General features: G+C 36.7%; 2 protein-coding genes across 2 annotated transcripts; both read right to left on the reverse strand.

Annotated features, from left to right (window-relative positions):
- Nucleotides 1-2,507: 2,507 nt before the first annotated feature.
- On the reverse strand, nt 2,508-3,895 carry LOC149240449 (non-specific lipid transfer protein GPI-anchored 31-like). Its single transcript, XM_089367305.1, has 2 exons — nt 3,408-3,895; nt 2,508-3,248 (listed from the first exon to the last, which is right to left on the reverse strand). Exons 1-2 carry the CDS (start codon nt 3,766-3,768, stop codon nt 2,965-2,967), a joined length of 645 nt encoding a protein of 214 aa, XP_089223431.1. The 5' UTR covers nt 3,769-3,895; the 3' UTR covers nt 2,508-2,964.
- Nucleotides 3,896-20,548: 16,653 nt separating this feature from the next.
- Nucleotides 20,549-21,902, reverse strand: LOC149240450 (non-specific lipid transfer protein GPI-anchored 2-like). Its single transcript, XM_089367306.1, has 2 exons — nt 21,406-21,902; nt 20,549-21,240 (listed from the first exon to the last, which is right to left on the reverse strand). The coding sequence occupies exons 1-2, from the start codon at nt 21,767-21,769 to the stop codon at nt 20,978-20,980; spliced, it is 627 nt and encodes a 208-aa protein (XP_089223432.1). The 5' UTR covers nt 21,770-21,902; the 3' UTR covers nt 20,549-20,977.
- Nucleotides 21,903-72,089: the final 50,187 nt, after the last annotated feature.

Raw genomic sequence — 72,089 nt, forward strand, 5'->3', positions numbered from 1 at the left:
AATCATCTAATCTTAAAAAAAAAACAAAAAAACAAAAACAAAAACAAAAAACAAAAAACACTCTCAACTAATAAAATCCTCTTTGAAAAAAATAAAAAAAATTATAAACCTTCTTAAATCTTCTCGAAACTCTTTTAAAACACTCTTTAATAAAAAAATTCACAAAAGCTTTATAAATCACCAAACAAAAACTTTTATGATATTTTATTTAATAATTTTTTTCAAAACACTTATTTCACCCACGTGAACCTTTTAATAAAACAAAACTCTCGTGGACCGAAATACCTTTTAAAAATTGGTTGTTACGATTTCCAAAAAGCACGCACGTGACTTGACTTCGGTCAACGTGATCTCTCCTTTTTGGCTTTCGTACTGATTACGAAATTTTCAACTTTTTGCTTCCTTACGAGATTTACTCACCCAGACATAGGAGTTGTCTATAATGCGACTTTTTGAGATTCCGGTGACTGAATCTGGCGGAAGAAATTGAGATGAAATCATGATTTGTTGCAGTTAAAATGGTTTTTTAACTGCATATTCGGATTCAGCACCCTGAAAAACCCCTGGGACAGTTTCATTGTGCAGAAATTAGCTATCAAACTTGGATTCCAATAAATTACTGCCGGATTTTCACCGGAAAAAATCGCCGGAAAGGCTTTCAAAAAGTCGCGTTAAAGACTACTCCCCAGACATATATCAACTGCGCAATTTTTCTGCGTACTTAACTGCAGGTTTTACGAGATTTGCTCACCCAAACACCTATCTACTGCGCAATTTTTATGCGTACTTAAATGCAGATTTTACGAGATTTGCTCACCCAGACACATATCAACTGCGCAATTTTTCCAAGTACTTAACTGCAGATTTTACGAGATTTGCTCAGCCAGGCATATATCAACAGCGATTTGTCTGCGTATTTAACTGTAGATTTTATACCCAATTACAATTAATTTAAAATAACTTGATATACAATCACACACTAAATTCAACTTTACTTAAATTTGATTTTGCTTAACTTAATTCTTTAAATTTAAACAACTTTTTATGTAATTAACTCATTTTAATACATATAGATATCTCTTTGTTTACAAGTACTCACGCTCGAACTGATTATAAATAAAAAGTTGCTAGGGGATAAGAGAAAGCAAAGGACATTAGCCAAAAACTATCACATCATATAGTAGTAGAAGCATCTGATCGCAACAATACATCAACACAAGCACACCGCAGAGGCACATGAGAACAACTCAGCGAGACATCGCATTCGCAAAGGAGCACATCACATCCAAAACCATTCTGGTTATACACCTTAATTGAATTACACGAAAGGATGAACTAACGAAACAAAGGGACTGTTCTTGATAAGAGAGAGCCACATAAATTAAATTTATAATATTATAAATTAAATTTATTAAATTGAAAATAAAAGAGGGAAAACGGTTTAGATTAAGATTCGAAATAAATTTCAAACTTAGATATGGAACCACATAGAATATTTGGTGGAGCTTAAATCTGCAATTTACAAACATATTTTAAAAAATCGTAATAATAAATTATTTATATACATGTAAGAAATCAAAAAGTATAACTCTGAGATATTTAGCAGTATATTTGATAATTTAAAAATGTGCTAAAAGCAAAATTTTAAATATATTTTGGATGCTTAATTAAATGTTATTTGAATAAGATCAAATAAATTAAAAGATAAAACAAACACTGATTATTATTAGACATCTTTAAGATAGAAACTAACCCAATATCTAGTAATAAAGCTTTCTTAAATAACATATCTACAAAAGCATTATGTGTGAAAAACTTGCACATCCTCATAATGTTTTTTTGTGAATTTTCTTTTGCAACAATTCTTAATGAAAGACTCTCATACAGTTTAAATACTTTTACATGCTTTCAAATGGCAATCATTATGACACACTACTTAGCAATGAATTTAGCTGTAAAATTTATACAATGGAGAACACCTGATTTACATTTACTGATCAAAATATGAGAGAAAAAAAATGATTATACCAGCACCACAAACATCGGGTCTCCATCAAAAAACTCCCATACTATACCACTAGAGAGTTCCACATCTCTGATTAGCCTAGCCTGATCTTCTTCTATGTCAATTGTAAACCGCAAAGTATTCAAAGATAAAGTGATATCACCCTAGCCAAATTCTGCGTAATAGAAATATGAGAAGAAATTTAAATATATATAATAAACAACTATAATTTATGAAGAATAATAGGAAATGTAACGGACGCAATGCATGGCAACAAGCTGCTTATGATTAAAAGAAAAAGTGGTAAATTTGGCAACAAACCAATTTTTAAGATTAGATCCTACTCTTTATATGAGTAAGACTAATCAGTAGTGTCTTGATGTAAAATTTATGGTCGAAGGATCAAGTTTTAAGAACATATTACGTTATGTCGAGAGACTTACTGAAAAGAAAAAAAAATGTGGTCAACTGCTCTTTTATAAAATAAGTGACGAGTAAAATATAAAGAAATTCCTTGGCATTTTTATTGAAGGCATCTCCCAAATCCACAAGAAACAGAATAAATTAATCAAATGATCCAAAGTCGGACTACATATCCTTATTACTTCCCACACAGAGAAACAAAACATTACAATACTAGGGTAACAACAATATATCCAACCAGAGCCCTCGCAGGCACTACTCAGACACCTTTCACCTCCTTTTATGTATTTGCTCACGGAAGCAATAAACGTTAACGATCCCATTATTCCCAACACTTGAATCAGCATGCTCGCGCCTAGAGTCGGACAACAGATCCTACTGGAAATAAATGAATGAACGATACACTGGTAATAGCATATCCTTATTACATCCCGTTCAAAGTCGCTATAAAAGAATTGAGAAACAATACCAGTGCAACAACAATATAATGAACCAGAGCCCTCGCACGCTCTACTCAGACGTTTTTCACCTCTCCTCTATATGCTGCTCGCCGATATAATAAACATTAATGATCCCATTATTCCCACCAATTGAATCAGCATGCTCGCGCCCGTCATGGATGCTGTGTTGGCAGAAGCAGAAGGCCCTTTCTTGGTAGACGGAGGATGTGCTCCACCAGCAGTCGGAGTGGTAGTTGGAGGAAGAGCTGCTGAAGTGGCGGGCGACTTAGCTTTGGGTGTGGGATTACTAACCACCGGAGTTGGAGACGAAGGAGCCGGAGTTGGAGACGAAGGAGCCGCCGCAGCAGGAGGATTTGAAGCTAAAATCACCAACAAGAAAACAAATTAAATGTACAATTAATTCTGCTCCCTCTCGATGAAGTGAAACAAACCACAACAACTAGCAATTAAATATTACAATACATTAATCTGTTTGGTAATATTTTAAGTGAACATTCTGACGATGACAAGGTAACTACCAGCAGATGAGTTGCATTGGCTGACAGGCGGAGCAGTAATGTTGCAGGCGCCTGGCAGAGCAAGAGCCTGAGTTTGGTTGATAGGAATCCCCAGGGGATTGTTAGTTGTACTAACGATCTGGCAGAGACATGTGGCGTTGGTCTTGACGACGGAGGCAAGGGCAGTGCAGCAGCCCTGAGTTGGAATAGCGTTGTTGGGTCCTCCCTGCAAGAAGGCGAGGCACGGCACCAAAGTCACCAAAGCAGCACTACATGAAGACGGAGAATTGGGAGGTAGTGACTGAGCTCCCACCGTGCCCACACTCCCCCCTGCTGCTATGAGGATAAGTGCAGCTAGTGTCAATGCCAGGAGGTTGGCCATTATATCAACAATAGTCAATTTAATCGTCAGCAATCCAGTAAAGCCAAAAAGCTATCAATCAATTAGAGATCTCTACAGAAATTAGGAAGGTCGGGCAGAAATACAGTAAGAAGAATAAGAAACGTGAATTGGCTGACTGAATGTGTGAGAGCAGAAAGGGGAAAAGTTTCTTTATAAAGGTGAGGGTTTAGCCGAGGAGAGGGAATAACTACTTGGCGATAGACAGATACACCTCTTATTGTTGGTGATCTGTTCACCCAACTTCCTACCAAATTCTCTAACTGCTACGCGGCATTTTCGCTTTTTGAAAAGTGTTTTGCCAATAAAATAATTTTCTCATTGTGGTCTGTCAGTGAAGTTGTTTGTTAGCCAACTGTTTCCTTCCGATGAGCATCTCCTTTTTGTCAGCGAGTGCGCTTTCATGTTCCATTGTGTCTAGACTCTAGAGGTCCAACCTTCAGGTCCATGTTCCAACACAAAACGCAGGCGAACGACCATAACATAACAGTACAAAGTACAGGAATAGAGGTGTCCATCTGCAATATGAAGTGTCCTCTTTCAACCTCAGTGGGTAGTGATTTTTTGTCTTTGTCAATGCTTTCACAACACTAGATAATGAACCAACCCTGCAAATACACGTCTTCTTCATTAAGTTACATATTGATGCCAATTTATTAAAAAAAGGACATTCACAACTGTAATTGGAATGAAATGGAAAACAACCACGGCAAGAAAGGGACATAGATCCGAATTTACAACCAACTGAAAAGATTTTGACTAATAATCATAACCAAATTGACTTCTTTAACTAAAAGTTTACATTCAGTCATTTGATCAAAGTACATTCGCAACACTTCAAGGAATTTAACCAAATTGACTTTTTTAACTAAAAGTTTACATTCAATCAATTGATTAAAGTACATTCACAACACTTCAAGGAATTTACTATCAATGGAGAAGGGTCACATTGACTTTTATCATCAAGATAGGTGTGTGGCAAATCCTATTGATTATTGTCCTCATACTTCGGAGGAAAACTCTTTTGGGAAATTTATCTCATAGCTCTACTCCGCAGGTATGTTCTCTATTACATTCTTAAGGATCATGAGTTGTCAGGAACACCGAGATGAAAATTTATTAGATGGTGATAATAGGTGGAAAAGCAGTGTGGTAACTAAAAATGGCTACCATGTGGAAGAATTTTAAAATCTAAATTTTGAAGATGTCACTGATGAAAGGGGATCAACTAGTATGGAAATCAAAAAGGGCTCTTCAAGGTAACAAGGAGAGATGTAAAATCCGTGAAATTGTGTGGTACTTAGTAGAACGTAGATTGTCAAAAAGGAGTTTGACAATCCAAGGGTCGAGTCGAGAGTGGAAGATGCAGTTTTTACAATTATAATAAAATGATTGAGGAAAGTCGTTACTATGAGTAAGTTTTTTTATTTATTATTTTTTAATTTAAGATCAACAAAAGCATGTTAATATAAGTAAGGGTTTAGAGTGGGTAAGCTGGTTAATATAAGTAAGGGTTTAGAGTGGGTAACCCGGTAATTTTTACAATTATAATAGAATGACTAAGAAACGTCGTTATTATGAATATGCATTAATTTTTTTATTTAAGATCATCAAAAGCATGTTAATTTTTGTTAATATAAAGGAAGGGCTTAGAGTGTATAAGTTGGTAGTTGCTATGGGAAGATGTTTTAAGGTTTTTTTAAGAAGGATTTTAAAAAACATTTAAAAAAAAGTTTAAGGATTTTTGGTTTGTTTGAGGGTGTTATTAAAATTTTTGAAATTGTGCATATGAATTTCTACATGATTAGAATCTCATTCAAGAAAAGGATATGAGTTCATGAGTTCATTGAATTTATAAAAGAGTTTTCATATTGTGATAAAAAGAGACTTAACACATGTTTAATAAGGAAAATTAGTTTGATTTTGATTATAATGGTTTATAACTAAAATATTTATGTAAAACTATGATTACATTACTAGAATTAATCTTTGTCAACAATTCTTTTTCATATCTTAATGGATAATTTTAATGAAACCTATGATGATATGATGCATTTCTAGAATAGCATCACATGCACATTAAATTTGTAGATCTAACACTAAGACTCAAAAAAGAATCCAATCATTAAAGAAAATACTCACCTTGAAAGAAAGAAGGCAATTGATTACATAAGGAAGATTAATATCCACCACCTAGTTGTGAGCTCTTCCTCATGTAGAGTTTAACCTCAAATTGAGGACAATACTAGTGTGTCAAATTAAAATCCTAAATTAAAGCGTGTGACTTTGCAGAGGGTCAAGTGCAATGCATGAAAGGTTCTAACACGATGAAGGGAAAAGGAGTGAGCCCCTTATAATTCTGTAATAATACGTAGCTTGAAAGGAACACGCGAGCATAAAAGAAATCACAAGTTAGCCTGTAAGATAGTTCACAAGTTAACCATGATGGAAATATACAACAATGCACATTCAAAAAGATTCATACTAATGCAAACAAAAGAGTTCGTAAGTGTCAGTGTAAATGAAATAAAATATATTGCAAACATAACAAGAATAGTCCTACTATATTCACAACATATGCATGAAAATGTGTTGGCTCATAGCTTTTATTAAACTGAAAGTCCCAAGCATACATATACAGTTGACGAAACACTAGTCCCAATAGTGGAACATGAAGCCAACACTTGCTCCTCTAAAGAAAGATATCCCTCTATGTTATAGAGAAGCCAAGGCTCAAAACTCCCAAGATTCTCCTCTTAAGCCAAAAGCATGGTGCAAAATCCCTTTACATGACTAATGAGGGTATATTTATAATAAATGGGGTGACTTTTCATTTCCCTTTGTGACTCTTTGACTTACCTCATGACTGTTTGACTCCCTTCAACCATAACCTTTGGACTTCATTAGAAACGAATCCTCACATTCCACAATTGACACTTGGAATTTCACATACCATTAATTACAAAAAATATTACAATATCGCTCATACCCATGTAAGACAAAATTGGGTAGAGTCAACTAGAGATCCTAATAAGACAAAACAAGTTAAGCTTGAGTTTGAAGAAACTCTAGCTCAGCCACCTCGACTTGTATCTCCTTGGTCACATAGTAGTTCCAAGCCTTGTATTGTGTTATGACTTCCCCAAACTATGCAATGGGATCAAGCTGGAAGCGGACTCTCGCCTTCATTTCATCTGGGTAGATTGATTTGGAACTAGTTTGAATTTCCTTCTTCAACAGGAGCAACATGGTGTTGATATGGACAAGGCCACCAATGTATTTATGCATATTGTTCTTGTTCACCTCCAGATCTTTCTTGGTGGCGATTTGCCTGAGCCGGTCCAAGTATTCTTCGACCTCCTTCCTAACTTGATTCCTATGCTTGGCTTCGGTGGGTGACACAACTAAAAGGATCTTATGTGATTTCACCATGAAATTTGCGTTGTTGTATAATCGTGCATATGAGGCCTGAATATTGGTGATGAATGAGGCGAGTTGTTTGTTACTCTGAATGATCATTCACACTTGTGCTTTCTCCAACTCTACCTGTTGCCTTTTTTTCTTTGATAATTCAAACAGTGCCCCTTTGTATTGCATTAACCACTCGTGCATGACAACGATGGATATATGGAAAATCTTGAGGGATTTAGCATATCTTTGCACTTATGTTTCATGTCGTGCAAGACTGCTTTGTGCACGGTGATGAGCTCCTTATAAAGGCTTCAGATGGTTTCTCCCAATGTCGATACTTCACCAAGTATGGATCCCTTAAGGTCTTCTATATATACATGTGTGGGAGATTATTTATGGACCTCTGCTTGGAGCTTCTCCATTTGTTGCCTTGAAGCATGCCAGTTCTTTTCCATTTTCCTATTCGCAGCCGTGAGTTACTCCGTGTTTTACATGGTAGCACCTGCGAAGGCCAAGTTGGATGCAACTACGACCTCCAAATTTCTCTTAGTATCTATTATAATCACCCTTTCTCTAATGAATGTAGGAGATGTAAGATCGTTTGGAAAATGTTTCTTTCTTGCTTGTACAATATTCTTATGAAGCTCATCGTAAGTTAGATTGTATGTATCCATGACCAGACCGTCGTCAAGAGGAACAATTTTCTCTTCTTCACTTGGAGCTTAATGTGCTGTCAGAGAAGGGGGAGACTGAATGATGACCTACTGACTGCTCAGCGTAAGATCAATATCTTGGTTTAGCGGCTCCGATTTGACCTCCATGTCTTGAATCAAAATTAGTTCCCCAATTCCCTGAGTAAGTTCTTTTTCCTACATTTGTTTTCTCTCCTCTTTTAGTAGTCGGTTCTTCTCTTGTTCCTCAACTTTTTTCCTTGATGCTTCTTCTTCTTCAATTCGCTTCCTTTTCTTATTCTTCTTATTTCTTCCTTTCTTCTTCCAATCTTCTTTGCTCTTGTTCTTCCCTCTACTTCATCTCTTCGTCCCGCTTCCTCTATTTCCTTCTCTTTTTTGCTACTATGGCCACTTTCAAGATGATTGGATCTGATTTCATCTTACGGCTCTGCTCTTCCAATAGACTTTGTGAAAATTTCCTCTTGCCCTTTTCACACACTGGTATTTTCCTTTCTGCTGGTGTTGCCTTTAGAGTGACTTCTTTTTTAAGAGTAACATGTGATGTTCTTGAGAATCTGACTAGTTCGTTGGACTTGGAGGCATTGTAAGAATTCTTTGTTTCTTCCTCCTCGGGCCTGTAAAATGTCTCGCTTGGCTACTATAAATGAATCCTCACATAGTGTTATTTACATACATTCCTAGGATTATACAAATTGAAGTCTAAACAACTAAATGTGAATTTATCTATCTCCTTGCCTTCGATGTCTACAACCTTCAAATTCTTGATCTCGTGCAATCTAATTTGCAGAGGAAGAACAGGACAAGGTACCTTCTTCTTCTGGTGCAACACTCTTAATAACCTTGTGGAGAGATGATAAGCCACTTCTTGCATGACCAACTTGTCAGTGGAATACCTCGGCAAAAGATGTGGGGACTTCTAACCCCCAAACATTATGAGGAAGGTTCCATCCGATGAGGAAAACCAAACTGCTCATTCTGACACTTCTTCCATTACACCATGGGACATTCAAGGTGTCTATTCTTGAAATATTAACCTGTACAATGGAATGAGGAAGTGAGAAGTCATCATTTGCATCGCTCCTTTGTAACTGCACTCCGAAATAAGCTTGCAATAAATGTGCACAACAAGTTCTTTTGCTGACCAGGTCCAGTTCATGTTGGAAAAGCAGTTCTAATCACATATTGCATCTAACAGGTAGGAAGGCATGTAGAACCTAGCTTACTTACCTTTGGTAGGGTTTCTAACATTGTTTGCATGGGTCCTCAATTATTAAGCCAGAAAATCCAACCAGGTGAATGGTTTTCCTACATTCACAACCAGGTTAAGCAAGAATGCCCAACCTTTTGGAAAGATTTCAGTACTGCTCTAGCCATAGATCTGACAACATAAGATTATCAAGTACTGATAATCCTTCCTAAGGGATTTTGTCTTTTAAGTGTTGTTGGGTGTTTGGCGAGATTTAGAAGCCTCTTTCACCCAACTTTTGATGCCTTTGTGCTCAAGTAGCTGGTGACCACATAGAAGTGGAATCCATGTAAGATTATGGAAGCATAAAATGATACATAACATGAAAGTTGTGCCATAAAAGATGCAAGCCTCTATCCACTAGCACTGTTGAGAGTCATGGTCTTGTTATTTGTATGGACCGGTATCCAGCTGACAATGTCTACACATGGAAAAACCAAGTACTTGCATGCAATCTTGTGTAATTATGGACTTTGGACATTGACATACACATGTTGATCTTCTAGATCTACTTTGAAGCTTTTTGCTAAGAACACCTTATTCACCTTCTGCCATGTAATGTTTGATTCTTTCTCTCTGAACAACTGCGTATATGAGTAAAATGGAGAATTCACTGGAGTACTCTCAATTGCCCCGCTGATGCTTCTCTTTGTAGTGTCTTTTGAGAGAAATTCCTTAGGATCCATAGAGATAGTAACTGATCAAGGGAAGTGCTCAAAAGATGCAGAACTTGTAGGAGAAAAATGCACCCATGGAAAACATAAATTAGCTCAACCAAAATGACTCACAAAGAAATATCGAGGCAGAAACCACAATACTGAGAGGGAACTGTGTTATTCATAGAATAAGGGAAGAGATTGGCCTCACGAATTGCGCATTACGCAGTCTCAATAGTTAGGGGTGAGGATTAAGGCTAGAGACTGTGCAATGTGTAGTCTCAACCTCGAAAAACTGAGGGAGAGACTGCACATTGTGCAGTCTCAATGGCCAAGGATGAGGCTTGAGCCCTGGAACTACGGAATGCACAGTTGGGAAAGCCAGGGACTGTACAATGCATAGTCTTAATGGCCAAGCTTGAGGCTTTAGCCTTGGAATTGTGCAATGCACAGTTGAACGTGGTAACTGTTGGCCAAGTAAAGGGGCAGATTTTTACTACAAGAGGATGGGAAAGTGGTAGATCTGAGTGATGGTACAAGTAAGAGTCCAAATATGACTAAGGAAAGATGTATCAGTGAAGATCAAGTGTAGAAGATCAACGTGCAAAAGGAAAATCAAACATGCATAAGGAGTCGCTGAAACAATGACCACTAATGTGTAAAAACAAGAAGTTGATGAGACACTTGCAAAATGTGAACGACAGACCAAACCAACACTTGTAAAATATAATATAATATAAAATTCCAACAACTATGAATATAAATCAACAAAATAACGCTCACAGAAGTGAAATGAAAAAAAAGAGACAAAAAAGCGATAAAAAGTGACAAAAGCAAAACTCACCTAAAAAAGCGTCGCAAAATAAACTGAAAGTTTCTTTATCTCCTTGGGAAGGCTAGAGCTCCAATATCGAGTGTGAAAATGAGCTCTAGGAGAATCTATTATATAAATCTAGGATAGTTAGGGTTTCTCACGCACATGCCTAAAATATAGGAAAAATGCCACATGTCTGAAAGTCATAATTAGCAGCTTAATGGACTGAACTAGACATCAATTAGGAAAATACTATTTTTAATGGATGTCAAATCTTCTTTTTCGAGAAACTTCTTTTTCACACTGGCCAAGGAGATTTCGCAATTCCCAGGCTCATGGGGTTGGGCAATTCCTTTCCTTAATGAATTGCATCATTTTTAGGGGGAAGGATGGCTCTGTGCAATTTCTAAGCTCAAGGTTGGGCTTCTCTCCAGGATTGCATAGTTTCTAAGCTCAAGGCTAGCCTACCTCTTTGGATTGCACAACTCAGGTCCTTAAGGCTGGCCTTCCTTCGAAGATTACACAATTTCTTAAGGGAAGACTGACAAAGCTACGAGGTCAAGGTAAGAGATAGCTTGTGTATGAAAATTATCAAATCAGGATCAAAACAACAAATCACAAACAGTGCATGAAAGATAAGTCTTTAAGATAACATGAATGCTTGATGACATTGAATGATGAGCTCCTGTAGACAAAAGGAAGGCTTCAAAATGTAATAATGGGAAAAATAATGGAGGGTGGTTGTAGCACCTACAACACTTGGTGACACATTGGTAGAAATCCATCTCTCTGTATGGGTCTTAACTCATGTAAACTAGGTCTAACTCTTTAGGAAGTATTGTTCATTTCATTGATCGACTTAGCTTATTTATTTTTTATTTTTTTTAAGTGTGGTTCACGGGCACCGGAGTGGCCGCTACGTCCACATAGAGAAGCGGGGCAGCTCCACCTGAAGGGATCTGCCGGTCGGCCATATCAGGCCTAACCCCGAGGGCGTCGAGGAGATTTGACCCCGTGACCTCCCAAACCGGGAGAGTACTTAGCAATGGGAACTCGACCATTTGAGCTATCCCTCGGGGCTTCGACGTAGCTTATTTACTTAGCTTGAGTTTCATATATAGACATGCCTGTAACAGCCCTGGTTAAAAACTCCATGTAAAATATATATGAGACCACGGTTGATGGGACACATATTCCAAGCGGAATGGTGGGAAAAAAATCCTAGTGGGTGTTTGTTTCAATTATTATGGCTAAAAAAAATTAGCAAACATAATGGCAAAGGCTTTGGAAAGGAAAGAGGCATTATTTGTGAAAATTATCTCCCTACTAATTTTCCCCAGGTTGTAGCATTGGTATCCTCGCTAGAAGATATTCTGGGTGGTAGGAGTGGCTCCCCAAAGGATAGAGGGTGGTATATTGAGCTCCCCTTAGATGCCAAATCCTTCTTCTTCTTTTAGATTTAAGAATGTTTGACATATGAGCAGAGACAATCAAGAGTTAAGAAGGAATAAGCAAGAGGTGAATCGAGATGAATAGTGACAATATGTTATGATGAGATACTTATGATTGGATACGATTTGATTATAGGATACATGAGACATGATGCAGTTGGAATTCTCCCTAGTTGAGAGGGAGTGTTAAAATATGAAAGTGCAGTCAAATTCCACTTTGGACAACTCATTTGATGAAGATGATGATTGTTAAAATGAGATGTTTGTATTGATACATAAAACACCCACTGGTTAGCTCTACGAAAGAGAGTCTGAACCAGGAGAGTCTGGCTTTGCAGAACGCTCTACATTCTCAATGTACATCACACATTATATAGCATACATAGTTTTAGGGTTGTTAGAACCATACCCTTAGAAATAAAAACTAATTCCTATACTAAGGTCTCGTGAACCAACTCACACTATTCTAGGATTCTCCATTATCTTCAACACTCCCCCTTAATGGAGAAGGGGTTCACAAATATGCCTAACATCTCCCTAAACATTTCAAACTTAATTTTTCCAAGAGGCTTAGTGAAAATGTCTGCAACATTATCACATGTTTTACAATATACAAGATGGATTTCTTTTGATTGTACTTTCTCCCTGACAAAGTGGAATTGTGTATCAATGTGTTTAGTGTTCTTGTGAAACACCGGATTATTAGAAAGTTTGATTGAACTCTGGTTGTCGCATCTAATTGTTGTTGCATCTTTATGTTCTTCCCCGACATCCAGGAGAAGTCTCCACAACCAAACTTCCTCACATGTTGCTGCACACATAACTTGATATTGTGTTTCCGTTGAGGACAAGGAAACTGTGTTCTGATTCTTGCTGCTCCATGTAATTAGCCTAGATCCAATGTTGAATGTATAGCCTGTTATGGATCTACGGTCGTCTACATTTCTAGCCTAGTCGAAATCTGTAAATCCTGTCAATCTAACATCACAAGAATCAGTATAAATAATACCATAGTCTATAGTTCCTTGTATATACCTTCAAACACATTTTTCTACATTCTAATGACTCTCAAGTGGTTTGGACATGTATTGACTTAGCAAACTGGCTACATAAGCCAAATCTAGTCTAGTAGTGGTCAGGTATATTAAGCTCCCAACCAGTTGTCTATAAAGTGTGGCATCTACCTCTTTAGAGCCATCCTCTCTCTGAAGTTTAATGTTCTGTTGTAGTGGTACTACTGCAACCTGACACTGATCCATACTGAATCTTTCCAGTAGACCTTTGACATACTTACACTGGGACATAAAAAAATTTCTTGAATCTCTCCAGATCTCAAGACCCAAACAATATCTTAATTCACCAAGGTCTTTCATTTCGAACACCTATGACATTTGTTGCTTTATTTCTTTTATTAGAGCAATAACATCACCTACAATAATTAAATCATCTACATACAAAGAAATCAACACTATGCGCCCCTTTTCATATTTCGTGGTATACAGATTGGGGTCGTTTTTACTTCTGATGTAGCCAAGTTGCAAAAAAATGAATCAATCTTTTCATACCAAGACCTGGGTGCTTTCTTTAGTCCATATAGATATTTCTTTAATCTACAGACTAAATGTTATTTCCCTTTCTGGACAAATCCCTCAGGTTGCTCTAAATAAACTTCCTCTTTCATTCCCCATTTAAAAATGCTGATTTTACATCTAGTTGGTGAATCATCCAATTTTTCTTAGTAGATAAAGAAATCAACATTCTGATAGTATTTAGTTTAGTTGGGGAAAAGGTTTCTTAATAGTCAATTCCTTCTTTTTATGAATACCCCTTTGCTACCAATCTAGCTTTTAGTTTATCAGTGGTTCCATCTGCATTAATCTTGGGTTTATACAACCATTTACAACCTATGGTTTGTTTTGCTTTAGTAATTTCAACCAGCTCCCAAGTGTTGTTCCTGATTATAGATTCATATTCCTGTTCCATAACTATTTTCCATTCACTACATTCATTTGCTTCCTTATAACTAGAAGGCTCAACAACATTCATCATACTATTTATAAAAGCATTTTCCTTGTATCTAGCAAGAAATTGAGTTTGCCTACCTGATATTCTGAGTGTTGGTGTCACTTCTAACACATTCTGAGTTTCCTTTGCTAGACTCGGCTTGATGGATGCATATGAATTCTCTTCTTATACCTTTGTCTGTTGATCTTGGTTGTTTCCTGTTTCTTCACTTTCTTCCATCAAGAATGGAATATCCCATTCCTCATTGCACTTATTATATTCTTCATGAACTTGCTCATGGAATATGACATCTCTACTAACAAAACTCTTGTGGGTAGAGGGATTGAATAATCTATAAGCTTTATATTGTGAACAATACCCTACAAAGGTACATCTGATGGCTTTTGAATCTAGCTTTCTTCTGTCTTCCTTTGGAATGTGGGCAAATGCTTTAGACCCAAACACTCTTAAATGTTTTATTGCAGGCTTAAATTCATACAATGCTTCATAAGGAGTTTTAAACTCAAGACTTTTTGTTGGACTCCTATTTTTCAGATAAACTGCAGTATTCAATGCTTTAGCCCAAAAACCATTCGAAAGATCCTTACCTTTCAACATGTTCCTAGCACATTCCACCATTGTTCTGTTCTTTCTTTCCATTACTCCATTCTGCTGAGGAGTATGGGGTATTGTGAATTGCTGTAATATCCCATGGTCTTTATAATACTTGATAAGTTCATCCTTCCTGTATTCTCCCCCTTGATCGGAGCGGAGAATTTTTATGTGCTTCCCTGTTTGCTTTTCAATCATGTTTCTAAACTGCTTAAAGTATTCAAATGTGTGACCTTTCTTACTCAAAAAATATACCCAAGAAAACTTTGTGCAACCATCAACAAACAGTAAAAAATACAGGACACCTCCTAATGACTTTGTTTGCATGGGTCCACAAAGATCTGTGTGCACTAATTCAAGTATGTCTCTCTGTTTCCTTTCTACTTGAACAGGGAATTCTTCTCTATGCATCTTTCCTAATGTACAAGAATCACAATCATTATGCACTTGTTTTAATATAGGAAGATCTCTTACCATTTCCTTTTTCTAAAGTAACAACAAATCATTGTAGTTGATATGACCAAATCTCTGATGCCACAGCTCTTTTATAGTCAAACTCGCTACTCTCAAAGCTCGAACTCGTGCTGGTATTACATCCAATTTGTACAGACCTCTTGTTTGAATTCCTGAAGCAATAGTCTTCATGCCATCCAACAGATCTTTAATATAACAGTTAGATTTAAAAAATTAAATTTTGAGATCATGATCTGTAATCATGGATATAGAAATCAAATTCTTTATCACACTGGGCACATACATGAAATTATGAATATGTCTTACAGTAATAACAGATATTTTCCGACACCCTTTGATCTGATGACTTCTGTCATCACCAAGGTAGATTTGTGCTCTGCCATTGATTTCTTTAAAATCTTTGAACCATCGTCTGTTCACCGTCATATGTGTGTATGCTCCCGAATCTACATACCAGATGTTTGTATCAACATTTTCATCAAAGTCTGCCATGAACAATATGAAGTTATGCACATGATTATCATTTGCGAGATGACCTGCATGTCTTTTTTGCCTCTGTTGTTGTTCATGATATTTCTTCTTCCTGCACTCATTAGCCATATGACCAATCTTTCTGCAATAAAACATTTAATTTTAGAGTTGTTTCTATTCGGGTGCATACCCTGAGTTTGATTTGGTCTTTTATGAGGGTTTCCTCCTCTTTGTTGTTGCAAGTTTCCTTTTCCTTTGAAGAAGTTCTTATTTTCCATCAACACAAGATCTATACTCTGGGGCTTTAGAGTCAATCTTCTTTCTTCTTATTGTATTAATATTTCTATCAGTTCTTCAAACGTTGGGATTTTCTCTCTCGCATTTATCCCATTGATAAACATTTTGTAGTCATCGAGCACACCATTCATGGTAATTGTTACTAAATTTGTATCTGCAATTATATCACCAATGTCTGCCAATTTTTTCTTCAGATCTTTGATCCTCACTATGAAGGAAGCAACTTTTTCATTCTCCTCCATCTTCATGGACAAAATCTTGCTCTTTAGGAGCAGAAGACAATTTGTATTCCTAATCTCATACAAATCCTTCAATATTCCCTAAATTTCGCTTGCTAATTTACATTCTCTGATATGTGGTATGATGCATTCTTTTACTAAAATCTTCAATAGCATTCAAACAACGGCACACCACCGACGATAATTTCCCACAGCGGCAATTCACCCATATGACTTCGCTGTCAAAAAAAATATCAGGGATTCGCAGAGTGAATACCCACCTATTTTCTCCATGTTACCACTGCATTTCTCTCAGCCCACAACACAGAACAGAACACGCATCCATAGTTCTTCTCCACGCTGGCTGGATGTAACAAGCCTATTCCCAAGATTCCATAGCAGGGAGCATGCCCAAATAAATAATCACGCTAGCAAGCAACACAGATCTCAAATTACAACAATAGCTTCACTAAGACGTGACTCAGTGATCTTGCAAATCGCATGATGCCCGTCTCACGTCGATCAGCGGCTGTACGCCTCCATGCGGCCTCAAGCGATCTCGACCTCCTCCAAAAATTAGCCTCCACATAGCAATCCAGATTTTGTTTCTGTTATTCGTCTCATGCAGCCCTCCTCATGGCCTGAACGCCTCCTGCTTGCGGCCTGAACACCTCCACGAAGGAGAAGCATAGCACACAAAAAAACATGCAGTTTTTGTTCACCTCACACTCGGCGCAACTTTCCAATGCGGACTCGCGTCGTTCCACCAAATAGTCGCGCTGCTATTGCCAAGAAAAAACGCATAAGGGTAGTACTGAGATCGACATGATTTTTACGCAAAAAATGCACATTGTTTTCGACTTAGGCACGCTGACCTCTCTCCACTCAGCGAACAGGTTTCTCAGCCCTGTTGCTCTGATACCATGTTAAAATGAGATGCTTGTATTGATAAATAAAACACCCACTGGTCAGCTCTACGAAAGAGAGTATGAACGAGGAGAGTTTGGCTCTGTGAAATGCTCTACATTCTCAATGTACATCACACATTATAAAACATACATAGTTTTAGGGTTGTTAGAAACATACCCTTAGAAATAGAAACTAATTCCTATCTTGAGGTCTCGTGAACCAACTCACACTATTCTAGGATTTTCCATTATCTTCAACAATGATTTCATTGAATTTCTCTTTTCGAGAGGACCAAAATTGACTTAAAGATCACTCAAATAGGATAAGGGAAAGTGTACTTATGAAGAAAATCCGACATGTGGATATTTGATAAGGTTGGCCCTAAAGCAAATTAGTCACCCTTGGAAGGCTATAAGTACAAGTGTCCTCTACCTCATTTAGACATCTTGGTGAGACACTCTTATATCTTTGTTTCTGGCTCGCATAGGTCTAAGGTTCGTTCGTGGAGGAATGGGTTCACTTGAAGACAAAATTGTAGGGCCCAAATCTCATATCTTTGTTTTAGGGTTTTGGTCCTCAATTGCAAGAATAACATAGTAAGAACCCGACCATATTCACTCGCTAAATGGCTCATCCATACGACCAAAGTGTCTCATTCACATGCTCAACTCGTCCTCCGTGAGACTGCGATCTAGGGTTCCTGAGTCTCGGTTGCATTTTGCAGTCATTGGCTTATAAGATTTAGGGAGAAACTAGAACCTTCTGAGTTGCATGCATACTCCTCTTCTGTGCGACTAGGACCTAAATGATGAAATTTCAGTTATTTGAAGATTGTGCTCAGTGACCACAATGTTCAACAGTTGACCGCAAACACGGACAGTTCATTACGGGCTTCAGAATCATAATTTTGAGTATAAGCATTGTTGGGTTCATTTCATGGATATTGTGTAGTTTTTTTTGTTGAATAGTTGTATGGATCAATATATGGATCATTGTATTATCTTTGGTTGAATCATTCGATGACTATCTAATAAGAAAAAGAATTTGAATTTTTTTCTCCATAGTGGGTTTTTCCCTGGTCTCTAACCAATCCTAGCGTCTCTATGTGTGAATGCTTTTGTTTTATTGTTCCTTTATGTTTTGTTGCTTCGATGATCATGATATTGTTCTTTCTATATAGTTGCATATGTTGTTGAATAATGATGTAAATCTGAATAATGTTATGATGTTATGGGATAAACTTAATGTGTTAATGAAGAAATGAAATTATAAAAAAAATATATATATCCCTAAAAAAAATTAAAAAAGATTAAATATTGAAAATAATTATGATTATGAAACCATTATGTTCAAATTGTTCCAATATTTTCATGCCAATTAAAAAGAAAAAACAACTTCACAATCATCCGTGTTTCCACATTAAAACATGCTATGCACATTATTGATAGGTAGATTGTCACGAATTGAAATCTAATATATTTGATTGCACTATATATGTAGAATTGAAAATAATGTTACTAAAATAGCCTAAACTGGATAAGGGGATAATCAATAAGAAAGGATACGACTCGCTATTCCGAAAGAAAAAAGGAAAAGAGATAGGAGGCATATTGTAAGACAAGTTTTTCGTATACTTTATCAAGTGATATCATAAGTGATATCATGACATATGGTACATTATAACAACCTTTTTTTTGATCTGGCAACCATGCAACCCTCTCGAGCCTCCGCTGATCAAAACTTGACGTGAATCCAATCCAAAATGTCTTGTAATTTTTATGGGGATATTCTTGCACAATATCATTTTCGACCTCAACTTTTTAGAATTTCCATCAGGAATGAGCACAAGGTGAACTAGTTGGTTGAATGGCTTCAAATTATGGACTATTTACTCTGAAATTTCAAAGTATCTCCTTCCTCTTCCATCTCATACATATACATATATATTTGTGTTGTAAGCACTGATGGTGCAACTGACTATAAGAGAAAGCAAAGGACATTAGTACAGAACTATCACAACATCGCAGTAGAAGCATCTGATAACAGCAATACATCAGCACAAGCACACTACAGAGGCACATGAGCACATCTCAGCAACACCGCATCTGCAAAGGAACACATCACAACATCACAGACGCATCGCATCCAAAACCATTATGGTTATACGGCTTAATTGAATTGATTGAATGACACGAAGGGATGGACTTACGAAACAAAGGATTGTTCTTGATAAGAGAGAGAGACATAAATTAAATTTATAATATTTAAATAAATTTATTAAATTGAAAATAAGAGAGGGAAAATGGCCTAGATTAACATTCAAAATAAATTTTAAACTTAGAACCACATCAAAGAATATTTGGTGGAGGTTAAATGGCAACATACAAACATACCTAACATTCTTTCGTGTGTATATATATATATAAAATCAAAAAGTATAACTCTTGGCTACATAGTAGTACATTTGATAACCTAAAATTTTGCTAAGAAAAAAATCCCATACATATTTTGGAGCTTGAACATATTTTAACAATTAATTAAATTTTATTTGAATAAGATTATACATATTAAAGGATAAAACAAATAGCTCATTATTGTTAGACACCTTTAAGATGGAAAATAACCCAACATCTAGTAGTAAATCTTTCTTGGATAACATATCTACAAAGGCATTATGTGTGAAGAACTTGCACATCATCATAGTGCTCTCTTGTTGGTGAATTTTCTTTTGCCACAATTAAATGAAAGACCTTTAAGTCAAGGGTTCCATTAAACCACTCCACAAGCACTTTTGAATCCCCATACAATTTGAATATTTGTACATACTTCCAAAGGGCAATAGTTATGACACACCACATAGCAAGGAGTTTAGGTGTAAAATTTTTGCCATAGCGACACCTAATTTGCATTTACTCATCAAAATCTGAAAGAAGAAAATGATTATATTAACACTACAAACATCCCTTTGATTGGCTCCATCAAAAAATCCTGTCCAATACCACTAGCAGTTCGACATCTCTGATTAACCTAATTTTCTTCTGGTTTCTCTTACTCAATATAAATCATCTGGTATTGTATCCAATAACTTCAGAAAAAACCACAAAGTCTTCCCACATAAAGTGATATCACCCTAGCCAAATTCTCCACAATAGAAATATGAAAAGAAATTCAAATATATATAATAAACGATTATAATTTATGAAGAATCATAGGAAGTGTAACGGACGTAAGTATGTACGGCAACAAGGTGCTTATGATTAAAAGGAGCGGTAAATTTGGCAACAAGGCCATCTTTAAGATTAGATCCTACTCTTTATATGAGTAAGACTGATCAGTAGAGTCTTAAGCCTGCGATTAACATTGATGTAAAATCGATGGTCGAAGGATCAAGTTTTAAGAACATATTACGTTATGTCGAAAGATTTATTGAAAAAAAAAAAAAGTGTGGCTAACTGCTTTTTCATAAAATAAGTGACGGGTAAAATATAAAGAAAATCCAAGGCGTTTTTATTGAAGCCATCTCCCAAATCCACGAGAAATAGAATAAATGAATGAAGTGATCCACAGTCGGACTACATATCCTTATATCATCCCATACAGAGAAACAATACAATACTGCAACAACAATATATCCAACCAGAGCCCTCGCAGGCACTACTCAGACACATTTCACCTCCTTTTATGTATTTGCTTACGGAAGCAATAAACGTTAACGATCCCATTATTCCCAACACTTAATCAGCATGCTCGCGCCTAGAGTCGGACAACGGATCCCTCTGGAAATAAATGAATGAACGATACACTGGTAATAACATATCCTTATTACATCCCATACACAGAGTCGCGATAAAAGAATTGAGAAACAATACCAGTACAACAACATTATAATGAACCAGAGCCCTTGCACGCGCTACTCAGACGTTTTTCACCTCTCCTCTATATACTGCTCGCGGATATAATAAACATTAATGATCCCATTATTCCCACCAATTGAATCAGCGTGCTCGCGCCCGTCACGGATCCTGTGTTGGCAGAGGCAGTCGGCCCTTTCTTGGTAGACGGAGGATGTGCTCCACCAGTAGTCGGGGTCGTAGTTGGAGGAAGAGCTGCTGAAGTGGCGGGCGACTTAGCTTTGGGTGTGGGATTACTAACCACCGGAGTTGGAGACGAAGGAGCCGCCGCAGCAGGAGGACTTGAAACTGAAACCACCAACAAGAAAACAAATTAAATTTAGAATTGACTCTACTTCTCCCTCTCGATGAATTGAAACAAACAACAATTACAACAACTAGCAATTGAATATTGTAATCCATTCTGTATGCTAGTATATTAAATAAACATTCTGATCATCACGAGTTAATTACCAGCAGATGAGTTGCATTGGCTGGCAGACGGAGTAGTAATTTTGCAGGCGCCTGGCAGAGCGAGAGCTTGAGTTTGGTTGATGGGAATCCCCAGGGGATTGTTAGTTGTAGTAACCATCTGACAGAGACATGCGGCGTTGGTACTGTTGACAACGGAGGCAAGGGCAGTGCAGCAGCCCTGCGTTGGAGTAGTGTTGTTGGGTCCTCCCTGCAAGAAAGCGAGGCACGGCGCCAAAGTGACCAAAGCAGCAGTACATGAAGACGGAGAATTAGGAGGTAGTGACTGAGCTCCCACCATGCCCACAGTCCCCCCTGCTGCTATGACGATAAGTGCAGCTAGTGTCAATGCCAGGACGTTGGCCATTATATCAACAATAGACGATTTAATCGCCAGCAATCGAAGCAAAGCCAAAAAGCTATTAATCAATTAGATATAGATCTCCACAAAAATTAGTTAGTAAGAGCAGAAATACAGTAAGAAGAATAAGAAACGTGAATCGGCTTACTGAATGTTTTAGAACAGAAAGGGTAAAGGTTCGTTAATAAAGCGGAGGGTTCAGCCGAGGAGATACACCCAGACAGATACACCCACAATTGCTGGTGATCTGTTCACCCAACATCCTACCAAATTCTCCAACTGCCCCACGGCATTTTCGCTTTTGAAAAGTGATTTACCAATTTAATTGATTTTCCAGTTGTCGTCTGTCAGTGTATTTGTTTGTTAGCAAACTGTTTCCTTCCGATGAGCATCTCCTTTTAGTCGGCGAGTGCGTTTTCATGTTCCATTGTGCCTAGAGGTTCAGCCTCCAGGTCCAAGTTCCAACACTAAACGGAGGCTAATGACCATAACATAACAGTACAAAGTACAGGAATAGAGGTGTCGCCTTGGCTTCATTGTCAATCCTATATCAAGGTGTCCGTCAGTAATACGAAGTGTCCTCTTTCAACTTCAGTTGGTAGTGGTTTGTCTATATCAATGCTTTCACAACACTAATAACAAACTAACCATGCTGGACATTCAGAAATATACTTGGAATGAACTGGAAAACAACCACGCCAACAAAAAAAGACATAGAACCAACTCAACAACCTTTTGAAAAGAGTTTGACCAATAACCATAACAAGATTGACTTCTTTGACCGAAAGATTACATTCAATTTAGTTAATGCATTGAAGGAATTTACTACCAATGAAGAAGTGTGGCAACAAATAACTGGCCTGGCAATGGGTGGTAAATGCACATGCTTACTCCGCTTGATTGTTCTCTGTTACATTCTGAAGAATGAGTTGTCAAGAACACCGAGATGAAAAAATTTAGGAGATGATGGTGATAATAGGTGGAAAAGCACTGTGATAACTGAGAAAGGCTACAGTGTGAAAGACTTAAAATCTAAATTTTAGGAGAGGTCAGTGTGATGAAAGGGGATCAACTAGTATGGAAATAAGGGGATCAACTAGTATGGAAATTAAGAAGGGCTCTTAGTAGAAAGTAGATAGTCAAAAAGGAGCTTGACATTCAAAGGGTAGAGTTGACAGTGAAAGATGTAGCTTTTACCATTATAATAAAATCATAGAGAAATGTCATTAATATGAAGGAAGAGCTTAGAATCGGCAAGCTAATAGTTGTTATTGGAAGATGTTTCAAGGCTTTTTGGAAAGACTTTAAAAACTATTTATAGAAAAAGTTTCAAGGTCTTACCATGGGCAGTTAAGGATATATTAATTGGTTTGTTTGGAGGTGTTATTAAAAAATTTGAAATTGTGCATGTGAATTTCTACATGATCTGAATCTGGTTAAAAACAATGATATAAATTTATTGAAATTATGAAAGTAGTTTTTATATTGCGATTAAAAGGAACTAAACAAATGTTTAACGTCGAAAATTTGTTTAAAAATATTTTTAAGATACTTTAACTTTGATCAATTATTCATTATTTTTGGAATAATGGTCTATAATTAAAACTATTTAAGCAAGAATATGATTATATTACTAGAGTTAATCATTGATTAATAATTCCTTTTCATGTTCCAATAGTTTTTAATGAAACCCGTGATGGTATGATGCATTTTAAAGAGAATCACATGCATATTAAATTTGTAGATTTAACATTAAAATTCAAAATAGGATCAAGCCATGAAAAAAAAAAAACACTTACCTTGCAAGGAAGAATCCAATTCCTTACTTGAGGAATATTAATATTCACCACTTACTTGTGGGTTCTTCCTCATGTAGAGTTTAACCTCAAATTGAGGACAATACTAGTATGCTAAAATAATCTTAAATTACCTCTCGGGTTTATTAGATTCATAGAGAAACAAAAACCAGAGACAATATTTAGATTTGGAAGGACGCTAATACAAAGAAACATATTGTGTCCAACAAAGTTAATGTTGAGTAATCATAACTAGGTTTATTTGCATGAGGAAATTCTTACAAGAATTATCGAACACCATATTACTCATTACTAGATGATAACTATATTCCTCTCTACTATGTCGAAGATTAGAACTACTACAGTCCTCCATAATATAATCCATAGCTCAATTATGTTAGAAGATGGACTACCACCAGAGATCTGACTAGTACCAATTGCTTTAGCAAAACCTATGCCTTCATTGTGCACCTTTACTCTTGTGTGTGGATTGCATAACTAGTATGTGGATTGTAGAACTAGTAAATTTTTATTTCCAAGTGAATGTATCCCAAAATTATCAAGGAGCATTACAATTCAAGTTAGCATAAGCATATGTGAGACTTGCCAATACATTATAAACCATTTTAAAAAAAAATTGCAAGACAAAGGTGAGAAAAAATGACCTATGCTAACTAATTCTTTGAATATATATCTTTGGAAAGAGGAACAATATCACACAAAAGCTCATGGTATCATCTACTTATTTTCATTAATACAAAATTAAATATACTACAATCAACTTGTGCTAACTGATAAGCTTATAATCAACTCTATATCAATTGGCTTTGATATTATGACTTATTTCACAATATCATGGTCTATAATTATTAGCTAATTGGGTCTAATGCACCTAACATAATTTTTCTTTTCTCACTGACTACCCATATTTACATGAGATTTTCATCTTCCTTGCTATCACTTATACCATATTTTACATGAGATTTTCATCTTCCTTGCTATCACTTATACCATATTCCTCCTCATCCAATGTATCAAATTTATTTTTGACTCTTCACCTATCTCATATGTATCATATGTGATTCTTTACCTTTCGTTAATACGTTGTTCCAATGTTTTTTTTTCACGCTGACATCCTATTTCACAAGTTTTTCTTTTGTGAACCTTGTCATACCTAACTTATGTCATAACATCTTTGATTTGATCCACCTTTGCACATTGTCCTAATCATCGTGCATTTTTCTCTTTCGCACCTAAATTATCTCTTTTACATCTCATATTTCCCTCTATTTTGTTTCTACTTCTATTGCATTTTCCCTTGTCCCATTGACATGTCATGCTTCTTGACATAAATGTTTCAAAAATGAATTCACATCAACTTAACTTTGCAAATAAAACACCATGTGTCCTCACACTCATTCTCCATCTATTGTCTCCCTGATGGGAGTGGCTAACATGGTAGGTAAAATGCTTGGGGCAAGCCCACCACCTAACCGACGAAAGGATCATTAATAAAAGGGTTGGAATGGCCAATCCCTTGCGTGCACAAGCATGTGAACCATCTTCATGTAATTAACATGGTATGTGATGTTTCAATCCTCTATTCAATCATATCAAATGGGTCTCAAAGCTAGAGTTGGGGGGGAAGCATATGTGCCCACCAAAGTAGCGAACGCTCAAGGAAATTTCTAATGTGATGGAGCCAGACTTGGAAAACTCACAATCCATGGTGGTGAATTATATTTGTTTCCTTCTGGTGTGAGAGTGGGTGAACAAACCTTTAGTTGCATATTTTCCCAGTCCACTTGGGTGTAGGTCTCGTTTTGACATAATGGAAAATAGGGGGTATGGAGCGAGAGTGGAGAGTTATTCATTTTGTAGAAGTCATTCATGGGAAGGGGTGTGGTTCTGAAGTTGGTGAGTCATTGATGCCTTCTCCATCTCCTCAACATACATGCTCTAAATATTAGGTGATTTCCCTCACAAGGGTAGTTCTATTTTCCATCAAATGCATTGTCAGTCTACATAATAAAATGTTGGTTGGTCTTTTCTTTATGGGTTTTACTATTCTAGTGTGGTTTTGGTTTCCTGGTGGATGGATTAAAGCTAGAAAGTTAGCATTTCCTTTGGTCTGTAGTAAATTTTCTATTCCTTTGTTTGTCAATTATCTCATCCTGTGTTGATGTCCTAGCAATTTTCTATTGCATTCCATTCACTTGATTGATTTGGTTTATATTTTCCTCCATTCCCCTTCTACGTTAATCTCTATAAGGATCCGTAAAGTATGACCCTTTTGCACAATATGTCACGAAAGTGTGTGAACAATCGCAGGGGAGGGGGTGGTGATGGCCAATAGAGTTAGAATTGAGCCCAACAACAAGCGTAGAAGGTTGCAGAAACTTTTTACTTAGTTTTCCCTCCTGAAATCCACAACAAGATTAGAAACCATGAGTCTCATTCTACTATGGACTACCAAGCTTTCTCGATTCAAAGATTTTGGAAGAGGTCTCCTACTGGGTTCCTGACCTTGGTCATTTTAAGGGAAGAAGGAAACAATATGCCAATTCCATATTTCTTCACTAGAAGATGAAGACTTTGCTAGGAAGGGTGTTAAAATAAACAAGAGGAATAATACACCATCTTCTCTACTTTAGAAGATATTAAATGTAATCAAAGAAATCAACGCTTTTGCATGGAAAGACTGGATACAAGGCTAGCACATTTAGAAAGTTGCCTTCAGTGTGAGTTCGACCCACCTAATCCTCTAGGATCAAGCGCCAAAGACCCGATTCATGTTAATTCTTCAATATCTTGAATGGTTCGAATGTTTAATGGAAATTTGTGTATTATAGTATTGTAGTAGTTAGGATTTTTTTGTTGAACATGATAGTCTTTTGGACAATTTACTTAATTTATAGGTGCTTAATAATATATGGTCTCCCTCAAGGTAGATTGAAACAACCTACAATAAACCATGGTTAAGCTATGACTGGTTGGATGATGTATTTTTATTTTATGACATTTTGAAGCAATACAAAAATTAATTTACAAAAAGAAAAAATATCCATCTTTATGATCATTGTCCATTAAAAATTAATTAATATTTATCTTCATAATTCGAAGTACTAATTGTGTTTGGCCAATCCATTCATAATATCCTTGGTTTCTAACCCTAAGATATATTATGTTAAGCAATGTTTATGGTGTGCTTTATTTAACAAATATTAAATTAAGTGAGTTAAACTATAAGCACAATTAAATCTAGCAATTGCCCCTAAAGGTTCAAAGATACACCGAAGGAATAGAATATTTGGGAGATCATCTCGCCAAAAACAGAGACCACTATTGAATGCATGCTCATAATGTCTACAAAACACACGAGAACAGTCAAAGAAGAAAAAAATTATCCATATATGTCTACGAATTTAGAATATTTTATTTAATTTGTAAATATAATTAAAAAAATGATGCATAGTTTGTTGATGTTATACAAGTCCAAAAGGGCACTTATGTTGTTGTTGAGTCCACCTAGCTTGCCATGCTCTCACACTTGTGTCAATGTCCTCTGAGAGTTGTTGTTTGAACCACCATTTCTTGCTAAATCATTTTTTCCCAAATTATACCACTATGTCAAAATCTTATACATGTGTTATATCCAAGCTACAACATGTGAGTTAATGGGGAGAAACATTATTGTAGGTCCCAGTGAGCACTGGCACGCAGAAAATGTATTTGCACAGACAAAATGACTAAAATTAGTATTTGTTGATAATGGGATTAAATAAAGAACATGTTTTACTAAAGTTGTTGGAGTCACGATTCCCATTACACCAAAACTTGCAGGTGTTAGTAAACATACTCATCGCTAGATTTAAGCACATGCCACGAAACACACGGGAGCGTTGGATCAACACCGCCATTAACGGGGAGGACAACAATCTCCCCCCTCAACACAAGCCGAGTGTGTTTCGAACTCGAGACCTTTGGCTCTAATACCACTTGTTGGAGTCACGATTGTCGTTACACCAAAACCTCCAGGGTTAGTAAACGGACACATCGCTAGATTTAAGCACATGCCACGAAACACACGGGAGCATTGAATCAACACTGCCATTAACAGGGAGGACAACAAAAGTGACATTCAATTCCAAGATATTCTCCAATTAATATTCAACTATCTCTTTTTAAAATTTTAAATTAATTCAGAACCATTTTCCTAGACCCATTAATTTCAGTTTTAAAAAATTATACAAAACTACACATTACCATTTCCACTGTTTTATAGCAATTATAACAACATCGCTTTTCTTTCATGATTAGAATGTCACATAATTATTCTTTGAACTTCACTAATTCTCTAAATTGCACGAGGATTTTTTCCCAAATAATTGGTGCCCAAGAATTAACAGACGACTGTCTCTCCAGACTAAGTGCTCTTGGGACCCATATTAGAAACTGTTGTCACTCCTGTGGCATGAAAATGTCATGCCTCTTTCCATCATGCCGAACTTACATAACCTATGATCCTACATTTCACTGCAAGGTAAAATAATCGTCACAGAAGCGCAAGAAACCATAGAAATGATTTGAGTGCAAGCTAAATTTACATTGAACAATACCTAGAGCAAAAGAGAGGATGCCAATAACAATTTGGTTCCTATATGGAAAAAGCAACTCAAAATGAAGATTACAAATAGAAATATGTACTGTAAAATCTTGAATTTAAATCTGATTCTGGACTTGAATTAAGTTGAAATAGAAACAATAGATTGTCTTCGTCCTCTGCTGCCAGGTCCGGTGGATGGAAATGGTTTCCAAATTCAAGACAATGCCTTATAATAAATGAATGCATGAGCAGGTTACATGTTACAATGGATTGCATGTTTCCAGTGGCTATGTACAAGCGACGATGCCTTAAAAGAACACCAGTGTTAACCATTAAACTTCTTCTGGAATCATGATCATTAAATTAGTTCCCATTAAGACAGAACATGGCCAGCACGCAGCGTGTCTCCTTCGGCGTAATAACAATTGTTTGCTTGAACTCACCGTGTAAAATAAAAGTAATTACAGCTATTTGCTTTAACCAACCGTGGAATATATATATATACAAGCAAGCTCCATCGAGAGTAAGGCGCAACTAAAGGCTGAATAAAATTATATTAAGTGGTTCATTATGTTTCTTTGGACACTAACATTTCCTAGGGACCCTCTAAGTATGAAAAAAACAAAGAAGGAACTATGAAAATGTAGAAGGGAAGATAAAGGGAATCTAATATTTTATCAACCTTTACCCTAACTATACCTTATGCTTTGTTTTATGTTGCAACCTTTTCCCAATGTTACCTCATTCACTTTACCTTGCGCTTTGTTTTATATTGCGTCCTTTTCCAGCTGTTACCTCATTCGTTAAACCCAAAGAATCATGTCCTTGAAGTAAGCACATAGTGCGTGCAAAGTCCAAAGTATTTTAGGCGGGCAATCTTCCTCGTACTCCCATGTGAGTGAATAAATTTTTCCCTCTATGCTAATGTAAACTAGAGAGAAACTAGAATGGAATCCATGGTTTCTATTTACTTGCAACTTTGCACTAGGAAACCCAAGAACCTTATGTGCTTGCTAGGATGGAAAATGGAAATCCACGATTGAAATTATACGTGAGACTAGGGAAAGGTAAGTGAGTGAAAATCTCTATATATGTTATAACACTTAAACACTCTTTAACCAATATTATCACTTTAGAATATCTTAGATTCCAACAAACCAAGTTTTATTTATATTCATTTAAGTATACAAATTTCGTGAGGTAGGCTCATAAACGACTTTGGTCCTTTTGTGACTTTCTTGACGAGGGTTACGTTGAGTATGACTGGAGCTGAAGATCATGTCTTCACGCTTCAATTCATTATATTGACTTGATGATGGCTTTATTGGTGAATTTCCTAGGGTTGGGGTTTTTTTTGCAACTAGTTATCATTTGTCTTAATGTCTTTACGAATGTCTATAAAATTGTTGTTATTCATTCTATAAATTTTATAAAGTTTTTAATATAGTTGATAATTTTTTTAATGGAATGGCTATATTGGAGGCATGTTTGTTCATATTTTGTTATAAATAATTTTTCAACAATAATAATAATCTAATTTTAAGGTAATGACCAAATTAAACACAAAATTAGTATATAGCACCTCTTTGTTTGTAGAGTAAGAGACCATCACGATATGGCAATTTGATACTAATTTCCACAGATTTGTACACTCTAAATGCTTCTAGATTTAAACTTGTGAGCTTTTGAAGGAAACGCATGTTCTTAACCATTAGAATCACTTAACTATATATGAACATGGATGTTTATGCATGTTAATTACGTAGGAATGTAGTAATGAAATGATCACCTTAATGTCAAAAATTAATTGTGTTGGATTCAATGGAATGTTATGTTAATCATTATTCTATATTTTTTGCCATGGGATTTTCCATTGTTATTAGAGACTTAAGTTTGGCTATAGTGGAAAAACAAATTGAGAATAAGAGAAGGAATTTTCAATTGGAATGTCATAATAATCAAGGGAGATTGGGACAAGCTTGTGACACTTTTTGCTTCACTAAGTAACGTTTGTATTCAATGCTTATATTCTCGAGATACAACAAGTGCATCCTACATCATATATCCAAAATGATCACTCATATATTGTTGGGGTTTTATTAATTACTTTGAAAGGAAAGAATTAATAGAAAAAACTTTCTTTGTCAACCAAGATTCTATCTTTCTTACAAGATATCATGCACTATCTCTATGAGCTACATGGTCATATCAATTATTGAATTGTCCTAATATGAGTTGTAATAAAAAACAAAACATAAATTGTAAAGCACTATAAATTAACTACGAAGGATCCTTAATTATCATTAAAAGGTTATACCAAAATTCATTCCTTAACAATGCATATTAAAGTATCATTCAACAAGCTCACAATCAATTTAGGCACTAACATCAACTAGTTACAATGCATAACAACCTCTACACTATATAATCATTTCCTAAATATGAACTCGGATAACATGATTATCAAGATGATGTTAAGAATGATTTATAAGAAAATAAAACTAGTTACTGAACCAATTTAAATCTATTCTAATAATAAAAAGTTCCTACCTAATTAACAATTCAATACCTTCTTTTAGGAGTGGGTTCTCCTCCTCTAAACAACTTGTTATTCAATATGTGACTACAAAAACCAACTAATCATGTGCATACATGGAAACCTATATAAGAATTAGACTCAAACTGATATTAATTGATTGCTTGCATTACACAATGAATTCAGAGAATTGAGAGTTGTGATAATTCTAATTGTTAGCCTCCTCTCATCTATGGAAAAGGGAATTTTTATTTATACAAAATGATAGAATTTTAAATTTCAACTATGAGCAATCTCAAACATATTATTTGAACTATTCTAATTGATAAAACCGAAAATTACATTAAAAAAAAATAGTAATGCCCCACCTCTCATTCATTATAACTATGGCATCCTTTGCTATACAAATCCTGCACAACACTACTTATGGTGGAGACAACTCAATCCCCTATGATGTTTGCTTTGTATGTTAGAAATGAGTCTCTTCTTCATCCATAATAGAGAGGACTAATAGCAAGTGGTTGTTATGGTTGTAATTATTTTCACAAGAGGTATTGTAGTCACATTGATAGTATTCTATAGAAAATACTTGTATTCACAACTTCCACAACAAAACCTCTTCCACGGGAAATTGAAACCAATCTAGTTGGGTAATCATAGTACATCAACTTATTATAATTATGCATTCACACATTCAAAAACATGAAAATCTAACCAAGAGTACCTAGCCTTAGGACTTCGCACATTTCCTCAAAATGGTTTTATTCTTGATTCAAAAGAGAGATAAAACTGAGGAAAATGTTGGAAAAAGGATTGACAAAATAGCGACATTTCCAAGACCCTACGCATCTCCCTAACTATATAAATTTCATTTCGCCGTGCTTCAAGGATCACTCTACTGACTCTAGGTTGGAGATACAGGGGGTGAAGATTCATAACACAAGTGGATCCAATTGCATGTTGAGTGTCCTTTTTCATTAGACTTATAATAACCCATATTATAATTCATAATATTGAAAAATAAAAATTCAACCCAAACCATTAATCACCATGGAACTTCATAAAAATGATGTAGTTCTACACATGACCTAGGGTAGTAAAAAATGAGAGAAGAAAGGAGGTTCCACATGCCTCTATTCTAGAGTTAAGCATCCCTTTTACCTTTGGTAGCATAATAATATCTATATTTGATTCAAAGCTATCCAATTTTCACAAGAGTAAATTGAATAATTATAACTATAAAAGGAGAGACAAACCAAGGATATTGGAGATTTCTCCAAATAACCAAAAATCCTCCTACCTTTCTATTCAACAAAAGACAATTCTTCTCCACACTAATGATTTTTCATGAAGGAAGAAAATTCCTACAACTAGACATAACCCCATTAGGATTTGGGTCCCAATCACCTAATTCACTGACCATAAGATTATGTTGTTACAATTCATAGAGAATATTCGTATCGTTGTCTTCATTATTAAAGTATAGTTGCAGAAATTGATCAAAGTTGATGATGTTGTTAGGTCACCTTATAGCTAGAGCTCTAACCTAAAGATAAATATTACATTCTTTATCATATATAGAATAAATAGGAGAAGGAAGTTAATATGATGTCAGCACATCAGTTGGACAACATAAGTATTGTCTATCTTGTTTGAGTTGTTGAACATCAATATTCAACCTATAAATCTTTGTTTTTGCCTCTTGTAACTTGTCCTTCTCCATATTATATTGAAAGATAATGTCTTCCTACTACTTCATTAAAGTGTCCACTTGATTTTTCAACAAATCATTCTAGTGTAACTTCCATTTGTAATATTCCTAATGGAAATTTTACAATTATAACAAAGTCATGCAAAGATAATAACACAGAATTTTTCAAAAATGCATAAACATAAACTAGAAATGTCTCCAAATCCACAAACCGACTAAGATTTTATTAATAATAGTGTTGTGGTACAAATGAGTTGGAAAAAATGCATCTGGGCTTTGCACAAAGCAAGCTACAATCACCAAATGATGAATACAAGAAAGCTCAACAACTATAATGTTAGGATATTCCGAGACATAGGAAATAGTTAAGTACAACTTGGTCTAGTATAGAGTTAGGTAAAGTGTGTTTCTTTACCGTTGTACATTTTGTAACTTACAATCCGACGGTCACGATATGTAGTGATTCGACGGTTCATTCTCTCCTCGGTATTACCGACACTTGATCCGTGGCTTGACACCCGATTGGTCCATGATTTCTATTTAAAGCGCATGGAGGGTCATTTGTAGGGTAATTTGTGCATGAGAGAAGCTTATGTAAATTTTCATTCTTTTATTAATAAATTGCCTTAAGTGGTTGCGTTGGCTCAGGCCGTGGACTGTTTCCCTCTTTGAGGGTTTTAACCACGTCAAAAATACTGGTGTATTGATCTGCGATCTGGTTGTGAGCGGTGTCCTTTGGTGTTCTGTCTGAGGAACTTACCCTGTAAATTCCTACATGGTATCAGAGCTATTTGAGGGCCGCGTCCGTTGGTGATCCAAATCTGAAGCCGATAGAACTGCATCCGACTGTCGTTTCCTAGATCTGTTGTTTCTGACTGCTTTCGGGCCAAGAGGACTGCTTTGTTGTGTTGGGAGCATCTCTTCCAGTGAGGAACCCCTTTTGTTTCACGTGAAAAGGTTTTTGGTAGCCCTAGCTGCGTCATTTTTAAGATCTGGAGGTATACAGTGTTTATTTGAAGTTTACAGTTATTTTCTCTCTGTTTATTTCGGTTTCGGTTTATTTAGTCTTTTTATTACCTGATCTATACCTTTCATTTCTGTGTATGTTCTTTGCTCTGCGACTCTGTGTGATCTGGGAAAATCAGAAACAGAAATGAAGGATTTTTCTCATCCGTATGCTCTTTTCCCTGCGCCTTAGTGTGATCTCGGAAAATCAGAAACATTGAGAAAAATATTTAGTTTCCGGCTAAAGCTAACTTTGAGCCGCAAGGTTCATTTTTGAAAATATTTATTTTTCAGCTAAAGCTAACTTTGAGCCGTAAGGTTCATTTTCTTTGCATGTCCATGTTGGGTTTTGTGTTTTTTGTTTTGTAGGGAAAAAGAGCTTTCTCAAAGCAAGCATGCAACCCAAAGCACCCCCACCCCCCCTCTCTCTCTCTCTCTCTCAAATTTTTTGTATAGCTCAATTGGTTCAAAGCTATTTTAAGAGAGTAGAGGTCTTGGGTTCAAGTCTCCATTTTGTGGGGGCGGACTTTTTCATTTCCGCACATTCCCGCACTTCATCGGCAACTTCAACAACTTTTTTTCAAAAAGCCATAACGTCTTCATCCGGAAGCCGTTTTCTGAGCCGTTTTTTTTTAAACCAGCCTAATTTTTCGAGATCTATCCATTGGAACACTTAGTTTTAGCATCTTTAGCTTCAGTTTCCGTTGAAATGGAAAGTCAATACCAAGTTACCCTTGACAGCACCAACTACTTCCAATGGTTGGCCTACATTGAGGATTTACTTAGAAGTAAAGGTCTCTACAGAATAGCCTCAGGCCAAGAAAAGAAACCGAAGGATGAAGATAAGGCTGCTAAATGGGAAAATAGGCAAGATCAAGCACGTGGATTGATAGGGATATCTATTTCTCCAGATCTTAGATTCCATATTGCAGAACTTGATACTCCTGATGAAGCAATGAAACAAATCAATAAAGTTTTTGGGATTAAAAATGAACTTAGAGCCCATCAACTTGAAAATGAGTTGCTTATATTGGACCCTAATAGTTTTTCTTGCATTGAAGATTTCTCGTCCAAGTTCAAGAGCCTTAGATATCTCTTGGAAGGTGTTAAAGTTAAGAAAGAAGATAGTAACCTTATCTATTCCATTCTTACTAAGTTGGGACTAGCCTACTCTGTGTTTGTTTCCACCTTCCATTCTACAAGAGAAGCCTTCATTTCTCAAGGAACAGACTACAAGTCCCCTTCCTTTGACTCTTTTTTTGATTCCTTAATAAGAGAACAAGAAAAACTCTTACACCTTGGTCTTCTTAATCTTGGAAACTCTTCCAAGAAAGCGTTAGCCGCCCAGCAGCAACCAAATTCAAAGAATCCTAAGAAGTCATATCCTAAAAAGAATGGTCCTAAACCAAACAAGGGTCCTAAGCAATCTCAGCCTCAAAATGAAAAATCATTTCAACAAAATGATAAGACAAATAAAAACAAATGGAAGAAGACTGATAGACATTGCAACTTTTGTAATCGAGATGGCCACTTAGAATCAAAATGCTTTAAGAAGATGGAAGCCTTGGAAGCAACAATGAAGAAGCATAACATCCATTTGGGGCAATCTTCAACTTCAACTTCATCTTTAGGAATGGCACTTTCTGCATGTGGTTGTCAAGCATCTCGGTCTAGCTATGCATTAAATGTATCTTCTTCTTCTCATTCTCATGAGTGGCTCATTGATTCTGGAGCTTCTTATCACATGGCCAAAAACAAAGCCATGTTTTCTTCTTTAAATGATTGTAAAACCAAAAATATATATGTTGGTGATGATAGATCTCTTAGTGTTGTAGGGACTGGAACTGTTCATCTAGAAAATGGTCAGTTTAATGATGTATTATGTGTTCCAACCTTATCCTGCAACCTTCTATCTGTATATCATTCAGGTGAAGGTAAAATCATTGAATTTTCACCTCATGATGTTGTAATCAAGGACTTAAGAGATCCTAAAAAGATTTTGGCTACTGGCATTGCTGATGATTCTACAAGGTTGTATAAGTTTCACAACTTTGGGTCATCAAATCTTCCCTCAGTATTTGTTGCTCATAACAATGAAGTGAGCAAACTTTGGCATGAGCGATTTGGTCACTTAAACTATCGTTCCCTTCAGCATTTATGTAAAGAAAATATGGTGACAAGTCTTCCTATGGTATCTTGCAGAGATGGTGTTTGTTCCGGATGTGTACTCAGAAAACATCATCGGGACAGTTTTGAAAAACGTGCCTCTTGGCACGCCTCAGCCCCTTTACAGCTTGTGCATAGTGATTTATGTGGTCCTCTTCCTGTTGTTTCATTCTCTGGCTGCAAGTATTTCTTAACTTTCATTGATGATTTCTCTAGACGCACTTGGGTATACTTCTTAAAACTCAAGAGTGAAGTATTTAACACATTTTTGGCCTTCAAAGCCTTTGTTGAAAAACAATCTGGACATCAAATTCTTAAGCTAAGATCTGATAATGGCGGAGAATATGTTAAAAACACATTCATCAACTTTTGCACTGAGAATGGAATTCAAATGCAACATACTGTTCCATATACTCCACAACGAAATGGTGTAGCTGAAAGGAAGAATCACACCTTAAAGGAAATGGCTAATTGTATGCTACAATCTAAAGGCCTTGGTCTTAGTTTTTGGGCAGAAGCAATTAACTATGAAAATTACATAATAAGTCGCACTCCTACTAAGGCTTTAAAGAATATCACTCCAGAAGAAGCATGGAGCTCAATCAAACCAGATGTTAGTCACTTTCGTGTTTTTGGAAGTGAAGCGTGGGCCCATATTCCATATGAAAAGCATAAAGCTTTAGAACCTAAGAGTGAAAAATGTACTTTTTTTGGATATTCTGAAGATGTCAAAGGCTATAGACTTATTCCATTTAAGTCCAAAAATGTTATCATTAGAAGAGATGTAAAATTTGATGAAAATATATCGGCCTGCGAGCCTAGTCCGGCGGATGTGCCACCTCTGCCTATCTCTTCTACTTTTGAAAACATTTCTTCTTCAGATGATGATAGTGAGGATGACAATCCTCCCCCACCTTCTTAGGATCCTCCTTCAGCTCCTCAGCTTCCAAAATGGGTCCGTGCTACTCGGGATGCAGTGGGTGATCTTGCCGATGATCCTACAGATCAGCGACGTACACGTTCTCAGTTCGAGAGAGCCTCTTCTTTACTCGCTCAAGCTCCAGTAAATTATGATCCTGACACCTTTGCAGAAGCTTCAGGCCATCCAGATTGGGAAGCAGCTATGAATGAAGAATATCATTCATTGTTGGCAAATGATACATGGGATCTTGTTCCTCTACCAAAGGGACGAAAACTTGTTAGATGTAAATGGGTTTACAGAACCAAGTATGGACCAGATGGGAAAGTTGATAAACATAAAGCTCGTCTTGTTGCTAAAGGTTTTTCACAGGTTGAAGGCATTAACGACACTGAAACCTTCTCCCCTATTGCCAAAATGAACTCTATCCACCTTGTTCTTTCCCTTGCTGCCTCGTTCAAATGGGAAGTCCATCAGATGGATGTTAAATCTGCCTTCTTGCATGGGGACTTGCATGAAGAAATCTACATGGAACAACCCATTGGCTTCATAAAAACAGACTCCAGCCTTGTATGTCGGCTTCAGAAATCCCTTTATGGTCTCAAGCAAGCTCCTCGAGCTTGGTATGCCAAAATGGATAGCTTTCTTTTAGAATTTGGCTTTTCTAGGTGTCATTCTGACAATACTGTCTACACCAAGCAAGTGGGCAAGTCTCTTATAATTCTTGTTCTTTATGTTGATGATCTTATCCTTACCGGTAGTGATCCCAACCTTATAAACCATGTGAAGTCTAGCCTTAAAAGGAAGTTTGAAATGACAGACTTAGGACACTTACATTATTTTCTCGATCTTCAAGTCTTGCAATCCAAGGAAGGTATTTCCCTTTCTCAGTCCAAGTATGCCTGTGATATTCTACGCCGCTTTCACATGGAAGACTGTAAGCTAGCCCCTTCTCCCTTTCAGTCTGGAGTCAAACTTTCAGTCACTTGTACTTCTCCTGAAGTTGATGCTACCTTATACCGTCAACTTGTAGGAAAACTTTTGTATCTAACCCATACTCGTCCTGACCTTTCCTTTGTTGTTGGCCTTGTTGCTCGGTTTATGCAAAACCCACGTGAAAGTCATTAGAAAGCAGCTAAAAGAATACTTCGTTATGTTCGAGGTACAGTTCAGTTTGGGATTCATTACAGTGCCGAAGCAGCTCCTCTATTGGTTGGTTTCACTGATTCTGATTGGGCTGGTGACCCTGATGATCGGAAGTCTACTGCCGGTTATGTGTTCACTCTTGGTTTAGGACCTATTACATGGGCTTGCAAGAAACAAGCTGCCATTTCTCTTTCATCAGCAGAAGCAGAGTATCGTGGTGCCGTAGAAGCTAGTAAGGAAGCCTTGTGGCTTCGTCATATCCTGTCAGAGTTTGGCTTTCAGTAGCAGCATCCGACTACACTTTGGTGTGATAATCAAAGTGCCATTCAGCTATGCAAAGATCCAGTCCAACATCAGTGCAGCAAACACATTGAACTGCACATGCACTTCATCAGAAAGCTCATCCATGACTATGTTCTTGAAGTGCAATATTATTCAACAGATGATCAAGTTGCAGACATCTTCACAAAGGCTCTCACAGAGGCGAAGTTCACTAAACTTCGATTTATGGTTGGAGTTCAGGAAGCTTTCACTAAGGGGGGATAGGCTCTAGTGCCTCCTTCCTTCTCCTATTGTGTCATATTTGTAAATCCTTCAATCCTATCCCAAGTTATTCTTAAGGGGGGATGTTAGGATATTCCGACACATAGGAAATAGTTAAGTACAACTTGGTCTAGTATAGAGTTAGGTAAAGTGTGTTTCTTTACCGTTGTACATTTTGTAACTTACAATCCGACGGTCACGATATGTAGTGATCCGACGGTTCATTCTCTCCTCGGTATTACCGACACTTGATCCGTGGCTTGACACCCGATTGGTCCATGATTTCTATTTAAAGCGCATGGAGGGTCATTTGTAGGGTAATCCGTGCATGAGAGAAGCTTATGTAAATTTTCATCCTTTTATTAATAAATTGCCTGAAGTGGCCGCGTTGGCTCAAGCCGTGGACTGTTTCCCTCTTTGAGGGTTTTAACCATGTCAAAAATACTGGTGTATTGATCTGCGATCTGGTTGTGAGCAGTGTCCTTTGGTGTTCTGTCTGAGGAACTTACCCTGTAAATTCCCACATATAATAGCAAGCTCCTTTAGAAAATTGTGTTGCTGCTCCAAAAATGCACTGTTGTTTGACTTTGCCCCATGATTTTCCCACTCTAGAGTGTCCAGAAAATTCTATAAAATTAGGAGACTACTCCTTGCCCAAAACCCAGAAAACCCCATAAATGGTTTGGCCTATCTCCAAGCCAAAGTTGAGCCCACAAAATGATGCAAATTCCCTAGCTAACTTGCAATTCGCCCTACTATAAGAAGTAGGATTTCAGGTCCAAATATCGCCAAAAAAAATCTGTAAACTTATCTATAAACTCCTCTCAATAAACCCACAAAAACCCAGAAAGGGTTTTGGTTGAATCTACCAATCATCGGTGATCCCCAATAAGTTCAAATTGTCCAATTTGGCGAGGAAACGCCCCACAAAACTAATACTGCTAAATTAAGCCCAAATCCACCACTAGAAATCCCTCCCAACTTTGGCTAAATTCTCCCCTGAGGAATACCTCCAATCTCTGACTTTATCTCTCCTCAACCCTTATTCCTCCAACCCCTGTGCACTTCTAGAAATGTAAAATTTCAGCCCCAAGATTTCTCTCAACTCAACCCTTCTAATCACCAGAAAATCTTCAGCTAAATTAGGGGAAAAAACTTTCAAATCCTTCGGTGTTCTACTTCTTCGTACTTGATTTCCCCACAAGCAATTTGAACCACTTCTACACCCTGGAAGAAAAATGTACCAACTGAAATAACTTGCAAATATGCCCAATGGAAACTCTAAATTGAGCTCCCCAAATTGTCTCACTAGGGAGACACTCGACGTTCTCCGAAATGAGGCTGGAATTCCTGCTCGGAAATTCCTTGTGCTGAACAACATGATTGTCTTGGCTAAGCAACTCAAGAGAAATAATGTTGAATTGCCAAATGATCAAAGATACTAAATGGAGGCCTCCAAGCTCTATTTATGATTTCTAGTCCTTTCCCTTGGTGGTCCCCACCTTCCACCAACAAACTATTACTTTGTCATCATTCTTCATTAAAATAATAATTTCCACTTTTCTCCCACAAAATAATATTTTCTCCTTTTTATTTAATATCACCAAAAATTGCAAAACTCCTTAGTGAATTTTACACTCACAAAAATTGGGAATATTACACCATTGCATTGTCATAGTTGATATCCTTAGTAACTTCTAACCATTTTCATAATATCTTATAATTTATATAACTATTTTAAACAAATTAATTAATTTTATAAGTATTAATTATTTTCTTAAAGTATATTACATAATAATAAATTTAAGTAAAATTGAGTTATGATAAGCTTTTCTATTTGTAATTTTATAATTATTTTTTTTGAGAGAAAAATAAATTTTAATTAGGGGTGACATACTGTTTAGTTTTATTTACAAGATCGACTAGCCATGATTACAAGGAAAACCATATTTGTAGCAAATATTATTTAGGTTGAAATTATCTTTTAGTCTTAAAATAAGACCTAGTACTATTTATATTTAGCTAAGAGCCTATCTTCTTTGAACATAAGAAAATAGGTTAATGGTCCAAGATCTAGAGGCATTAAGTGGATTTAATTACATAATACTTTTTTTAGGAAAGAGGTTGAGACCTAAAACTACTTTTATTTGACTAAGAATTGATATCCTCCTAAAGTAAAGAAATAGGCAAATGCCCCACGATGAATTATTAACCTCAAATCTAAAGGTGAATGACCCAAGGTCTAAATGCCTCTAGCATGAAGGATAGTCTACCCATTTATAAACCACTAATGTTTCATTTCAAATAGTATCATTTTCCTTTGAAAATAGTGATAAGTTAAGTAACATAGGTCAATAACATTGAGTCATTAATTATTTATTATTTTTTGTTATAACTTAATCTTTGAATTATGAAAATTTTAACCACCTAAATAGAAAGATAAGGAAAAAAAGAAGAAAGAAAAATTGATAATCCACGTTATTAAATAATTATTGAAATATGATTTTAAAAAACTATATATTAATTAAAATTTATTTTTACATTCAAATATCAAATAAATAAAATAATTAACATTTTAATTATTATATAATATTTCAAGTATAAATTAAAAAAATTATAAATATAATTACAAGTAGGAAAATAATAAAATATAGTTTTTAGATGAAAATTTTAAAAATGTTTTAATAATATATATATATATATATAAAGAGAGTTATATACATTTGATGAAATATAATTATTTAATTTAATTTAAATTTTTTAATAATAATAATAATTTAAAAAATAATAAAAATGCAATTTACATGGTACAACAACGAGGGTCTTATGATTAAAAGAAAGAGTGGTAAATTTGACCATATCTGCATTTCTAAGATTAAGAAAAGATCGTGAAGTCTATATACTCATTTATATATGAGTACGCGGTAGAGGCTTAAACCTACAATTAACGTAGACGTGAAATCGAAGGACGAAGGATCAAGTTCTAAGAACATGTTATTACGTTATGTGAAGTTATGTTATGTGAAGTGATTTAATGAGAAAAAAAAATGGGTTTATTATTTTTTAATAAAATGAGTTTATTTTTGTATTTAGGTTTTTAGGATCCACATTGAATTAAATAAAGTTTTCTTGTAGAAATTACATGAGAGAATATTTTGACTGCCGCATTTTGAACCAACAAGTGTGGTTAGACCATGGCAAAGGCTTACATAGAAAGCAATGTAGAGACATAATTTCAAGTAACGACTATATTTGAACAATAATGTTTAAATTATAATATTAATTTACTAATATATTAAAAACAATATTATTAAGCAACGACTATATTAAATGGTTAGTTTTTGGAAAAAAAAAATATTTAAATAATAATATTATTTTATTAATTTATTAAAAATATTAATATGTAACGACTATATTAAATGGCTAGTTTTTGAAAAATAATATTTAAACTGTAATATTTTAATAAATTAATTTAAATATTTTTTTTCAAAAATTAATATTTTTAATAAATTAATGAAATAATATCATTATTTAAATATTTTTTCAAAAATTGGCCATTTAATATAGCCGTTACTTAATAATATTTGTTTTTAATATATTAATAAATTAATACTATAATTTAAACATTATTGTTCAAATATAGCCATTACTTGAAATTATGTCTCTACATTGCTCTCTATTTAAGCCTTTGCCATGGTCTGTCTCTTCATCTGGTCTTGATGATGAACCACACTTGGTGGTTCGAAACACGTCGACCAAAACATTCTTTCATCTGATTTCTATAGAAAGACTTGTTTAATTTAAAATAAGCTTAATGAAATAGAAGATATAAAATGAGTTAGATATGTGTATAAGAAAAAATATAAAGAAAATTTAATGTATTTTTATTGGACCATAATCACTCTCAAATTTAGAATGGGAAAGATATTGTAATGTTTAACATTTTAGGTTAGCTAAAATAAAACATAATTATAATTATAAAATTAAATTAAATTATATATATATATATATATATATATATATATAAAATAAATAAATAAATTCTCCACTCTATAATTTTTTCTATCTTATTTTAACTTATGGTATTCTTCACTAATGTATTTTATTTAATAGCTAATAATTAAATTAAGTAGGGAGAGATCTCTGTTGAGATGAAAACCTATTTTATAGTGAAAAAGATTTAGTGGCTCTCTAGGTTTAGTAAATCTTTGAAGTGCAAATTTTTTTACTAGACATGTAATAAATATACAATTAAAATAAATCTAATCTAATTTAATTATTAACCTTTCAATAAACCCATTAAAAACTATAAATTCAAAAATTCATAAAAATAAAGAACACATTTTTTTTTTCTCTTTTCCAAACATCTCCAAAATCCACTGGAAATAGAATAACGAATGAAATGTTCTACAGTTGAACTGCATATTATCCTGGAAATGAACGAAATGAACGATACAGTTCGGTAATAACATATCCATATTACATCCCATACACAGAAAGGTGATGAAGGAATTGAGAAACAATACGATACAATATTAGTGTGGCAACAATAAATCCAACCGCATTCATAACGTCCCCGAGTTGCAGTTCGGTTTTGCGATGGGCGTGCGACAGGCGAGCGAGAGACGAGCTGGAGGAACCGGCAAGTTGGGCGCGCCCACACGATGTGACGAGCAGACCGAATGAAGGAAAACGTGATGTCATGAAAATGGCTAAGTGTTGGTGCGTCGATGAGTTTATATGGTGGGGCAATCTCGGGGGTGGGCGCCCTCACCATGGGCCGACGTGAGAAAATGGCGAAGGCACCAAAACGATGGGTCAGCTGGGCTAGATCAGCACCCCCATGTTGGGCGAGCTGCCATATAAATACGTGCGTGAATTTGGAGAAGAGGTATCATTCGATCAAGCACCTTTAAGCGACCTAGGAGCAGAAGTGCGAGATAGACTTGAAGGTCTGAATTAGGAGGCCGAGGTGCAGGCAGAGCTAAGGGATGAAGCACCTTAGCCGTAGAACTAGGTGAGTTGAACGACATTGTGCGAGGGCGTTGGTAAACGCGCTGAACGACACATCGTTTAGGAAATCGGGCGACGGGCTGAACGACGAATCGTTCGAGAGTTCAGTTGAGAAAGATGAACAGGTTTTTGTGTGAAGGCGCTGGAGGGTGAGCTAAATGACATATCGTTCAGAAGTTTCGGGTGATGAGCTGAACGAAACAACGTTCAGGTGGAAAGTTGAATGACGAGACGGTTGGGCATTCGGGTGACGAGTCGAACAAAGCATCGTTCGGAAGGGCGAGCTAAATGAGGGCACGTTCGGGCAAACTGTCGAACGACGGGTTGAACGATATTTCGTTCAAGGCTTTGAACGACAGGTTGAACGAGAAGGTGTTCGGGCGATCGAACGGGCGAAGAATTTGGTGAACGATTGAAGGCATTCAGGCAGTTGAACGGGAAAAGCATTCAGGTGAAAGGTTGAAATGTGCAACGGGCGGTTGGCACGGTGAACGGGCGTGGTTGGTGTAACTCGTGCGAAGGGCGAGTTGGGTCGAACGAAGCATTCGGGCAAGAGTAAACGCAGGTGAGTTTGGTGACCGGGTGGGCAACACGGTTGGAAAGTGCGACGAGATAAACGGTGGGTCGTTCGGGCGAGTCGGCACGACGAAACGATGGGCGCATTTAGAGGTGAATGACAAGCTGAGTAAAGCGGTGAAACAATGAAGGAGAGGCACGGGTAGTCTGAATGACGAAGTGTCGATTCTAAATGACTGATTGGTCGAGGCTGCACGGTGGTGCAGGCCAAGTATAAATTTTACAGGTTGATTGTAAAATTGTAAAAACTGAAGATTATCATTATTATCGGGCAGAGTCTTATTTGCAGGGAGTTTCCCCTCCCAATTTATATGTTGTGTACTTGTGGTTTAATGATGATAATGTATGTATGAAGATGTTATGAAAGTTTTTGCTGTGTTAATGAAATATTTTACTTGGTGAAGTTGAAAAATAAACTAAGTATAGAAAATAGGCATAGTCCACAATCACAAGTATTGTTAAAAAGAAAGTGGTTGGTGGTACCGCACCCCTGATCGTGTGGTTGGAAGAGTACCACCAAGGTAGGGGTGAAACAAGTGGTATTAGAGCCTGATTCAGAAAATTGGAGTTGCAGAGAATCTGATCCCATTGTCACTCTGTGACATGTGGCATCAGAGATTCAGATTTTGCGGGCTTTGGTGATTCAGAATCGAAGGAAACATTGAAGACTTGGCAGGTGGTTCAAGTTTTGCAAGTGAATTTGGTGGATGGTCTATACAAGGTCACAAAGAAGGCAAATAGCAGGGATGGTAGTGGAACCTCGGTTTGTAACAGGGGAATCTAGCAAAGATGTTGGTGAAGCTTTCTTTGACACGGTACTGAATCATATGGAGGAATTTGCTTCGAACATCGCTTCGATGAAGGCTACGAATGTACAAGCGAAAGGGAAGCTAGATGACCTCAAGATTCGGTACGAATATACTGAATGGCAGTATGCACAAATGGAAGAAGAAGTTAAGAAGATTGGTGAAGCAAGGGATCAAGGTTTGGCTGAAATCTTGAAATTGCAACAAGCTCTTGACAATGCTCAGAATGAGATCGCGGTTTTGAAGAGGGCTGTGGGACACAACTTAGGTGGAGGTGTGGCTCATGTCAAAGTCAAAGAGCTGGATTCTTATGATGGGACTAGGAATGTGAAGACTCTTGGTAACTTTCTATGGGATATGTAGCAATACTTGGAGTGCTTGGGGATGAACAATGAAGAGTCCAAAGTGAAAGTAGCTGCTCAATTCTTGACGAAGGATGTTAAGATGTGGTGGCGAAGAAGGATGTATTAGATTGCCAATGGAAATGCTAAAGACATAACTTCATGGGATGACATGAAAAAGGATTTGCAGGATCATTTCAGTCCACAAGACGAAACGTGGGATGCAACGATGAAGATAAAATATATAAAGCAAATAGGAAGTTTGCAGGCATATTAGCGAGAGTTATCAAGTGTGGTTTTGGAACTTCTAGAAATGGCGGAGAGGGACAAGGTGTTCAACTTTATCATTGAGCTAAAACCTTGGGCACGGAATGAAGTGAAGAGACAAAAGATTAAAACACATGAGGACGCATTTGCTGTTGTGGATCGTTTGGTGGAACACTATGATGAGGGTCCAGATGAGAAGAAGAAGAAGTATGACAAATCAAAAGAGAAAATTGTGAAAGAGGAGACTTCAAGATCGAATGACAAGGCGAAGATGAAGAAACCATTGAAGTGTTGGATTTGTGAAGGACCCCATGTGGTGAAGAATTGTCCTTCAAGAACAAAGGTGGTTTCCCTGGCACAAACCAATACGGAGAAGAAAGAAGAGACTTTTGTAGGAGTTATGCAGATTACGGAAGCAGTCTCACGAAGAGACCCAGAAAGAAACAAATTGGAGTATGTCGAAATGAAGGTTGGGAGTGTTGATGTACTCACTATAGTGGATAGTGGGGCAACTCACAACTTTATGAGCGAAGATACTACGAGAAGGATTGGACTGAAGTTTGTATCGGTGCAGGCACAAATGAAGTTAGTGAATTCTCCTCCGGATTTTGTGATTGATGTGAATGAAAAGGTGGATGTGACACTTGGTGAATGGGTTGGGAGAGTCAACTTCACTATAGTGTGGATAGATGACTATAAGGCTGTACTGGGCATGGAGTTTATGAAACAATTTGAAGTGATGTTTGTTCCTCATTTGAAGAAACTGTACATTTATGACAGACAAGAGGATGTACCTATCGGTGTTTCGACTGTGGGAGTAACTAAGCCTCGATGTAAAGTTACATCGATGAGTATGGAGAATGGGAAATGGGATGAAGAGGTCTATAAGCGATTGTCTGTTGCAGAAGAAAAGCTTATGGAGCAGTCACAAATTATGAGGACATTGTTAGATAACATCTTGGATCTATCTAGGAGGCTAGAAGCAGTGGAGGATGATGACGACAAAGAGTATGTGAAGCCGAATGTTCAGATGGAGGATCGGGAGACATACTTGCAGAGAATGGAAGTGGAGGATCCAGATAGGTGAATTGAGTTGATCAGTGAGGGAGAGCCTTCAGGCTTTACTCCTTCCTCATTTGCTTAGACTATCATGGAGATGAGGCTCATTGTTAGCTGTTGATGGCAATGAGCCTCCAACATTTTGAGCAAGCATCTAGGGGTGAGATGTCACAGATTGACAAGTAGAATGCAGTGGACAGTCATGATAATGTAGGGGCATGAGTTCTTGTGGAGGCAATGCATGGTTGGATTAGCTACCCAACTAATCACCGACATGAGGAGTACCAACACATCATTCCTTACAGAGCAGTGGCACACCTATGGCATGAAATATGGTTGAATAGTGGACATCTGGATTACCCATATACACAGTTGTGTGGATGACTATCTTGGCGCAGATAGTTGTTAGGATGGGAGATTGTCGAAGATGACAATGACTTGAGGTGGGGGAGGATGTAACGTCCCTGAGTTGCAATTTGGTTTTGCGATGGGCATGCGATGGGCGAGTGGGCGACGAGCCAGACTAAACGAAGGAAAACACGATGTCATGAAAATGGCTAAATGTTGGTATGACAGTGAGTTTATATGGTGGGGTGGTCCTAGGGGTGGGCGCCCTCACCATGGGTCGACGTGAGAAAATGGCTAAGGCACCAAAACGATGGGTCGGTTGAGCTAGACCAACGCCCCCATGTGAGGAAACTGCCATATAAATACGTGGGGGAATTTGGAGAAGAGGAATCATTCGATCAAGAATCTTTAAGCGATCTAGGAGCAGAAGTGCGAGCTAGACTTGAAGGTTTGAAACATGAGGCCGAGGTGTAGGTGGAGCTAAGGGCCGAAGCACCTTAACCGCATAACTGGGTGAGTTGAACGACATCGTATGAGGGCGTTGATAGGCGAGCTAAACGAACATCGTTTAGGCAAGCTGAACGACATCTTGCGAGGGCGTCGATCGATGGGCTGAATGCCACATCGTTTAGGAAATCAGGCGATGCGCTGAATGGCGGATCGTTTAGGAGTTCGGTTGAGAACACTGAACAAGTTTTCGTGTGAAGGCACTGGAGGGCGAGCTGAACGACATATCATTTAGAAGTGTTCAGCAACGAGCTGAACGAAACAACGTTCAGGTGGCAAGCTAAACGACGAGACAGTTGGGCGTTCGAGTGATGAGTCGAACGGAGCATCGTTCAGGCGGGTGAACTGAACGAGGGTGCGTTCGGGCAAACTATCAAACGACGGGTTGAACGATATTTCGTTCAAGGCGTTGAATGGTCGGTTGAATGAGAAGGCATTCAGGCAGTCGAACGGGCGAAGCATTCAGGTGAATGGTTGAAACATGCGACAGGCGGTCGGCACGGTGAACGGGCGTGGTTGGTGTAACTCATGCGAAGGGTGAGTTGGGTCAAACGAAGCGTTCGGGCAAGAGTAAACGAAAGCGAGTTGGGTAACCAGGCGGGTGACATGGTTGGAAAGTGTGACGCGCTGAACAATGGGTCATTTGGGTGAGTCGGCATGACGAAATGGTGAGCGTGTGCGAAGGTGAACGATGAGCTGGGTAAACCGGTGAAACGGTGAAGGAGAGGCACTGGCAGTCTGAATGATGAAGTGTCGATTCTGAACGACCAATTGGTCAAGGTTGCATGGTGGTGCAAGCTGAGTGTAAATTTTACAGATTGATTGTAAAATTGTAAAAACTAAAGATTATCATTATTATTGGGCAGACTCTTATTTGCAAGGAGTTTCCCCTCTCAAGTCATATGTTGTGTACTTGTGGTTTAATGATGATAATATATGTATAAAGATGTTATGAAAGTTTCTGTTGTATTAATGAAAGATTTTACTCGGTGAAATTGAAAAATAAACTAAGTATAGAAAGTAATCATGGTCCACAATCGCAAATATTATTGAAAAAAAGTGGTTAGTAGTGCCGCACTGGGATCGTGCGGTTGGAAGAGTACGTTAAAGTAAAGGCGTGACAACATCCCTTGCACGTGCTACTCAGAGGTTTTTCACCTCTCCTCTATATGCTACTCGTGGAAATAATAAACGTTAATGATCTCAGTGTTCCTACCATTATTCTCACCTCTCCTTTATAAGCTGCTTGCGGAAATAATAAACGTTAATGATCCCATTGTTCCCACCAATTGAATCACCGTGCTTTCGCCCGTCATGGATCCTGTGTTGGCAGAGGCAGTCGCCCCTTCCTCGGTAGACGGTCGATGTGCTCCACCAGTGGTCGGAGTCGAAGTTGGAGGAAGAGCCATTGAAGTGGCGGGTAACTTAGCTTTGGGTGTGGGATCACTGACCACCACCGGAGTTGGAGACGAAGGGGACGCAGCAGGAAAATTAGAAGCTAAAATCACCAAGAAGAAAACAAATTAAATTTAGAATTAATTATCTTCTCCCTTTCGATGAAGTGAAACAAACAACAATTACAACAATTACCAATCGAATATTACAATCCATTCTGTTTGCTAATATTGCAAGTGATTACAACCCAATCCAGCGTCTCCAACTGCACCACGGCATTTTCACTTTTGGAAAGCGATTTACCAATAAGTAATATTTCCGTTGTCGTCTGTCAGTGTATTTGTTTGTTAGCAAACTGTTTCCTTCCCATGAGCATATCCTTTAGTTTGTGAGTACGTTGCCATGTTGCAATTGTGTCGAAAGGTCCAGCTTTTAGGTCCAATACAAAACGAGGAGCGAATTCAAATAATTGATTGTTTTCAAATATATTTTGAAATTATTTTAAAATCTACAATCAGATTATACTCCATACAAAAATAAATATCCACTATCCACCTCACCTCATTGTCAATTGTACGTCAAAACGTCCATTTGTGAAGTGTCTCTTTCAACCTCAATTCTCCACCTTAACTCATTGACTACCCACCTTAAGTCATTGTCAATTGTATATTAAAATGTCCATTTCTGATATAAAGTGTTCTTTCAACCTCAGTTGTCCACCTTAACTAAAGACCAATGGTATATCAAGGTGTCCATCTGTAATATATGAAGTGTCCTCTTCCAACCTCAGTTGTTAGTTTTGTCCATGTCGAATATGCTTTCACAACACAGATAACGAACCCTGCAAGTACATATGTATTTTTCATTAAGTTACATACTGAAAGCAGAACGGGTGAAAAGTTAGTTCATAAGGGATAACCACCCTGAGACAATTTATTTTGTTGGGCTTAAAGTGATTTTTACTCTCAATTCTTTGTTTTCCTTTTTGCATTTTTGCTTCATGAAATATGAATTTATTTTATAAAATTGGAAATAGATATTAAACTTTATATAAATTAACTAATTCATATATTCCATGTTAGTTTAACTAATTCATATATTCCATGTTAGTTTAGAAGAAAGACCTTAAAAATATATATTTGGAATGAATTGGCAAACAATCAGACCAACAAAAAGAAAACAAAATAGGCTTCGATCCAAATCAACAATGGCAAGGAGTTGGACTAGTAGTATTAGTCATAACAAGATTGACTTCTTTAACCAGAAGTTTACATCCAGTCTAGGGATTGAAGTACATTCACAACGCGTCAAGGAATTTACTACCCCAGGGAGAAGTGTGACATTGACTTTTCTAATCAAGGTAGGTATGTGGCCTAGGCAAACTCTTCTCTAATATTTATTTGTTATATTTTTTATTAAATAATTACAGCAAATATATACTAATATTTGTGTTAAAGAATGGTAATAAATTTGTTTTAAATTGTGTTATTGTTAAATAAAATTTTATTATTATCTAAGAGCAATTGATTCGATTTGCAATTTCTCTGCTATATGTACATATTGTAGTATATACAATTAATGGCAAGGATACTTAATTTTGAAAATTAAATATTTATTTTTCAATATTATTGAAAATATTATTTTTCAATTATTTGATATCCTTGAAAATAACTCATACTCAAGAAAATAATAATAATAATATGTTTACTATTTTACTTCCCCCTATTTTAAAAAGTTTTTGCATAAAGAATAGATAAGAATAAGATGCCCATAAATATACTTATAAATGCGGAGACTTACTAATAGTTATTGCTCAACAAAATTTATGCAATTTATGCAAGTTCTTGTGCTTGAGAAGACAACTAATTTATCGATTTCACATATCAATTTATGGATATGGTCACCAAAGCAAAACATTCAATTTTCCTATTGAACACTATTAAGTTAACATTGACTAATATGTATTATAATTTTCTATGCAATTCTCCCCGGCATAATATCTAACTTGAAATATAATTTTCCTTCCATCATCATAATCATAATCATTGTCCATTAAAAAATTACTCACAATACATTTCTCCATCCTTAAAAAAAACATAGCCATATATATATAAACTTAATTTTATATTAAAATATTAAAAACAATAATTAATTAATATTTTAATTTTTATACAATATATGTAGCATTTTTAATAAATTTATTTAAATAAATTAATAAAATTAAATTAAATCCACACATTTAAAAGAATATATAAAATCAATTAAATACAAATTACAATTTAAAACTCTAAAAATTAGAAGAGTTTGACAATGCTTTTTTACAGGGGTAACCAAATTAATAGAAGAAATGTAATTTTTTTTAAATGACTTTTTCCTAGTTATTTTTGTTCAAATTAAGTAGAAATTTTTAAAAGTCATGAGTTAAAGTTATTTAATATGCAAAAATTTAATAGGTGAGAGTTATTTTAGAATCATAAATTTATTTATACATTTAAAAAAATAATCACAATTTTACTCAAAAAAAATTTACATCTTACCAAAAATTCTTTTCATTTATTAATTAAACTATTACTTTTTATATAAACAAATTAATGTTAAAAAAATATAAAAAACCTAAAACAAACACGCTAATTCACACAAATAAGAATGATAATTGTGGCAACATGTAAGTTTTAGGATTCCTTGAGTTTTTCTTTTTCAGTGGGGAAGAAGCATCATCATACAACATATATTGCCGAAGCGAGCAGATTTCATCATACAACATTTATCGCGGAAGCGAGCAGATTTCATCATACAACATTTATTGCGGAAGCGAGCAGAATTGCGTCATCATCGAAACACATACATCATCATCGAAACAAATGTGCTACAGCATCGCGCAGCTCCCGCAGGAATCTAACATGGCTGGGGTGCGAAAGCCAACCGCCCAACCAACACATCATGCACTCAAGTGAGTTTCTCTATACTCTTCTAAAATGTATGCGAGCACTTAGAGATAAAGTAAGAAAATGTATGCGAGCACTTAGAGATAAAATATGGAGAAGATATCTTCCACACTTTTATTTAGGACGGATCTATACGCGCAAGAAATAGGGTAAATGAATGAAAAAATGTACACTTAGACTATGGAGAAAATAGGGTAAATGAATGAAAAAATGTACACTTAGATTATGGAGTGTTTTTTTAATAAATGTATGAAGGATACATTTTGGTAATAATACGTTAGAGTTAATCATAGGTGAGATGAGATATACCAAAATAAGTTATGGTTATTTGCAGGTGACCTGGGTTAATATATCGATTAGCTTATATTAATATATTATCAATGTGTTAAATATATTATTAATATTTAATTTATAGGATACGTCTTTTCGAGTTTCGTATTTTGTATTTTACGTGTCCGTATTTGTATTTTACGTGTTGGACATGAAACGTGTCCTAAAATGTGTTCTAATGTTTTTGGTTTTTAGGACATGTGTCTCATGAAATGTGGCATTTAAAACTTGTAACATGGTTTATTTTTCGGTGTTTTAATCCATATTTGCCACTAAATTCGAGTTTGCTCGCTGCCCAAATCAAATTTGTTGTGTAGTGAGAGGAAATCCATCAGATTCCCAGCGCAATGCTCACAAGTTCACATCGCGTGGACTTGGAGATGCAGGAGATGAGCATGCGCAATGCTCACAAATTCACATCGCGTGGACTTGGAGATGCAGGAGATGAACATTCGCGTGTTTTGTTGAGAATTTGGAACACTTAAACTTCCTGTAAGTTGTGTTATAGCCTATCAAACTTAATTTTAATTATACACCACTGACCACTTATATATCATGTGAAATAAAAAACCCATTTCTCTAAAAGGCCCATCTCCCTATCATGTCCTCATTGCTCACTACACCTTTGAAGTCTAAAAGGAGAAAAAGCTCGATTAATACTCTGGTTAACCATAAAATTTGAACACATATAAATTTATAGGTCATTAACTACCTTATGTGAAGTTTGAAGGACTTAGCTTTGGGTGTGGGATTACTGACCAGAGGAGTTGGAGACGAAGGGGACGCAGCAGGAGAACTAGAATCTAAAACCACCAACCAGAAAACAAATTAAATTTAGAATTTTATCTTCTCCCTCTCGATGAAGCGAAACAAACAACAATTACAACAACTAGGCAATCGAATATTACAATCCATTCTGTTTGCTAATATTGCAAGTGATTACAATCCAATCCAGCTTCTCCAACTGCACCACGGCATTTTCACTTTTGGAAAGCGATTTACCAATAAAGTAATATTTCCGTTATCAATGCTCTCACAACATTGATAACGAACTCACCCTGCGAGTACACATGTATTCTTCATTAAGTTAGATGTTTATGCCAATTTATTAGAAAAGGACAGTCAGAAATATAATTGGAATGAACTCTAAAACAACCGCGCCAACAAAGAGACATAGATCCAAAGCAACAACCATTTGAAAATAGTTTGACCAATAACCATAAACAGATTGACTTCTTTGACCGAGAGTTTACATTCAGTCAACGGATTGAAGTACATTCACAACACGTCAAGGAATTTACTGCCAATGGAGAAGTTTCACACTGACTTTTCTGATCAAAGTATGTATGGCAAATCCTCTGGGTTATCATCCTACTAGGGAGGCAAACTCTTTTTGGAAAATATACTCCACTGGTATGTTCTCTATAACTTTTTGAATGTTTCGCTGTGAAGAACACGGATGGAAATGTAGGAGATATGGGTGATCACATGTAGAATGTGCCAAGGAGAGATGTAAAATCCAAGAAGGGCTCGTCAAGGGGAGGAGGAGAGATGTAAAATCCGTGAACTTAGTGCGCTTTAGTTAATCAAAAGTAGATTGTCAAAAAGAGCTTGGCAATCCAAAATATGAATTTGAGAGTGGAAGATGTCGTTATTATAATTATAAAATGAGAGAGAAGTCATGAACATGATTTAAATATACATCATCCTAAATCAATTTGAGACAAGTGGAAACATGTCAATGTGAAATGACATAGAGTGAGCAAGCTCGTAGTTGTTATGAGAAGGTGTTTCAAGGTTTCTTTACAATGATTCAAAAAAAGTTATTTATGGAGAAAATTTAAAGGTCTTCATTAATTGAAAATCAATCCCTGAGGATATATGAGTTGTTAGGTGGATAGGTATTATAAAAAAATGAAAATAATAAGATGTCTATAAGTTAAATTTAATATGTTTGACGAGTTAAATTTCTTTAAATTGATGTTTAGAATGTTTTATTTTTATTAATTATTTATTATCTTTTAAAATAATGTTTTATGTTAAAAATATTTGTGAAAAAATATGATTATAGAATAAAATTAATCGTTGTCAACAATTATTTTGCATGTCTGAGTTGATTTCAATGGAATTTCAGATGAACTATGCATTTCTAGAATATTATAAGAATCACATGCAAATTGAAGTCATAGATATAACATTAGGATTCAAAAGAGAATCATGTCATGAAAGAAAATACTTATAAAAAAGAAGTTAATTATTTATTTTTAGAAGATTAATACTCACCACCTACTCATGGGCTCTTTCTCATGTAGGGTTAGCCTCAAATTGAGGACAATACTAGTGTGCCAAAATTTAACTTTAAAATATATCTAGAGTTTATGAGATACACAGAGAAAAATAAATTACAAACAATATCTAGATTTGGAATGAAGTTAAGCCAAAGAAACATGTTGGGTCCAACCAAGTGAATGCTAAGCTATCACAATTAGGTTTATTTGCATGAGGATATTCTTGCAAACAATATTGAACACCATGTTGGCCACTACTAGATGATAAGTATCTTCCTCTCTGTTATGTCAAAGATTGGAACAACTATAGTCCTCCATAATATGATCCATAGCCCAAGTTTTTTAAAACTTGGACTACTAGAGATTTGACTAGTACCTATTGTTTTACCAAAACATATGCTTTCATTATGCACCCTTACACATCTAGCAATTTGTGATTTCCAAGTGGATGTATGACAAAAATATCAAGGATCATTATAATACAAGTCGGTATAGGCATAGATGTGGTTTTCCAATACGATATAACTCATTACAAAACAATCTGCAAGATTATAGTGAGAAAAAAAATAAGCTAAGCTAACTAAATATATATTTACCTTAGGAAAGAGGAACTAGATCATTTAAAAGATCATGCCATCATCTACTCATTTTCATTAATTATATAAAATTAAATATGTTATAATCAACTTGTGCTTCATGGCACTCTACTACTTGCTTTATAATTAACTCTCTATCAATTATTTTTGATACTATGACTTGTTGTACAATCTCATTGTCCCTAATTATTGGTTAATTGGAACTAATAGAGACCATAGTATTTTTCCTTTTCTAGTTGATTACCAATCTTCCCATGAGCTCTTCATCTTCCTTCCTATCACATCTATCATATTCTTCCTCATTTAGTTGCTCCAATTTATGTTTTAATCTTCACCTACTTCATCCCTATGATATGTGATTCTTTTAATTTCTTTAACACTTCCCATTTTTTTCATCATGCTCATCTCCTATTGCATATGTTTGTCATGCATGGTCCTTGTCATGCTCAACGTACATCATGATCTTTTTTATTTTATCTTTTCAACACATTTCCCTACTTATCATGCATTTTTCTCCTTTGTAACTAACTTATCTCTCTTACATCTCAAATTTCCATCTATTGTGATTCTATGTCTATTGCATTTTCCTATGTCCCATTGGTGTAACAACCACAGGTTAAAAATCCATGTAATAAAATTAATAAAGGAAAAACAAGACCAAGGTCATGGGACATGTGTTCCAAGATGAATGTTGCGAAAAAGCATAGTGACAGGGATCACTTGTGATTAATTAATGACCATGGAAATTAGCAAAGGCAATGTCAAAGGCTTTGAAAAGACATGAGGCATTTATTGTCATTTTATTTATGAAAATAATGGAAAATAAGACAAAAAGGAAGGTGAAAGGTCATAGGTTGCATGTGAGGAGGAGATTGAAGGAAAATAGAGAAAAATGAAGAAAAATAGAGGCCTCGATGATAAAAAGGCTTATGATGATCAGTTCACAACCTTTTGTCAATTTTAGCTTGGAGCTCTCTCTATTTTCTCTCACACTATTGCACACTTGGATTTTTTCTTGGAGCATTGTGGCATACTTTGGATTTGGAGTAAGAAGGAAAATGAAAATCAGGAAAGTGTAAGAGGACAGCGAGATCAACAACTACAGTGGGGTTTGCTTGTAGGTATCAAGTTGCATGTATGAGTTCCTTGCTAGTTTTGACATGCATGGCATATGCATCTTGTTACTTGGTTATGGTATGTCATTGGCATGGAGGATTGCCTAGATTGACAGTGGTTTTTCCTAGCCTTTCCATTTCCTCGATAGTCATGGTGTTGTGGGTTTTACCTTTTGTTGTTTGGTTGGTTCTTATGTTCCTTATGGTTGTGAGTTGAGTTATTAGTTCCTGGAGCCTTGGTTCGACAAACGCTCTAGAAACCCTTTAACATCTTGGGTTGAGTTACTACTCCTAGAAAAATTGGTTGGACAAAAGGTCTGGAGCCCATCTTGACGGGTTGAGATACTAGTCATTGATCCAGGAGGATCTCAAAGTACAAGTGGCCTTAAAAATAGCTCAAAAATCAAAGTGGTCATATGGAAGCGAAACCAGATCATATCGTAGTGCTCGTTGCCCTGATTCCAATGGTGTGAGCGGCACTTGAATCTGAGTTCCTGTGGATGAGATAGGGTTGGCCAAATTTTTGGTCAAAATGGATAAGTGGCAGGCTTGAGGAGGCAACAAATTGGCCAGGACTGACACACATTATCCAGCTCCCGAGAATGGGTGAATTTATTGGGTGATTAATTTGTCTAAGATATCTTAATTTTTGCAAAGTTGAAAATGCATGGTTGGTTATATAAAAAACCAAAAAAAATATAATTATGGGGGGATGGGTTGCCACCCCTACCACCCTCGCTATGCATAGTTATATGGCACATATCTTGGGTAAACGATTGTTGGGACAGGTCGCGTGGTGCCGACCCCACCCATCAAATGAAACATTCAACATATTTAAAAGGTCGAGATTGACAGGGCTCAAACTCGCCCGAACCATGTGCTTGGCCCCCACCGAGTAGTCTCAAAAGTCCACCCAGCAGTGGAAAACACAAACTGTAACTTGTGGAATGATGATGCAACAATAGGCAATGGTTGAAAGCGATGGGTTCTATTATATGTGGTCACATGTCAATGGTTAAGCGAAAGGTTCCAACACTAATAAACTGCCTGTTTATTACATAGTCGTTCAACCAAATGCTATGTATTCAAAACAAAAATGGCACCAATTTTACATGGTTAAATATATATGCCTCAAGGGGGAGGTCGGCAAGGTTGGAACACTTGACCTCCTCGCCTCTATCTCTCCGCCCTAACCAACGTGCCAAGGTGGGGCCCTTTGTAAATTCCACCACCTCTACACTATATAACGTGCATTTTTTCATTTGCATGGGGAAGAGCGACCAACGGACCAAGGAGCAGACGACAGAACCACGAGTTAGGTAAAGGCCAAAGCCTTGGCCAAGGAAGCTTGGGGTATCACAAAAAATTATAAGAGGTGCAAAAAGTCATTTTGTCATAATTGGATGTGCAGATAGTCATTTTTTCATGTTTTCGCACGAGGAAATCAGTGGTGACACCAATTTTAGCCACTAGGCTCTCCATTTTTTGGCCATCTTCTGGATTCGGAGATATAAGGGTATTTTATGTAAAATTGTTTTCATTTTATTTCTTTGATTCCACTTAATGAAAGAGGGCCTCCCCACTATTGAGCAGGGCCCAGAGACATAGCCCACCCTAGGTGAACTCCGATATCATATCGTGTGTATTTGATCTTGTATTTTCTTATGTTTTTTTGCTTCATGCTTATGTGGTTTAATTTTAACTCGTTAACATGCTCTATCATATGTAATTATTTATGCATCCTTAAGCAAAAGATTATGGATCAAGTTTGGTATCAAAGTAGGTCTTTTTCGATGAAAATTACATGAGTATATGCTAACCAAGAACAAGATCCAAAAAGGCGAAGGAAAGCTTAAGTCCTTTGATCCCGAAGTGGGCGTGCACCACGAAGAAGAAACATGGCAGATGAGAAAGCTCGTTGGGAAGAAGAGTGAAATTATCGCAATACTTTCTACAATATGACATAGAAATTTGACAAGTTGTTTGCAGAGTATGAGAAGACATTGAAACCAGAGAAGAATGGGTCAGATGATCATGCATCAGTAAATCATGGAGGTGGAGGAGAAGAGCCTCCTCCCTCTCCATCCACCAGTGAAAGTTCTTCTTCTTCTTCTCATCATTCTAACAGGAATCAAAGAAATGCATCCAAGAAACCATTCTTCAAGCTGAATGTCAAATTTGATTTACATGTATTCAATGGAGAATCTGATATAGAAAATCTAGATAACTGGATATGACAGGTTGAGGTGTATTTCTGCATACAATAGATTAAAGAGGATGAAGCCAATATCCAACTAGCATCCCTTCGATTGAGTGGTGCCGCTCTCATCTTGTGGGAAGGCAAGTTACAACAAGGTGGTAAGAATAGTTATAAACTTCTTTCATATTGGTCTGAGTTCATTTATGTTGTAAGGGGACAGTTTTACCCATTGGGTCACCGACAGAAAGCCATGATGGAATGGCAACATTTGAAACAAAGTAAAGGTCAAAATGTTTAGAATTTTATAGGGAAGTTTAGGAAACAAGCTCTGGCATTGAATGTCCCCGTGACACACTTGTGATGTTGATGAAATATATCAGATATTTGCATGGTTATTTGCATGATTCATTATTATTGTTTGAACCTAAATTCTTGATGACGCTAGTGTGAAGGTTGTGCATCTTGAAAGCATGGGGAAGCATGAACAAGATGACCACCCAAAAGGGAAGCGACAACTAGGAGAAGAGGAGAAAAACCCTCTTGTACTCATTATGAGAAAGAAGGGCATGATGAGGAGAATTGTTGGAAACTGCACCCAGAATTAAGACCTAAGAGGAACGACAGAAAGGAGTAGCAGAAGACAGTTGCAACCATGCACCAAGAGTATGAATCAGAGGAGTATGAGAATGTCATTGTTGTGGGATTTGCAGGCGGTGGACCAATTAACCCGGCGTTAGGTTCAGGTGATGAAATTAATATTGCAGTCTATGGGATTACAATAGATAGACCCTTCGACTTAGGTTTTGATTCAGGCGACGAGACAAAAATTTTAGCAAGTGTTAAAGATGAGAAGGGCACCAAATGCGACATGGCTCCAAGAATTCAAATAAATCAACCAAAGAATTCAGGCAGATAATGTTAAAATAAGGAGACTCCTACAAGAAGTAGAGAAGGAGAAACAAAGGTTGCAACACCAGTTACAAGCTAAGGAGGAGACCTTGGAAAAGTTGCAGCATAACCAACCTAAGGTAAAAAGTGATTCTTCAATTTCATGTACTTTTCATGATGATGATTTCGCTGCTTTTGAGAGACATACTACAGGAATTGGATCAAAATTTTTAAAGAAAATGGGGTATCAAGGAAAGGGCCTTAGTATTAATGGCCAAGGCATTATGAACCCCATCAAGGTGGGGGAATTGCCTCATTATGCAGCACTTGGATATGTCAGAAAGGAAGTCGGGGAATGCTCCAAAATAGCCAGTGACCAATCAACGATAGATGATGATATCACCTTGTCACCTTCCAGTGAAAGTTAGGGATCCACAAACACTTATCTGAGGCATACCAGGAGAAAGCATTCTAAGACGATCCAAAAATTTTGGAGGAGAAAGAATCATTATAACGAGGATGGACACCAGAAAGCCATGTGTCGGTCACTCCAGGCCCAGAAGGAACCCATGAAAAAACTAGTTGGTGAAGATATTCCACAAGCGAATCTTCCACATGGAGATGACCCATTTACTTTTTTAAGTAAGAGATTGTTTTACTAGATATAGTCGCTTTTCATGACCACAGTTTGTAAATCATGAGTTGCGAATAATTGTAAAAGCGATGATGTGTTTTCCATCGCATACTAAAGTAACAGTGATGTTTTGGCCTTTTGTGAGTAGTTTGGGTATTCATTTCTATTATGTAAAACTTGACCAAAGAGTGTGTGTTATAAACTCTTAGAAAGTATGGGGTTGTTTGAGTCATGTGTGGTTTACATGTGATTGCAAAGGATGTACCAGTTTGGCATGTAATATAGATGTTGAAAATGTGGTTTGACAAGGACACAGGTAATGTGCAGGATGTGGTCATGCTTTTGGAGGACCAAAAGATCTTGAGTGGGGAGGAATGATCTAGGAGGATCTCAAAATACAAATGACTTTATAAATAGCTCAAAAATCAAAGTGGTCAGATGGAAGTGAAACCAAAACCATATCATAGTGCTCGTCTCCCTGATTCCAACAGTGCGAGTGCCACTCGAATTAGAGTTCGTATGGAAGAGATAGGGTTGGTCAATTTTTTTGTCAAAATGGACAAGTGGTAAGCTTAAGGAGGCAGAAAATTGATCGGGACTGACACGCAGAATTTGACTCCCAAAACGAGAAAATATGTTGGGTGATTAATTTGTCTAAGAACCCTTAATTTTTCCAAAGTTAGAAATACATGATTGATTATATAAAAAACCAAAAAAAATAATTATGGGGGGGGTGGGTGTGCTACCCCCTCCACCCTTGCTTTTCATAGTTATATAGCACATATCTTGGGTAAACGATGGTTGGGATAGGTTGTGTGGTGTGGATCCCACCCACCAAATGAAACATTCAACATGTTTAAAAGTCAAGACCGGGCTCGAATCTAGCCAACCCACGTGGCAGGCCCCCACCTAGCAGTCTCAAAATTCCACCCAGTGGTAGAAAACACAAACCATAACTTGTGGACAAGTGATACAATAATAACCAATGGTTAACGGCAACAAGTTCTATTATATGCGGTCACATGTCGACGATTAAGTGGAAGGTTTCGATGCTAACAAACCACCCATTATTACATAGTCATCCAACCAAATGCTATGTATTCAAAACAAAAATTGCACCAATTATACACGGTTAAAACTATATGCTTCAGGTGGGCGGTCGGTGGGGATGGAACCCCCGACCTCCTTGCCTCAATCTCTCCACCCTAACCAATGTGCTAAGGTGGGGCACTTTGCAAATTCTGGCACCTCTACACTATATAACGTGCCTTTTTTCATTTGCATGGGAGAGAGAGAGACCAGTAGACCAAGGAGAGGACAACGGAACCATGATTCGGGCAAGGCCAAAACCTTGCCCAACGAATATTGGGATATCAAAAAAGATTCTGAGAGGTGCATAAAGGCTTTTTCTCATAATTGGATGTGTGGATAGTCATTTTTTCACATTTTCATGCCAGGAAATCAACGTTGACGTTAGTTTCAACAACTGGTATTTCTATTTTCAAGTCAACTTTCGAATTTGGAGGTATAAGGGTCTTTTATGTAAAATTTCTTGTACTTGATTTCTTTGATGCCACTTAATGAAATAGGGCCTACCCACTGTTGAGCAGGTCTCAGAGATGTAGCAAACCCTGGGTGAACTCCGATATCATATTGTGTGTCTTTGATCTTGTATTTTCTTATGTTTTTCCGCTTCATGCTCATGTGGTTTAATTTACTTGGTTAACATCCTCTATCATATGGAATTATTTATGCATGCTTAAGCAAAGGATTCTGGATCAGTCATGGAAGCCTTGGTTGGAAAAATTCTATGGAGCCCGATGGCAATTGTGGGTTGTATTACTAGACCTAGAAGTCAGGTTGGAACAAATGCTCTGAAGCCCTGGACAAATTGGATAGAGATTGATCAGGTGATGATTAGTGATGTTCGACCGTGAGGTGGAATCCCTGGTTTAGGGTTGAGGTGGTTTGGCCTCTAGCCTTGGTTTGGTTACTTGTTTTATTCCATGAGATTCCACATTCTTGCTCAGAATATGGCGAGGGGGTGATTGGTTGAAAGAGAGTTTTGGTTCAGACAAATCTATGGTTGGGAGGTACATGGAAGTCTTGACTTGGTTAGATTTGCATATGTTAATAAGAGCTCTTTTCCTCTTGTGTTCTATGTTTAAATGTACTTGTTGTTATGTTGATATGATGGTTGTTCTATTATTGTTGATTATATGGTTATATGTTGGTTACAAGTATGCTTTATGACCATATTGAGTTATGTCTCCCATCATGTTTTATTTAGTAGATGAAGTGTTAATGAATGCATGACCTAATATATGTTTTTGTAGCTATTATGAGAGGACATCAATCCTCCTTGTCAATGCTCAGATAAGTATGAGACCCCTATTTTCATATGTGTAATTATGACCTCTAGATTACATGTACATGATGTGTTTGATGAAATGATTGTCATGGTTAGGATGGGTCAGGTTAATTCCTTAATGAATTTTTGAGTTAAAGGATTTTTCTTTGTGTTTTTTATCATTCCTGAATATTTCATGAAGTTCTGGGCATAGGTATGGATCCTATCCCTAGAAAAGTGGCTTATATCTCGCAGACACTAGCACATAATAGTTTGAAAAAGTCTGCAGTCATTGGGATCAGGCCTGTGGGAGCTGTTGTAGCATTTTTTAGTTTTGATAAGTTAAAATAAATTAGTCCAAAAAATGAAAATATTTTTCAAAAAATGTTAAGCTAGGATATGGACAAAAATAATACTGAATAAAAATGTTAGGAAATATTTTGATAAATATGTCCATATCAAAGAAAATGTTAGAATAGATTCCCTAAAAAATGAAGGCAAAAATAAAATGTTAGGTTAGACAGAAAAGCAAAAAGCAATAATCTCTTAAAGTGTTGCAAATATAAATGCCACTACTTTTACTCTAATTCACTTTTGAAAATAATAGTTGTGTGCAGTTTGTTTAGATGCCACACTAGTTTATTTAATCCAATTATATAGTTTAATCATAATTGGATTTGTTTTAAATTGATTGTCATAGGTAGAAAATAAAATTGGCTCAACAGTTTAATCTGAGCCAATGGAGAGAATAAGGTATAGAGTTAGATTATCCATGAAAAGAAATATTGGGTTGCTAGTTTAAATGCACCCAACTAAGTGAAGAAAAAATGTTAGGGTAAGTAAAGAGTAGGTATAAGAAAGGTTGCAGAAGTACAAGGTTGGTGAAGCATAAGCACATTTATCATGCTTGATCCAATGTTTCAATGTGCAGGAGTAGTTATGAAAGTGAAAGGATGTTGACAAGCTCATTTAATTAACTTCCCCTCATTCCATTTCATCCCTCGCTACATACTTATTCATTTCCCCATTATCCCATCATTTCTTGTTAGAATACCCATTTTCCCTTCATTTTCACCCTTGCCCTTTGGTTTCACCCATTTCCCTAGAAAATTACCCTCCAAAGGTCATTTCCCAACCCAAAACCCCTTTTCCCTAGTGTGAAGCCCATTCCCCTTTGAAGAAATCACTTTCCCCTTATTAATTTCCCTATTTCACCCAAAAAAACCCATAAAACGCCTTTATTCTAAGTTTAAATTCCCCCCCTCCCCCCGCATTGTTTAATTAACTCCACCAATCCATATTTTTCCCGACAAAACCCTTTTAACCTATAAAGACCCTTTATCCTAAAGTTTTGTCTTCCCCCACTTTATTTTAATTAACTCTGCAAATTCACATTTTCCCAATATAAAACCTTTTAACCCACCCCCTTGGTGCGGTTAACAAACCCCCGCCACATTTAACCTTGGTCCCACTGTATTAAACCCGTTCATTATATTTAAAACCCCACTTTATATCATTAAATAATTACAAATCATTTGTAATTATCCCCCGGGCCCCGCTAATCTCCGCCCGATTTCCTTCTGTGCATCTCGACCGCGCGACAACCCTCTGATCACCCACTTCAAAATCCAACGACCCACATCCATATCGCGCGCTCCTAACATCCGACAGTTAAAAGCCCGAGAACATGCAAGATTCGTGGTTTTGCTTGGGCCCCTTTCGGTTATGTGGCAGCTTTAGGTTAACTCGCATGCTCTCATAAAAAAACTGCCTGAGTGCCAAAAGCGGTGCGATGAACCTTAATACCACCTCCTCGCGTAGGCCGAAACCATCCACTATTCACTTATCTAATTCCGCGCCAAATTTTAAACGTTACCCATTTAAAAGCCAAAGACCCTCGTTTTCACTCTTTTCACTCGTTTTTCATTGAAATCCGCTTAAGCCTTCTTGCATCGCCCTGAGCATCTGCAACACAATTTCACTGTTTTTAACCTCTTGAACCACTCCGGACTCCATCCACAGACTTTCCTATTCCCTGAAACCATTATCACCTCCCTGCCAACCTGTGTTTTTATTAATAAATTGTTTTATTTTACAAGTAATTAGAAGGCCAAAAGCTTGGGTAAATAGCTTTGATAATAGTTCCAAAACCTGTTTACTCCAAGGTTTGCAAAGAAATCTACTCAAAATGCTTTATTCAAAAGGAAAATACAATTATACATAGAGCAAAGAAATCATCTACACAGAGGCAGTCACTGTTAAAGCATGGATAAATCAACAACGTCATATCACATTTTCACATGAAGTCAAACAGGTCTTTAGTGAAATTCACTTTTACTAAAGACATAAGTGCAGGATAAGAGTAAAAGATACTAGATGATGTGATTTACTATGATTGGTAAAAGTAAAAGTAGGTGACATAGCATTCATGGTAAAAGACTACATAGAGGAGACAGATAAAGAAATACAAGTCAAAGTGTATCAGATGAAAGGTCATAAGTAAATATGACATCCAACATGAAAATCGAATAACATTCAACTTTTGGAGGAACAGTCAGCCAACTTCAACAATTTTCAATTTTTTCAGCGATAGTCACCAACAGTGCAGCATCAAAATAGTGCCAGATCAACTAGCAATGTTTATTTTGATTTTATAATAATCTATTTTTGTAAAAACAATTTAGGATATTTTCTTAGTTCTATTGTTGTATAAATAACTCTCTTCATGAGTTATTAAGGGTTGCACCCTTGAAGAAGCATTTCTAAACATTTGATGTACTTGACTTTTCTGGATCATTAATACAAAGCAAAGGATTCTGAATTCTGTTTTACACAGTTTGTGTTTCCTGTAAGTTTTCACAGTACTACTCATTATGTTTTTATTCATATTCTTATGTCTTATAGAGATAACTAGGTAGGAATAATTGGGTTTCAATCTATTCCTATAAGCTTCTAAAGTGATAATCTATAAAGAGAATGAATTAATGGACTGTTTATATAATTAATTCCCTTTGAATCAATAAATCATCAACATATTTTGTAAGCTTAAGAATATTCTCTTAAATCTTTTGAACATAGTTTAAAGGTTTTCATACTTATGATTATTTAATTTTCAATTTGAAAACTGTGATAATCATATTATTTCTCTGTTTCTGCTTGCCACCATACAAGCTATATCACTGTGTGAAATTTTATAGCAGCCCTCTGCTTTGATATTAATATTATTCACAAGGTTAGGCATTACAGTGTGACATCTGTTTTATACATTGGTCCTCCAAATTAAAATGAAACCCCCAAAACAATTATCTTAGATGCTATGGCATGATATCTGAACATTATCATCTCAGAGATACAACAAGAGTGAATGGAAGGTTTCAGTCACATGGTTGGATTTTCATGGGAGCAACTAGGGGTTTAGTTCAGTTAAAAAAGTAACTTAGCTTAGGGGTTGGGCACCTGGAGTGGTTGGTTAGATCTTGCGGTCTTGTAGCTCCTAACGAAAGTTAGTTCGATTTGGTTTGTCGATTCCACTTCCTTAACTATACTTGGGGAGTTGAATCATATCATAGTAACTCTTCGTCACATATTTACCCTTTTGAACTAGTTAGCTTGGGTAATTTGGGAGTAGGGTGTTATAGAGTGGTATCAAAGCAGGTTACATTCTCTTTGGGTGATATCTGATACTACAAAGCGGCATGAGAGTGGGTTACATTATCTTTGGGTGATATCTGATACCATAGAGTTCTATCAAAGAATGGTTCAACCCTTGAACTGAATGCGAAGAATGTGTTTGTCTTGCATACATGTTGGTTTCATAGGTGTTCATTATGCTTGTGGTCTATGTGCTTCATGTGTATGCATGTTAGTAGTCATTGTTACGACTGTGTTTTCATGTAGAATTTGATGATGTTGTTGTTGAGGTGTCTTGTCAGGAATACATGTCGATTGTATATGCATTTTTTATACATGTCAATGTCTATATTGTTAGTGTCAGTCTTTGCATCCTTCCTCCAGTGATCAAACATGCTCTTACAAAGTGATTTTAAGGTTTCAAGGTCAAATTTTGTCATTTTAGTGAGTCTTCAAACAAAATTTGGTCACTAGGTATTAGGTTTAGGGTTTGTTTTCACGCCTTTCAAAGTTATCCAAATGTCAGTCCATGTCACCATTCAACTGACTGTACCATCATTCAGAGGGTTTTCATCATCATGTCAAGTTCCACTGGGTCATTTTATACCTTGTTCATGCTTCAGTTGCGCCTAGGTAAGGTTCATTTCCTTCTCTTACGGTTTTGAAGGTAATTTCTCTTGGATGGTAAAATCATCAACAAAAATTGTATCCCGATGTTCATACACCTTCCCCTATCCTTAATGTACCTTATTAAACACTTCCCATCACTGAGATCCCCCAAATTGCTCATTTTTCCACAAACCCTAGTTTCTTGCTACAACTTGACAATTTTCTAGGTTGGGCCTGTGCTTAGCCCTTTTCTACCCCTTCCCCTCACTCAATCTTTGAAATTACACTTTCCCCTACTTCCTAACATCCCTCCCTACTTCCCAAATTTTTCTCAAGAATTTAGAAGCCCCTTATCCCCTTCATTTCGCTTCATTTCGACAAATCCCCTGTTCCACACATCGAGATAGGTTTTACTTCAATGAAGTTTCTGAGCAAGGAAATATGAATTTGGAAAACTAAGAGAGGTTTTTGTCCAAAATATTCCAAGGACGAAAAACCTCCTTCAATTTTTACACATGTGTCATGGTTTTATATAAATGTCAAAAATACAGTTGCCTCGGGAGAATTGATGCACCTCTAAAGTGACCTTGGGAAAATCAAGTTTTCTCTTAGCTTGGTTGGCCAAATGACTTGCTTGATGAGTGAAATAATACTTAGACACAAATATATTTCCAATGAGCTATCATGAGCTCAATTTGGAGTTGAGGAATACCTTCAAAAATTGACTGCAACAGCACTCTGCCTTTAGGCAGCCTCATTTTGCACATTTTAACCGGTCTTGGGAGATTTGATTTTTGATAGGGAAATGAACTTCAAATTGAAAACTTATACTTGGGTTGGAAATTAGATTCAATAAAATTTCCAATGAGCTATCCCACACCAAATTTGGACACCAAGAAGGTCTCCAAAAGTCTTCTGCAAAAAGCACTATGCATTGGGTTTGGTGGCGCGGCGCATTGGGCTGCGATTTCCAGTGCAAATTTACACGGGCGCGGCGCACATAACTGGCACAGCACACATAACTGGCATGGCACACATAACTGGCGCGGCACACATAATTGGCACAGTGCACATAACTGGCGCGACGCACATAACTGGCGCAGCGCGTTGGGTTTGATGCACGGCGCATACATCCGGCAAGCCCGAAATCTTCACCAATTCATTCCAAATCACCCAATATGCTTGGATCATCATTTCTGCAAGTAGGTTGAACCTCTAATCACTGCTTTTCATCCAATTTTGGTGCTTGTTTGATGGTGGTTGGCTAAGAAAATCAAACCCTATCTCACTCTCCAAAGAAAACAGTGCTAGGGTTTGTATCAATTATTTGGTTGCCAAGTCAATCCATCACCTTTCTACTCCCTCACCCCATTTTCCCTCATTAACATATTCCCTAAACTCATATATCCATAAATCTCGTCCCTTAAACCCTTTCATTCCCTAAAACCCTACATCTAGCGTCAAACCCTCCCCTCATCAGTCCCACTCATCCATGGAGCTCAAAAACATGCAAGCAACCGACAAGCTGCTAAAAGAAGGAAAACCAAGTTGACAACACTTGAAAGGGAAATTCAAGCTGAGCGTAAATCTTGGCTTGAGAGGACAAACTTGCACTTGGGAAAGGATGCTAGAGAAGGCCAACAGGGAGAAGACATTGTTGAGGCATATGGCTTATCATTACATGGCAAGAAACAAAGTATGCAAGGCGAGAATCAGGAGCCTAAAGGAAAAATTGAAAAGGGCATCAAAGAGGCGAAAGGAGAATGATTGACTTCAGATATTGGCTGATGCTTCCTTGGCCCAACACAATGCTTGATGAAGAAGACTCGACCCAATTTTCAAAAAATTTGGGGCACTTTTTTCATTTTTGAATTTTTTGGACTAAAATATGAAATGTTTTGCCCTACACGCCGTGCCACCTGGCGCTCGCTTTTGATGGGAGCCTCCAAATGACAAAAACTCAACATTTTTAGATTTGGCATGAAAAAATATGATTTCCTACCAATGGCCAAGAAAGTTTGACAGGTTTTGAGCCCTCAAAAATGTCAAAAACACTCAAAAAATGACCTTACTACCCCTATTTTGACACACAAGAAGCAGTATTGGGAGAACTGAATTTCGGAGGGGCAAATGGAGGCCAAATTGAAAGATTCCACTTGGGTTGGAAAGTAGACAGGCTGACCTTTCCAACAAGCACACTTGGAGAGAATTTTCACAACAGGATGGTCTCCAAACGTTGCTCCAAACAGGCACTATGCATAGACAAATCAGGCACGCCGCATAGGGAAAATTTTCCCAGTTTGACCAAGTATACTATGTTTTTCACCTAGTTCCTTGACAGTTTGACTTTTCTCTTTCTTAATGTCAAACTTATGATGTAATTTAATGTAAATTGATGGATCTTGATGTAATTATTTCAAATTTTCACTCATGGAGGTAGATTCATCCATAAAAAGTTAGTTTGCAACTGAATGAATCGGTTCCCTAGTTTTTAGAGGCATGTTGTTCCACTGCTTAAATTGTAGTTCTCAATTTAGAATTAGTTGGAACAGCTCCTAAACTCATGAGCTCAACCCCTAGAGGCTAGGATGATTTTTTGTTTGCCTATATCTTATTTTTTTTCAATCATTAGCATGGTTGAACTTTTGAGAAAGCCTTGAGCTTCATTGTACACTCATATTTTCATTTTGGCTAAGGAATTGAGACCAGGATTTGCAGCACTCTTTGGGATCCATGTGGAAATTTGTCTTGGTACAGTGATTTTCTCTATATTTTTGAATTTTCTTATGTGTTATGTATGCCATTCTCTATCTTGTTTCTTCTGAACTAAACAAACAAGAGTGCAAGTAGAATCCATTGAAATTGCAGTGCTCTACTTGAAGTTTGCTTTAGTTATTTGATGTTTTTAGCTGTTTGGAGAGGATCCATGGTTGCTCTTACCCTCTTCAACTCCCCACCTGTCTAATCCCTCCATCAAATTTTATTTGAAGTGCCAAAATCAATTGCCTACCTTGCCCCATTGAGTCCTCTGCAAGACTGAGCCTCAATACCCGCACCCAAAATTTACCTTTCCATCTAAGCCAACAAAAACATCATTTTATTCAACCAAACTCTCTTGCACATATACCTAGCCTAAGATCAGTATTTCTATCAGTCATCTCAAGCCCTCATCAATCATAATTTGTTGAGATTGACCCGAAGAGAGCCCTCTCCCAACCTAGTAGGGCTAGCTACTAGGTTAAGCATGGTTTGATGTTGGCCCTGGATCCTACCTTCCTCAGCCTAAGGTAAATCTAGGCACTAACATAGTGGCGACCATACTGGGGAAGAACAATTCATTTGCTTGTTAGTGTTCTTTGCTTTATAAGCTACAGACGGAGCCTGAATTTAGCCAAGTAGCCTTCGAACTGCACATTGCTTTGCGAGTGCATAAGTAGATAAAAGTTGCTTCAGTCAATCTCTGGTCTAGTCTTATAAGCTAAACATCTGACTTGCAAATTTCCCCAGTAACATGTATCAAGTTCAGATATGATTGTTGATGGTGGAAAACAATCAGACATTGAAAAGGCTGAAATCATTCACCTGGCGATTCCAAATCATCGTTGAGATCAGATCCAAAGACTCAACTAGAGGATGATCCTGACTAGCAAAAGCATGAAAGGACAATATGGAAAGATCAGGTATTCAAGTTGGAATTTCATCCAAGAAATTTTGTTCTTTGTCATAAATTATTTCTTCTCTTTTCCTGAGAATGTCAAGAAGGCTTTGCAAAGTATATTGTATTTGAGAAAAGATCCTCAGCCTGCATTTGATTCCTTCCCTTTGAAGATTGTGAATACCAAAGATTTGCATGCCTTTAAGCTTGATCAAGACCCTTTTTCTGAATCTTGTGATGACCGTCTTCAAACTGATGAGCCTCAAGAGACCAAGACTGATTCTACACCTTCTGTACATACCCCTATACCTTGTAAAATTCCAGATCGATACAAGCCTCTGATTTTACCTCCTATATCCCATGCTTTCCCTAAAAATCATGACCTATATCTACCAAGATTTGATGGTGAACGCGACAACATCACTGCTGAGAGACATGTATTGAATTTTGAGTCCTTTCTTGACCTTTTTGAAGTTGATGAAGAAGATGTCAGTATTAGGCTTTTTGCTCTTTCGTTGCAAGGCAAAGTCAAGAGTTGGTTCAAAACCCTGCCTGATGCGAACATCTCATATTTCCAGCAGTTCGTCAAAGTTTTCCTCAACAGGTAGGTGGTCAGATAGAACCCTTTCTTGATTATAGAAGAGTATAACGAGCTGAAAAGACTGCCAGGGGAGACAGTACAACAATTTTCTGCCAAATTTAACCAAGCTTATTTTTTGATGCCAATTAATATAAGACCTCCTCTTGGATCCGCTCTCTTGCACTACCCGGGTGCCTTTGATCCGGAAATGGAGTTCCAGCGGAGAGAAAGGAATATTGCAACACTTGAAGAGATGCAGAACAATGCAGTAGATGTAGAGGCTAATTTGTTGATTCGAAGGGAAAAGTTGAAGGAAGAAGAGATGAAAAACATAGATCCGAAGGAATCGACATCTCTAGAGGTAAAGCTTGACATTTTGGTAAGTGCAGTGGAAGAGATGATGCAAAGGATCATCACAAGGAATGAGTATAGTGTTCAAGCCCATGGCTCACTAATTGAAGAAGAACAAGTTACTGATCCAAAACATTTTGTTTCTTATCCCAGTTGTCATAGATTTGATAATGATTGTTTTGTAGATCATCTTGGAGAAGAGAGATCTGTTGATATGACATGTATGCTTGATGATGTCTTTTATACTGATGATTTGCCTCAGTTTGATCAGTATGATGATGATTATGTTCTCCAAACAAAAGCTAATCTTGCAAACAAATCAGCAGCTAATTTGTGGGAGGAGGAAGTTCATTTTCAGCAGCTCGAATACAGTGATCAGCCGATGCATATCAGCTATGACAATGACGAGGAAAGTGCAACAAATTTTGAAGTAGGTGAAGGATCTTTGCCTTTTTGTTTTGCTTCGTTTCAGTTCATTAGATACAACATTCATGCAATCAGAAATCAATTGTCGACAAGTCTTGATTTGGACCATCTTGAGGGTAATCAAAACCTTGTTCAAGACTTCTCATATCCAGATTTGCAACCCCCGAATGTCATTGATTTTCAAGTTGCAGATGAAGACTTGGAAGCTGGCACGTATGATCAAATGATGCAAGATGATTCCATACCTTTCTGATTTGAATCATTTCAGTTTTTGAAGGAAAATTTTCATAGTACATTTTTAGTAAAGGATGAGCAGCCTGTAGAAAGTCATGCAATCTCATCGGAACCAATAGAAAATGAGTTGCAACAGTCTTATCAAGTTTTTCACGATCCAATAGCTAATGTGTTGGATAATGTCTGTAGTCAAAGTCCTTCTCCTATCTGTGAGCTTGACAAAAGTATTGATACAAACTTGATCCAACAGCTAGTTTCTTTGTCATTTTCAGTAGGAGTCTCATCACAAAGCTCAGATCAAAGTTTGCATTTATGGTATGAGGAAAAGAGAAGTAATCCATTGGATGAGTTAAGTCCCAGTGTGCATGAATTTCGAGATCCTTATGCAGTGTTTTTGGAGGTAGATAGAGAATCCATATCATTCAACAGATCTGTTTCCAAGTTTTCATGGGAGTTGCCTTTCAGTAGTTTTCTCTTGTTGTTCATAAGCAAGCACTGGGGGAGAATTCAAACAGCAACCGGAATACTTACTTGGTTGCATTGGTTGTTTCATTTCACTTGATCAGGTGATGAATGAAACTGTTAAAGTAGGTTTTGATGAACAAGCTCTATTTTGAGCATCATTTCCGGTTTGTCGGTTGTGTTTAAGTATCAAGTCAGTTTTTAGTTGAGTGAGAGTCAATTTGTGTCGTCAAGTTGTCAGTTTTCAGTCGTGCATTTCAACTTGAGTTATTGACTCCATTGCCCAATGAATG

The sequence above is a fragment of the Pinus tabuliformis genome, chromosome 8 (genome assembly GCF_031772625.1).
Source record: "Pinus tabuliformis cultivar Carrire ecotype Pingquan chromosome 8, CPIR1, whole genome shotgun sequence".
Lineage (NCBI taxonomy): Eukaryota > Viridiplantae > Streptophyta > Pinopsida > Pinales > Pinaceae > Pinus > Pinus tabuliformis.

What these genes read in the sequence shown, in the direction of transcription:
- LOC149240450 (XM_089367306.1), bottom strand. Translation starts at nt 21,769, where the DNA reads ATGGCCAACGTCCTGGCATTGACACTAGCTGCACTTATCGTCATAGCA. An exon ending in CCAATGCAACTCATCTGCTG is followed by an intron (nt 21,241 to 21,405) that starts GTAATTAACTCG and finishes TGGTGGTTTCAG; the next exon opens with TTTCAAGTCCTCCTGCTGCG.
- LOC149240449 (XM_089367305.1), bottom strand. Translation starts at nt 3,768, where the DNA reads ATGGCCAACCTCCTGGCATTGACACTAGCTGCACTTATCCTCATAGCA. An exon ending in CCAATGCAACTCATCTGCTG is followed by an intron (nt 3,249 to 3,407) that starts GTAGTTACCTTG and finishes TGGTGATTTTAG; the next exon opens with CTTCAAATCCTCCTGCTGCG.